Source organism: Convolutriloba macropyga, chromosome 7 (assembly GCF_964194025.1).
Source record: "Convolutriloba macropyga chromosome 7, txConMacr16.3, whole genome shotgun sequence".
Taxonomy (NCBI): Eukaryota; Metazoa; Xenacoelomorpha; order Acoela; family Convolutidae; genus Convolutriloba; species Convolutriloba macropyga.
Genome location: NC_134474.1, coordinates 27656704 through 27728792, shown reverse-complemented (window position 1 = coordinate 27728792; position 72089 = coordinate 27656704). Strand labels below are relative to the sequence as shown.

Here is a 72089-nt window from a genome sequence, read left to right as displayed (position 1 = left end):
ATCATGGGCGTTGTGATCTTTCAAGATTATGTGTTGGTGTATATAACGACCAAGGAGCAGTTCGCCAAAAGAATGCTTGCAGTCAACAGTCGACTATGTGAGAAAAATTTTACTATTAATGAGAAAAAATCTAACTGAGAACTAGTCGATAGCGTTAGTTGTTTGGGATACTCCATTTCAATCGAGGGAATAGCACCAGATTCCAGACTTATTGAAAAAATAAAATATGCAAAAGCACCGACTAACAACAAACAACTTGAATCTTTTGTTGGGCTAGCAACTTTTAACTGATGAATGATTCCTGATTTTGCGACAAAAAAGCTACCCTTAAATGACTTGAGAAAAAGCGATTTCTCATGGGGCAAAGTGCAAAATAAAAACTTTGAAGACAAAAAAAATTATGTGCTTGTCCACTTGAACAGCTATACAGCTTACAAAAAGAAGCAACAGTTACTACTGACGCCTCTGAAAAAGCCTTTGGCGGGGTTCTTTCGCAAGAAGGACATCCAGATATATATGTATCCAGAAAATTGACTTCAGCGGACCAAAACTATTCGAACATAGAGCGGAAAGCATTGGCAATTATGTTTGAGGTCACAAGATTGAAGCAATTTTTTTGGAAGACGATTAAACCTACAGACGGACAACAAACCACTCAAATATCTCTTTGCACCAGACGAGGAGATCCCGAAGACAGCATCAGCAGGAATCACAAGATGGGCCATAGCTCTAATGGTCTTCAACTATGAGTTGAAATAGACACCAGGAGAGCAGATACACCATGTTGATGCTTTTCGCAGAATGAATTTTGACGAATACGAATCCGAGAACAACCGAGTGTGCTTCGCAATCAAAAACATATATTTCGCTCAGAGTGATTTGGTGACCCAAGCAGAAATCAAAACCCAAACTTTAACAAACAGACTCTTCAAATACACATCGAAGCGAATCAGAAGCGGCAATTGGAAACAATGTTCAGATGCGCAAAACTCCAGTTAAACTCCTGTTGGGACGCAGAGTGTGACTACAAGCAATAGCAGATTTGGACCCATTTTCTTCACGGCCATTTTCTTCACGGCCAGTGAAAAGACCGAGACAATTCCTGCTGCCTTCATCATCAGGAAGGGCTTGAACACATCTTTCATACAGCCCGAAAAATCAACACGGGCTATTCTAGCGAGCGACAACCAAATTGCAGGACTCGACAAGGACAATTTGAAAACTGAAACAGCAGTGGAAGAGACCATATCTGAATCAGAACCACAACTTCAGAACACAGATGGTGAACCTTCAGAACAAGATGAAGCTTCTGCAGCCACATCATCTTCAGAGCATCAACAACCCGAACCATCAGAGCCTTCACGAACATCAACAAGAAACAGAAAACAACCCGACAGATTTGGAGAACTTATACACACAAACTTGCTTAAAAAAGGAGGGAGGATTTGATGGTTCCAAAGATTAATCAAGAAACTTAGAAGTTTTCTTTATTAAAGTTTCAAAGAACAAAAGAAAAACTTACCTGACGAATTTTGTCGATATGTAATGGCCACACAACTTAACTCAATTCTAGTTCACTCTTAGTGATATCATTATCTTATTGACCTATCAATCATATGTCAGAAGTAAATTCGCCCACCAACAGAAACCTGATTCTAACACCCACCGACCTCCAACTAATGAACTCGATTGTACCTAGGCCAAATATGATTCTTATGATTGATGAAAATAGAAAATCACATCCGGGACTCGGAATTGAGATCTATTCACATGTCAATCATTTCAAAGTTTTTCAGCTAATCTAAATCTTCTCTGTATTTTTTTGCATAGATAGTTACTATAAATACGAGCTAATTTTTGGTATATTTTCAGTTCTATATTTAATTTAAAGTTCAACTTATTGAATTCTTTTAACCTGTGTTGTCGACCACGACAAGCCCATTAATTTGTCTCGTTTTTGGACTGCTTTACGGGCGCAGTTTTGTCTGTTCACCTTTCGACTGCACTTTTATGGTAACTAATCGTCTAGTATAAAATCTAAGAATCTGCTTAATCAAAAGTTCGTAATGTTGCTATGTGATGATGTGAGGGGTCCACAAGTCAGCCTTAACGAATGATTCAGTTGTTATTGAGAAAACTCAAACTTTCTTGTAGAAATTGGGTCGGCATACCTTAGATAGTAACAGCTATGAGGTCACAAATTTCAGCTCTCTATACTTCTTTGGACCTAATTTTAACACTTTATTGATTTATCAATTTTAGTATACGTTTCTTGCATGTATCTTTTTATTTCTTCAATACACATTTCGTACAATTCTTAAAATGGGCGCAATAGTGGTCTAAAATGGCCGACATTGGTCAGCGCAAGAAGCCATTCGGAAGGCGAAAAAATATTTAACAATTGATTTGTCGAGATGATTTGTGCTTATTACTTGCGAATAGGAAAAAATTTTCCTGATTTCTGCAAGTCATTTTAAAAATATAAGAAAATTGTAAAAAATGTGGTTCCTTTCGGTGCCCCCCCCCCCCCCCGCGCCGCAAAGCTTACTGGTTGCATATTCTTTTCACTCCCAGACGGACATGCTATGTGTTACATTGATTTACTATGTAATGGCACGCGCTGTGGGGGTGCGTAATGTACTGGGTGCAGTAATGGAAAAAATTCTAATTTTATTTCTCCTTCTCGGGGTACAAGTTTTAATTTACAGCAGGTTTTAACTTTGAACATTTGATGCCATTTCACTATAATTGTCATCTAGTTAACAAAATGTCCAAGTCTTTTGTTGTTCCAAAAGTCTTCAGTTGGTTCTTGCTCTTGTTTGATATCTTTATTCCTTGTTTAAGCAGAACTCGCAGGCAAGCGATTTTTTAACAGTGAAAGCGTTAATAATGGTGAATAATTGAGAATAAGACAGAGGTGTCAAAATATAATTTTTATTGTCGGCATATTAGAATTGAGCAAATTTTAATACTGTTTTCCAATGGGTTGATTGCTCAACAAATTCTCCGTGTCCTAAAACAGGATGTGAGTGCTAACGTATATTTTAGTTACACAAATAAAGTTACGTTAAAAGATAAAAGGTATGTGTTTTCGGAGGAAACGGATCTCACATTTGATTGTGATAGATTCATATCAAGTCAACGGGCCACTGAGGCATGACCATGGCCCACGTAGCACGGCTAGATAAAGTAAAATAAATAATCTGGAATTAGTCTATGTCAAACTTAGAATAATTGAACGCATAAAGTTAGTGTTTAAAATGTCTCAATTAACCAATCAGATTCATCCGAAATTCTATATTTTGGTACGTCTACTTGTTGATAAGTCACCAACCATTCAACTGGAATGAGGATTAATCATAAGAATGTGTAAGATAAGTATATGATGTTAAGTATGTAATAATTTCTACATAGTAACAATCGATATGGCAACATAAATTAAATTCTAAGTCGGGTAATACAAAAACGGTGAAGGGGGCAGAATGGATCCAGAAATTCTACGTTAGTTCCCATGTTTTTTTTCTGGACAGAATGTTGAACACGATGTATAAATCTTTTAGGCAGAATGGATCCACTCAATCTTCAACAATGACAGAATGACTATTCTTCAAGTGCTGATGAATGCCAGTAAAGATGACAGAAGATACTGGGTAAACTTCGAGCTGCCCATCACTGGGTCCACTGTTCTACATCACTTAGCCCAAACGGTAACAAATTTCTGAAAGTTGTAGCTCATTAGTGCTCGATGGTTTCATTAGCCTCAATGCATATAGGAAAATACCAGAGGTGATTTAGCATGCAAATTCATAACAAAAGTGGCTCTCTCCTATTTTACCCCCACTTGGTGGGGCTGGAATTCTCAATACGGTAACTATATCGGGTTTTGTATAATGCTGACTGTAGGGGGAACCAAAAACAAGTGTAATTAAACGAATGATTGGATGTGTGCTTTTTTCATAAAAAGAGACCGATCTATGGTTTGAATTGAGAAAAACCTTTTTCAAAATAGGATAACAAAGGAATAAGTTTTTGACTTCATTACAAAAGATCTTTAGTTTTGGCGTTCTTATTTTGGTTGTTTCTATATTGTCCTCTAATGGGTGCACTCTGAAACATTCCAAAAACAGCTGACATTTTTTAAATATGGGTTTTGCAGTTGTTGCTGGAAACTTAAGGACAACTCCTGAATATGTGTTCTTCATAGTGCTTTTGTGGCGCCTCTGTTGACAACGTTGCCATAAAAAAGTGGCTCATTGTCATCCAGGTGTAGGTCCCTGACCGAAGCAACTTCTGTTCGGAACAGCTTCAAACGCACAAGTGTGCATCGAGTTACACTTTGGAGAAAAATTCAAATATACTAAGTTTTGCGCCATGATGTGGCATGTCTGATGCTCTGATTAGAGGTCATTGTGGTCTGGGGCTGTCTATTGAGTGGCTATTGCGGTCTGATCCAGTCTGATCATAGGGTTTGAGAACAGTTATTTTCTTCGGTGAAGTCAACCTGCCATTGCCTTTTAAAAAGTTTATAGCCTAAAAGTTTTTAAAATGCTTGCATTAGAAAAAGTTCTTATGATAAAATATGAATATTCAAGGAAAACAATTGAAAAAAATTGTTCGAAATCATTGATACAGAAGTCTGTCGGTCTTTGATTTTGCCTTGTATCTACTCACCCAGCTAAATCAACAACTTCATGCAGGCAAAAAAGTATTGACTAATAATTTTCCGGGCAACACGCTGTTGTCAGCATTTGAGTCTCAGCATTTGAGTAGGACTTTGAAATGGGCATAGATCAAATTATCCTGACCGCATTGTGTGATCTTTCCACGCAATCAGGTCATAGTTTAAACTTTCATCAGACAGTTAAGTCTCTAAAGTGACCCTATGAAATCATTCGAATCATCGAGGTTCTGGTCGCACTATATGCACCAGAGGTTCAGCTTTGTCCGGGTCGAGGTTCCAGACAGATGAGACCTCCAAGACTTCTCAGACGCCAACGAGGCGTTTCTATCACTTTTAACCACTTCTCAATAGATGATTTACGTTTTTGCATTGCCCCTATATTGGTTTGGGTTTCATATGTGCCAATGGATAATCATTTGTTGTAGCACAGAGGGGTACGTAATGATTAGCTCTATGCATACTTTAATATTAATGTTTTGTTCCAGGTTGACTTGGACATGATAACAAAAATAATGAATTGGAAATGTGGAGCAGACTTCTCAAAGAAGAATCAGGTACAATTAAAAAGTGTGTCCTATCACTTCTTTGTTTTTCCTTTGATCCATTCTGATGCCTCAAACTCAAATTTGTCAAAAATTGCTTCTGATCAGACGAAAACGCACTCCAAGGCCTCCTGGAATCGTCCCATCGCGCGTTTGGGGCGTCCTCTGATCAGACCATCGCAGACTGAAGTGACCTCTGATCGGACAAGTTAAAGACAACTGTCCAAACTTTCGTACGATCAAAGAGTTTTCCAGACCATTTAATTCGAGCGCACCAGGCGCAGGTGTGCACTCGAAGATGATCTGATCAGAGGTCACCTCAGTCTGAGCACCTGGATCTGAGATCAATTTTGCAAAAGAGCAGCAAACGCCTGCATTGGTAGTTTGAGAAACCGAGTTAGGGGGCTTAGGTCTGGCGCTATGCGATGCGGGATCATTTTATCATTTTTATTTTCGTTGAAGCTAGGCGAGACACCACTTCATTTACTGGCCGCTGCCAAAGGATTCCAGGCAATAAGGAAGCAAATGCTGGCCAAATTGTTGTTAGAGTGCACTGTAAGCCAGCTGAACCCTCTCACCAGGGACATCTGGGGCAGAAGGGCTGTGGACCTACTCCCATTACATGAAAGACGACACCTCTGCCGTATGATTGTATTTTCGGCTACCAATTAACTTCGACACCCACACCATATCGCAAACCTGACATTTTAAGGCTTGCCGCGAAACCCAAATAAACGAAGCTAAATTATTTGCGAAGCGAAGACGTTTATTGACATAAAAAAATTTCCGTTTTTTCCCTGTTTGAAGTTAGAATCCGAGGCCATTGTCCCGTACTATATCACTCCTGATTCATCATATCTCACCTTTGAATCATCCAATCAGTGTTGTTTCTTTGTATCTCAAGCGTTAATTTCAGTTCAGATCTTGGCAGATCAAAGCCAACATCAAAGAAATTTTTCATGAATCTGGAATCGGCATAACTTTTTTCGTTACATTGATAATAGGAATACGAGGGTTCATAATATATTAGAGTGATTATAAGTTTTCTTGAAATTCCAGGAATATTTTATGTTCATGCTACACAAGACATGTTAAAAAGTTTTGAAAGATCCAAGGACATCAATTATGTACTTTAAATTCAAGGGTCACCATCATTTCTTGAAATTCCAGGCACATTACATTTGTTCTCAAATACAAGGCAAAGTTTTTAGATTTGCATAAGCTTCAAAAATCTTCTAAAAATACAAGTCACGCAATATTTTGGTTGAATTCCAAGGAAGTTTTGTTTTTTCAAAAGAAATTCAAGTGTCTTTGAATGTATTACCAAATTTATAGATTTTCCCAAATTTTTAGGAACATTCTTGGGATTGGGAGAAGACGACACTGTCATCTTTGCGGTGCCAGTTGACGACGATATAGGTAAACAGACTTCAGGTCAAAATGTTTTATCTATTGTTTGCCAGAAAACTGTCGCGGTTTGAGTAGCTTTAAATGTTTTCTAATCAGAAAACGCCCCGGTTTCACAACTATGGAACGTTGTTTACGATACCATGGTTATAAGAAATACAAAGTTAACTACACATCAGTCCAAAAAACGAATAAGGGCGTGTGCAAAAATAATTGCGAAAAGCCCGAAAACATGGACAAAAAAGATGAAGCTGAGAATTAACTGTGATCGGAAGTAAGCAGCAACGATTTAAAGAGTTAATCTAACACCCAAATTGAAAAATCTAGTTGTTCCGACCCCTCTTGAAGGGGAGGAACTATATACTCAAATGGCTTTTTTGTTCAGACAATTTTGGCCGATCGATTTATTCATCGTAGAGAAATGTTAGTGGTATCATAAAAAAGCTCGCCCATTATAGAATTCGAAATTAGAAAGGTTTTTTAAATTTCGATTTTGTCTAGTAGTTATCGAGGTTTAGAGTTTTGTGTGAACGCGTGATATTTGGGATGCTTTTGTTAACTTTTAGGGGAATTTCGTTCAAATTAGGAGTTTTTTCTATAAAAATAGTGATTCAAAATTTTATTTCACTCCACAATTGAATCAATCAATTTTTTACTCCTAATAGACAAAAGGCGATAAGAAAACTAATTCTGGTCTCATGGGGAAGTTTACTATCAAGAAAATTCGAATTCTAATTGAGAGCTCCTTTCTAAGAAAACTTTTCATAATTTTTTTTGTTTTTTAAGTCACCTAGAGATTAGTCAGTTTTCATATCAACAAATTCCGTTAATGACAGACCTCATTTACAATCAAATGAAGCCCAAAGAACAAAATCTTTGTTTTCAGGGAATCGCTTATCTTTTTTCGGCTTCGACTCTGAGTTTTAGTAACTTTAATTGAAAATTTGATTTTTTTTTTAGGTTTTACAATATTTTTGGAGTCTTATGGCATCAACTCGTTGACTAAAGAAGCAATAGGTTTCGAAAAAAAACTAAATGAACCTATCTAGTTCTTTAAATGGACAGCTAATGGCCGTTAAGACTTTGAAAAAAGGGTTTCCGGAAAATTTTTTCAGCATTAACCAGTCATAAATCTATTTTCGTGAACTGCAAGTCAGTCTCAGTAATTACTGGACCCATTTCCTTCCTACTGCAACAAAAATCAATCTGGTTATCAGTTTTATATTCTAACTATGGTTCACTTGATTTCAAAGCCACAAGATTTCGAAAAAAATTTTCTAATATTTTCGATGTTTTCGTATTATTGGTTCCTTTTGAAATCTTATCACATTATCTTAATATTGATAGCTCCCATTGGTTTATAGTAGACGCTCAATAGATCATAGATAAAATTTGTAGAGAAATACGCATGGTTTAAATGACTTCAACACTTTCTTCGCGCACTTTTCTAATGAATTTTCGGTTTTCGCCTCTATTTTTTGTTGTTCTCATAGTCAAAAGACTTATTGTGATTTCTTTTTGATTACCTATGCTGGACAAACATCCTTTTTGTCCCATTGATGCAAGACAGAGCATATTTATTGACATCTTTTGAAGGCTACTGAATTTAATGGCTGTAAAGACTTAAAAAATGTTTCTTCGGAAATTTTTTTGAACATTAATTAATCGTAAACTCATTTTCGTGAATTGTAATTCGGTCTCAGTAATGACAGGAACCCGCTCTCTTCTTTTGCTACCATAAATGTGCTTCATGAAAGTAACCCGTTCTCTTCTATTGCTACTATAATTGTTCTGTTTAGAGGTTTTATCTTATAGTTATTGGTTTTATGATTTCAATGCCACAAGTTTTCTTATTTTTTTTTAAAAATTTTTGGATAACTTTTTCGTAAATTTGGTTGTTTTTGAATTGGTATCTCATTATTATAATATTGAAAGTTCCCATTGGTGTAAGGAAGACGTTCAACGAATCTGAAATAAAAGTTTCAGAGAAAAACTGATGGTTGAAATGGCTGCGACACGCTTCCTACTGAATTTTTATTTTTTGCCTCTATTTGTTGTTGTTTCCATAGTAAAAAAACTCAATGTGATGTTGTATTGGTGATTTACGAATTACCAACAACCCTGTTTTCCCATCGAGGCATTATTTAGCGTTTTTATTGATTTCCGTTGAAAACTATTGATTATAATGACTGTAAGGACTTTAAAAATAACTTTTCAAAATTTTTTTTGAACATTTTTATCTTAAACATATTTTCGTGGGTTGTAAGTCAGTCTCAGTATTGAAGACGGGAACCTTCCGATTTCTTGTACTGCAACTCTTTTTGTTCGGCATAGAGGTTTTATCTTCTAACTATTGGTTTTATGACTTCGATGCACGAGTTTTAATTTTTTTTTCAATTTTTAATTTCTGGATTCTTCTTATTGTAATTTTATTTCCTTTTTAAACCTTATTTTAAACCAGATTATCTCAATATCGATTGCTCCCATTGGCTTAGATAAGTCGTTGAAGCGATCATAGATAATGTTTTTAGAGAAACGCTTAGGTTTATATGGCTCGACACTTTCTTCTCGCACTTTTCTACTGAATTTTTGGATTTTGCTTGCATTTGTTGTTGTTTTCATAGTCAATGACTTGTTTTAATGTCTTATTGATGACTTATGAAATACCAACATTGTTGTTGTCCCATCCAGTCATAGTTTAGCGCATTTTTTGGCTTCCCTTGAAATCTATTGAATCTAATGGCGTTGATACGATGAGTTGTCTCAAAAATTTCGTGGTTTTAGTGTGCATGGTCATTTTTGTGTTTTTTTTTGAAATCATATTGTTAAAAAAGAAGAATTTAATTGCTGTTGAGGAATTAATTGGAAATAGAAAATTTTGTAATGAAAGTTTGTTATTTTTAATGGCTTTTCGCTCATCACTTTTCTCGCTGGTTTTTTTTTGAATTTACTGTTTTTGCCTGTTCTTCATTCATTATGTAGCCGTAAAATACTGACTGGTCTCACAGCTTGAAAATAAGTATTGGATGAATGCTGTTACCCGATGAAGTGAGTTTATAGCGAACAGTGATAAAGTTTATGATATTATACATTTAAAAAAATTTTCACTTTTTTTTCAGTTTTCGTTGTACTTGTCATAAACTTTTAACTTATTCTCACCATTAAGGGCTCCCATCCAGTTCTTTGTATTCCAAACATTTACATGCTTTCTGATTTCATGTCGTAACTGATGTTTTTGTTTGTTGGAGAATATGCGTTTTCATAAAGTTTTTGAGAGTGGATTAAATGTTTCCTTTTCTCTTCTTTTAGAAAATTCGCGTAATAATAGATCCTAATGATTTTCAAATCTGACCCAAATGAACTTATCAATTTCTTCAGTATAATCCCATTTGAAATAGTATTAAAAAAACTGAAATGAAAATACATATTTTTTTGATAAAAACTAATGACTTTAATGGCTTCAATAATTTGTTTTCGCAAAATGTTTGTAATTTTTTGAGTTTTTCTTTAGTCCGTTCCCCATGGATTAGTCTAACTAAAGGCAGGTGCCCTGGGTTTCATAATGAGGTTTTACTAAATTTATCAAGATTTATTTCGTTATAAGCTAATGATCTTCAAGACTTTTGAAATTATTTGTTTAAGTGTTCATTGATTTTTGAATTTCGCCTCATTATTTCTTCTCTTTGCCGACTTGTTACCTGGACTCATTAAGGAAAATTACCAACTGCTGTATAGTTAGGAAAAATTAAGCTTGTGCAGTTAAGGTTTTATCGGATTGCATTTTGACGTCGTTACTAGGTGCTTTTAAATTTAGATATTGAGTTTTTGCCTTGAAATTTCTGTTTTTGCTTATTTTGTTGTTTGTTTTTTTTTCTCGTAATCTTTTTAACGGCAGATCTCGTGAGTGTTGTAATGAGGCATCGCATTATGTAATTCAATTAGTTATTAGGTTTTGTAACGAGTTTTTTAAACTGAAACATCTAATTTTATCTCTTCATTTGGTTGACAATTAAGTCAAAAATGTAGATGAGCTCGGGTCGGAACATCATGTGCGAACACACATTAATGAGCCTCCAATTTTGATAAGAAAGGGACAGCGTGTTGTCGGATAACTTATATTACAGGTATTTGCCTATTTAGATGAAAATGCGCTCCAAATGTCGGCGGAAATGAAAGGATCGAAAAGAGAGAAATTTCGCAGGAAGTTAGTACAATTTGCTACGATTTTATGAGTTCTGAATTTGTGCGAAATATCTAAATTAGAAGTAAACATAAATGTTGATCACTTAAAATCGTTTTGATAGAATCAGTGAGATGGGATCAGTGAAGGCGACAAATAAAACGAGCGGCAACAGTAGGAAAATCAGTGAACTATTTCCTCAAAAGTCATCTCAGTACAAGAAGCAGAAAGCGAAACTAGACAGTGTATGTAATATCCTTTATGGTAGACATTGTTTGTCGGATCTATTCGATTTGTACCACTTCGCCACGGCGTGTTTAGAGAGTACATAATACTTTCAACCAGCTATGCTATCAATTAATATGCAATGGTACGTGTTCTATAACCTGTTCAAGCATTTTGCTTCACTTGGCCTATCGGCATCGTTTAAATACTTTCATATTTCGATACGCGAAAAAGAAGTAGCTTAATATACACAAGCGGTAATCCAAATTATTAGTTATCTCAATAGATGTGCTAAAACCCTACTTTTATTTCATGAAAAAGAAAAGGCCGTTCTCTTTGTACCAATTTTTGATTTCAGGGCTTGAACCTAATTTTAATTGAGGTCAAAAGAGCGTGATAGCCACCAAATTATAACCGCTGTAGCCAGTACAAATTTGCAACTTCTATAAAATATACGGCTCCTGTGCTGACAGAACTGGACAAGCAAAACTGCGTGCTTTTATGAAGCGTAAAGTCTTACTTGTAAAAACAAAGTTTCAACCCCCAAAATTGGGGTTGGAAAAAAAATGTCGCATGTTTTTTTTCTATCTTTTGTGACTGGGGGAGCATGTGGCCAGTTAACGGAGAAATAATTTAGGTACTGGAGCCCCAACCTCTCTATTACACTGAGTGTCAAATTTTACCCATGAACAGAAGCGCCCGATGCCAGTTTGTGGACCCGACTGTTCTTCAACACCCTGACCTTGATATAAACACACCCGATACTGACAGTGACTATTTCAAGATCTCGACCAGCCACGAGTTCTCCGATTCGTTTAAGAAGAGTCAACTTGCGGCCGCCTCATCTCAGAATGAAATGAAAGCGGGGAAGGAAAGCAATGCGGACAAAATAATGAGGTCTTTCAAAAACATGATGAACTAAATTTCGGTAAATAGAAGAACGAAATTGGAGCAACCGATTATTAACTGCAAGGTTTTGACATCGAGTGTATTAAAATTGATTTTAGTAGTTTTTTGTTAAAATTTTTGTGGCATTGAACACAGATTTTGCAGTTCACAAAACAAATTATGATGGTTAATTTGACTGATAACTAAGCCGCTATCAATTCGAAATGCTAAATAACTGAGGAACTACGTTTTCTAATCACTGGTACAGGGAATAACAATTTAGGAACCAAACTTAGAAAACAAAATCAACACTAAAATAATGAGATTTGGTGCTAAACTAGAAGAACCAGTCAGAAATTACGGAGCTTAATTATTCAACACAGAAGTTAGTATAAGATGTTTTTATGAAAATTTAATGAAAAATTTCATGAAAATTTAATTCCATAGAACTCCCTTTTATGAAAGTTCTCTGACTACAACTTTTCAAAAACGCCATAATATGAAGTTGTAATTTTATAACTTTTTGAATTATGGGGTCAACCCGAGTAGGTCCTGCCTGCTTTCAGTTCCAGACATTACGAAAAGTTGTATTTCTGTAAGAGTACTTCGAAATACATAACAGGCGCTTCTTTTTCAGTCGAAATACTAAAAGATGTATATTTCTCCTTCAAATCATTTTTCCATTCAAAAAGAAAAGTCTTGTAGGTATAACCAGTCTAAAACTTACCACTGAAGTAATTACGCACTGCAACACTAAAAGATAATAAACAACAGTTTAATAATATACTGCTTAATCATTGTATGCAAAAATTACGTAGGATTCGATAAAGTTTAAGAAAGGCAACCAAACTAAGTGGTCCTCAATAATTCCCATATTACTGCACTAATCAAATGGTTCTCTGCGGTTAGTTTTTTTTTAAGTTACAGATCAGCAAGAGCTTATTATTTTAGATGTTGTAAAAAATTTTGTAAGGCCTTTGACTTCAGGTTTGTATATATTAGGTTATTTCAATTAGGTTAGGTTAGATTATTTTGGTATTTGAGATGCGTAAACGAAAAAAATTACTGAACAAAAGCACATTGAGCTGTCAACATGTTTCCATTACTCAGCAAAACTGTGTATGAGAGAGTTAGAAACTTAAAGCTTTTAAGCTTAAAAAAATCTTTTAAAAAGAAATCAAGGTAATACCGTGTCGCAAATATAGCTACCCCCATGTAGCAATTTTTATAGGATTTTTACAAAAGTTAAAGAAGCTGCACTTATAGTGATCATTGTTTGGTTACGAAATTTGTGAACACCGTCCGACCACCCACCAACAAGTTATCAACACTTAAATGAACGTGACTGTAACCTCCAAAAAGAAAAGTGAACTTTACGTTGGAACTGTGAGCGTGTTGTTACAACAGTATTATTAAGAATGGTTAAGAAATGTGCTGTTATTAACACTGGAAATAGGATATTTTTGCAAAACAGAAGATATCACCTAAAAAGGTAACTGTATAATTTGCTAAATAGTTGGTGAATTGACCTCACAATTGTGAGTGCAAACTAATTTGGGCAAGAAATTCTTAATTTGTTTTCAGATTTAAACACCACAAAGTTCCAGAGGCAACAAAAAGCGTTGCTGTGGCTTGGAAATGGTGAATTGCTCATTGACTACTTGGCTTGACCTGATGGTTTTTCGAGGGATTGTGTAGTTTTTTAAGAACTTTCAAATTATTATAGTTTTAGCGTCAGGATGTTGCTTAGAAGCCATGCTCTCGGACAACCAGTGTGCAAAAAACGCCACCAAATGGTTCTTTTCGAGCCATCGAATAAATTCGAAATGGTTAAAATATGAATTCCACAAAAATTATTGTCAAAAATTTTGCCTTGTGCAGTTTTGATCAAATCGGATTTTTCAGTTTTGTCAGCTCGCAATTTTTTGACCTGCAGAGAATTTCACCTAATAATGTCTAATACAAAAGAACTATTTCTGAGCAGCAGAGGGCAGTTAGCGTAGAAAAAAATTGCACCTGCTTCAATAGTTCGAAACTTTCGATTTATTAAATTGGACAATTCTTCCTGGCAACAGCATCTCCTCGCTGTAAAGCCTAACAACAAATCTTCCGAATAACTAACAGAAGAAGTACAACAGCCTTTTAGAATCTACTGTAACATTTTACTTGACTTGAGGAAACGAGCCAGGAAATTTCAGTTCTCTCTTAAAAAATGTCAACAACGAGGCTTGTCAATGTGCGTTCGCACATAAAGTTCCGACCCTGCTCATCCATATTTTTGGCATAAATGTCTACCAAATAAGCAACATATAGAAAACCCCCAAAAAATGAAGTTTTTTTTCAAAAAAAATGTGTATGATTGCCTCCAACGCAAATAACTCAGTAGAGTAAACAATGCCACATTACTTTGAAGAGATCAGTCATTGTTAAGAGAGCAAATCAAGACAAACAACAAAATCAAACAACAATAACAACAAACATTAATTACATCCAAATCTTTATAGCCATTTAAAAAACTGATAACAAAGCACAATATCGCCGGATAAACTGAAACTAAACAAAATACTTTCACTAGAGAAGATATGCGACCACTCCATAAAAACGCCCGGAAACAATTAGACAAAAAAGAACAAAAAACAGCAAAGATAAAAAATTGGCTTATACTTGTCAAAACAATTAAATTCAAAGTAACGAAAACAGTTAGATAGCAATTGAAAACATTCAACATGTTTATAATCACATACGCTTCTATAGGAGAGCTTTATGAATTAATATCAATCGATTTGTTTATGCGGTAAGAAAAAGAACAACAAATGGGGACAACAAAATAATTCAATTAGAACTTGCAAGAAAACGCTGTCTAAGTTATATTTCGCCCACAAAATATGTTCAATTGAGCCTTCCTTGAATGCCAAAAATGTGGTATAGGACATCTCAAAAAAGATAATAGGTAACAAGAAGACAAAAAAAGAGAAGAAGGACAAAAATAAGTGACTCTTGTTTTTCTTTTTGAAGACAATTATGTTCATAGTCATTGAAGCCATTAGCTACAAAAAGAAATACTTAAATAGGTACATCTGTTCGTCCATAGGAAGCACTTGCGACCTGCAACTATTTAGAATATGTCTTAGGTCATCAAAAAGAACTTTAAATATAGACAGAAAAATCAAAAATCGCCTTAATTTTCTTGCAAAAAAGTAGTGTCCAAGCCAGTAAATTCATAACAAATTTTTTATAGAAGCATCGAATATTGTACAGTTGTTACTTCTGTCGATGACAATAATGTCATATGTGACTTCTTATTAACAAGACTAATTTTTTTTTCAAAAACAAATCTTTCCAATGTCATGAAAGTCATCAGCTATCTACTCAAATCAGAAGAAAAACTCATTTATATCTCCATGAAAAACTTCTGCGACCTGTCATTATCCATGTAATTTTACACGGCTGAAAAGACAAAGTAGAAACGACACTTAAAGACAATTGTAAATAATTAATTAAATTCTTCGAGAAAGGAGTTTCGAAGCCGTTATAACCGTAATATATGGCTTTCAGGACTTTTATACGTTCAATTGTGCCGTTTTTTGAATCCAATATTGTATTCTGTGAATTGTCAACAATTTTATAATGTGAAAAATTGGAAAAAAACTGTGGAAAAAGGGCCTATACTAAAAAATCAAAAGAAGTTGTGAAATCTAGTAGTATCAAAGCCATAACTTAACGCGTAAAACCATAAGTTAACGCGTAAAACCGCAAAGCAGAAAAAAAAACAATTCGGTAGAAAAAATAATAAGAAGAAGCATTCTTTTTTTAATGCTACAAGTATTTACAAGTTTATTTTATATTAAGCTACAAATTGACTAAAATAAGAGAAAAGTGGTTGCAAAGTTCAATAAGCCATTGTTTATTTAAAAATCAAACATTTGTAAAATTCAAAACGACCATAACCTTTAAAGTAAATAAACTAGATACACTAATTTTGAACTAATAAGGAAATCATTTGGACCTATCAACAGTGAGCTTTGAATTGAATTGTTCTGTTTTTTAAATATCACAAAAAAAGATCAATTTTTCTGAAAAAAAGACCGACTGATTACAATCCGAATTGTTTTTGGATTGTAACAGTCCAAGATTGGACAAAAACCAGCACTGCTATTGCTGTTCGTCTCTTTAGAACACTAAATTGTTTCGAATGTTTTAAATTTTGATAATTTGTTAGTTAAAAGGCCAAAAATAAATGCTGCGTTTTGATAATCATAGGGTAAAGTTAGCAAAAAACTTAAAAATATGGAGTCCAGACTACTCTTAATGGAAGTGGAAGTAAAAATACCTCTTTTTGTAGTTTACAAAGGTTGTGTTTGTTATTCCTGGGTGTGTACTTCCGCCTAATTTAATTAAAGTGGACTAAAGAAGCCTACTTCGGAAAACTCTTGATGAAAAAGGCTGAATTTTGAAATGTTTAGCCAAATATTTAGTCAAAAAAGTTAACAAAATAGTCAACAATACTTTTTTTGTCTCTAAACATAAAACCAACAGTACTATTGTTGACATTTTTTTCCAAACTTTTGCAAGAAAGACGAAATTGTAGGCGAAATTAAGAAAAATGCGAATGAAAACAACCGAAATCCGTCTATTATTCACAAAACTTCAAAACTCGATATCTCCCTGAAAAATGCAAATTTCAAAAAAAATCTTTTAAAATCCATATTCTGCGCTGGAGGGGCTTTTTAATGACACCACTGGCAACTCTCCACGATGAATATATCGATCGGTCAAAATTGTCTGAACAAAAAAAAACCCATTTGAGTATATAGTTCCTCCCCTTCAAGAGGTGTCGGAACAATTACACCAAAGTTTGACAATTTAATGATTCATATCTAACGCAGAATCGCCTTTAGTCAAAACATAAGTAACTTAACGCATTACAATTGGAATTTCCAAAAAACTCTTTTGCCATAAACACACAATTTCATTACTCAATAAAAAAATAAAATTAACAACAATAACTATCAAACTCTACTTAAAACATTTTTCATTGAAAAAAGATAGTTTAAAAAGCTGTACCCAGTGGCTTTAGTGCCTGATCAATAAAGAAACAGACAAAACAAGAAAATGCAAATGTACGATATTCTCGACTGTCTTGATTGTCGATTGGCTTTTCAATTGATGACCACCTTTTTTTCAGCGTTGTCCCTCCTCTTACAATCCTACAATGGCTCTAGTTTGATGCTTCCAAACGATTCCACCTCTCTATTCGGATCGAAGATAATTTTGCCAGTAATGGCTTGACCATCTGAGGAATTTTTGACGCAGTCCGGCAGTCCACTTGGTCTCTAACCTCCAATGCAGATCTGCTAAAATCTTGCTTGGCTCAATCTTGATGCTCCTTCGCCGAATCACACATCACTGTAATAATCAAGTTCAGATTCCCCTCCAATATCACTTCCAGTATGTTTTAACTGATGGTAATCACTTGAACACATCACTTGAAAATACATCACTTGAGGTCTCAATTTTTGTCAATTCTGTTTCAGGTGAAAGATTCTGTTTTTTTCTCCAACACTTTGTAAGTTATTCAAATCGTTCACAAGAGAAGCTATGGTATCTCACAATTGTATCACCAGCAACATTTGACGAACCTTCAAACCTCTTTTGACGAACCTTCAAACCTCCTTCAAACCTCCTTTCCAGGTCCTTTAGAGCCCAACTTCACAGACGAAAGTTTCTCAAAATCAGCTCTCCTTTAACAGTGCTGCTTTCCGTTTCTGTCAAATCGTCGCTTGCCACTTAATCCAAACAAACAGTTTTTGCAAAACTGGGCTCCTCAAGCACAACTCTAACGATGAGTTCCTATACATCTAAAACTCTTCATCCAAACAATCTATCAGCTCATAGCATTCGTCTTTTCGTCATTTTAACTCTTCAGATTCCGGAGACAATACAACAGACTAAAATTTCGAGTTCATCTGAAACGTAGGATGCAAAATTTGCTTTTTCATTATCTATTCTATCGAAATTTTTTGCGAAATTTTTGTTTTCGCCCCTGACCTGCTGTAGTTCTGGTTCGATTCTAACTACCATGTTAAATTTGTAATTGTACATGTTTTGTAGTTCATCACCGTCGCTATGAATTTTTAGTTTTCTGTTAAATTATCTTTTTTCCATCCTCCAGTACTATGGACTGATCCCCACTAAACATATCTTTTCTCATTACATTTTAAACAGACATAACGCCATTTTGAGTTACTGCGTAACTTCACCCAATGCTGACTTGCCAAACCGTCTATATGCAGTCTACAGCAGTTTTGAACAAATCGCTGTAGACTTCTTCGATCTAGCGCGTAAATGGTTCTAAGGTGTTCTAACCTCTTTAAATGAGTTCTGTTGCTACATTTGTTGGTCCCAAAAACTTGTTGCAATTAACGCTTGACATTTAAAGAGGAATACTTCACTAAAATGCCCAGTCTAGTTCAACTTTTTCCTCGTTTATTTCGTCTCTTGCCCAGAGAATCGTCTCAGTGACTACTTTCATTTTCGCTCTTTCAAATAATCGCTTAAAATTTATCACACTAAGGTAGGTTTTCGGTAATTCGTGCCTCAAGCTGATAAAACTCGGTCAGAGCGCACGCCTGCTACTCTGGAATTGACGCTAATAGTTTTTTGGTTGATCACTGTTTGCTTCCGAGGCCGAGCCACACAACTTTGTAGCCAGCCGCTTCATAATGTTTAGTTCTTTCCCAAACATTTTCACGCCAGAACTCAGATAATGATCAAGCTAGTCATTGCTAAATATTAAATCACTGCAGACAGAGTCTCAACATTTTGGAAAAAATATAATCAAACATTTTTTTAAATCATAAGAAAAACTTCCATTCAACTTACTCTCTTCTTTTTAATATATAAATTAACAATTTATTCAGCCCTCATCCCAAACTAAACTTGATCCACGGTGAGATGTAGCAAAAAACAAAATCCAAGCCGGAACAAAATTGTCGTCTTCTAATCTTCTGCTAAGCTGCACAGTGAGAGAGCTCTGTTGCCGGAAAAAATTGATCAAAAAGAAAAACATAGCCGAAGGATCAAATTGCTCATACTTGTGACTTAATAAATAGAACAACTATTGTGAACCCTGAACCTCCACAAATGCCATAAAAAATAAGGAAGAATAGAAAAGGCATTCGAACACAAACTGAACAAAAAAAACTAGAAAAACTTAATGAGTTTTTTTTAATAGTACAAGGAAGCATAAAACCCAGTAGAGTTCCTTTGCATTTAGAGCAATGGAAAGTTCGCAAAACAATGGGCAAGTCATAACAGGCTAGGAAACTTCTCAAATTTAAAAAAAAAGAGAAAAACTCCATAAAATAAGAAAAATGGTTTAAAATTTCTCAATTTTTCTACCAAATTTCCCGAGAAAATAATTGATACCAAGCGAACTTTAGTCAAATGGTAACTGAAAAAATCTTAAGTAACAAGCTTCTATTCGATTCCAACTTAAAGCATCAAAACAAAAAAACAGGCAAAAAACCATTAAATTTTGTCTAAAAATCAACGAAACTGATCAAAATTCTCCAAAATAGCAGTAAACTCAAATTAACTACTTGAACACTTCAATTCCTATCAAAACAAGCCTGAAACTAAAACAATATCAAACTTCATAATCAAACTTCATAACCATCAAAAGTTGGAAAAAACTGCATTTAAAATCCGCACGTGAAAATAAAAATTCGCTCGCTTAGAGAGAAAATTTTTTCAGACATCAGTTTCTCGCGCTCTCAAAAACAGCTGAATGAACAAAAACCACTCACTTTTCGCTCGACTCTTCAGATTTTTTCAGCGCCAAAATCATTCCAAATTTTTTCACGCGTTTCATTTCCCGCTTCAAAAACACTCCAAAAAAACTGATTTAAAAAAAAGTAAAGAGATTAAGAAAAGTTAGTAATATCTGTCATCGACAAGTGCTCTAAATATATTCCATTGAAACCCCTAGAAAAACTCCTATCAAAAACTAGAAAACTAAAAAGTAGCAAAAAGCAGAATCAGAAGATTTCAGCAAAAATTCACAAAAAAATGACAAAAAATCGCAGAAATCTTCATAAAAATTACTCATTTATCTTTAATAAAATGACTCAAAACTGAAATCTAAATCATCAACACGCATCAAAAACAACTAAATTGGATTATAGGCATCCCCAGACGCTATAAAAACTTACTTGAAGAACACAAAGAGCATATAAAAACAACTTGAAAGAAATCTTAGAATAAAATAAGCTTTTTTGATTTCACAAGAGCACATAGAGCCAAAAAACGTTAAATGGAGCAAAAAGAAAAGTTAAAAACTTCCAAAACAATAGGAAAACCGAATAGGCTAAGAAACTTCTCTAAGTTTAGAAAAAAAAGCGAAAAACAGCAAAAAATTAAGAAGAATAATTAAAAATGTTTCAGTTTATTGACATTTTTCTTAACAAAAAAAAGTTTAAAACCTAAGAAAATGTAATCACTTGGTATCTAAAGACACGGTAACTAACATGCGTCTATTCAAAGCCCATACAAATCAATATAGCAAGACAAAACGCAAAAAATTGCTAAAATTCGCCTAAAATTCAGCAAAATAGCTCAAAAACCAGCAAAATGGTAAAAAATTCTTAATAATGACCAAAAACCTACAAACCAGAATTAAAGCAACATTAAAAATCACACAATATCCTAGTACGACTTCTAAACCAAAAAAATTAACAAAAAACGGTTTTAAAAAGCCGCACGTGAACACAAAATTTCGCTCGCTTACAGAAATTTTTTTCACACCTCAATTTCTCGCTCTCTCGAAAACAGCGGAATGAACAAAAAACCACTCTCTTTTCGCTCCCCTCTTCACTTTTGTTCAGCACCCAAACCACTCTAAAATTTTTCACGCGTTTCATTTCCTGCTTCAAAATTCACTCCAACTAAAGTGATTAAAAAAAGGACTTCTCCAATACTCCTCTTCGAGTCGTAAAAACAAGAAAATTGAAATGTCCAAGCAAGCTTTATCTTGTTACTCTGTTTTCCCCAATGCCCATCTTCAACGACATATTTTTTCGCAATACGGTAAGTTCTTATCAGAATCTAGATAGCAGAAACAAAAAATAAAAACGAACTGCCATGTTAAGTATAATTCCAAAAAAACTTACTTTAATAATTATTTCTATTAGTACAATAAACTTGAAAACTAGGACGCAAATCTCAATAATTGCTCTCAGAATCTCATTTGATTGTCCATTCAAAGGTTTGGTTAACAGCTTGTTCCAAAAATACAATTTTTTTCAAGATCAATTGAGTTTTGAAAAATTTTGAGCACGGATTAAAGGGCTAGCTATAATGCTGTCGCTTCGAGTAACAATTTATCACTTTCATTCTTGTTTCTCTCGGTTTTTCTCTATGCTCTTTTTTCTTCGTGTTTGCTCTTGATTTTGAATTCTCTTGTATTTACACTCATCAAACAAACTCTTGCCTCAGTCAAACAAATTTACTCTCATAAGTAAACAAATTAATTACCTTGCTTGTGAAAAGTGTCTCATTACATAGAAAGCCCCTTTTTTGTTTTGAAAAAAGTCAGTTCTCCATCACAATCGATTGCAAACATATAATGTATTATTTTTCGCTTTTGCTTTCATCTGATCTTTTAAATATAAAAACAGTCAGATTATGCTAAGGTGATCTTCATTGGTGTTTGCTAAAAAGTGTTTACTTCTGAAGGTTATTACTGCTCTAGTTCAGGTACCAGAGTCAAGATCACAGTCATAGGTGGAATCATCACATGTCGAAAACAATGCGTTCGTTCATCAGCTGAATTTGAGTAAAACATATAGAAGGTGCTCTTTTTAGTTTTATAAGAATTTGCCAATTCTGTGGATAAAAACCAAAGTTTCAAACCTCAAAAACTGAAACCTAGGGACTATCCAGGGGTCACTGCGTGAAAGTCAAGTAACAATGACATAAATTTTGTCAGAGAAAATTCATCAATCGTCGCACCTACTTCTCTTGTCTCCCAATAGTTTACGTGCAATCAATGCACACTATCATAAGGCTACGTCAAATAGTAAACGATCATTTAATAGTTATCATTTCACATCACTGGCCTGCAGTGCGTTGTTATGTGGGAGTTAAATCTGAGTACAAATTTGGATTTCCTCGGCCAATATTAGTTGACCCTCGAATTTTGAGGCCAATCTGCTGGCAATTAGTCGAGTTGCAATTTGGGTGCTAATTTTGTTTTGCTAAAATTGGTGTCTCCAATGTAACCAACAGTACATTTCTCAACTGTTTCAAAGCTACTGTAAACATACCCGGCAGCTTGCCGGAAAATAGCCGGCGTTGATTCCAATAAGCATGATTGGGATTGAAAGAATAGAAGATATTGAAAAAAAAGAAAGATTTTTGTAAAAACATTTTTAAAGTCCAATTTATTTTGATGGCATTTCTTATTTGAACATACTTCTGTTTCTTAGAGAGAGGCTACAGGGGCTACTATCAATACCAATAAGCATAAGAGATGGTAACTAAGATTTATAGGAACGACGTTCAAAGAGCGGGAATCTAAAATTGGGCTTTATGGGTTTATCCCGTTTCTATTTCTGATTTCAATTTTTTATACTCACTCTGTTCATTTTGAATCGCTTTGCTGAGCAATTGATGTTCAAATTCACTTTTAGCAGAATGAATGAGAGAAGAGAGAAACTAGCCTATAGAAGTCAAAAAGATTTCACGCAAAATGTCGAAAAAGCGGCAAAATGGTAAAGCGGAAAAAAGTTCGACGAAGTAAAAAAAACATAGCCTGAAGAATTCTGGAAACGATTCGAAGTGAAAATCCATTTAAACGCCATCCAACTACTCATCAAACAAAATGTGCCTTCACTAATTTATGATTATCGTTAAACAAAACCATAAAACAAAAAATTAAAGACAATAAAATAAAATCTGTTAAAATATGATAAAAAACCTGATCAATATTTTTTATAAAATGAGATCCCGAAAAAACTATCTCTGCCAAAAAACTTCATCAAAACAATTAGTACTTACTAAAACCACTTATGTGAGTTTTGAAAAAATACTTTAGGCTAAATTATGAAAAGAAAGCTCTTAAAAACAACTTTCACTGAAAAACTGGAAAAAGTTATCAAATTTTCTAAAATTTCAGAAGCATATAAATCCAAAGAAAAACTCCTTTCAGCCAATAGTGTATCCAGATGCTCCCAAAACAATAAGCAAGTCATAATAAGAATTAAGAAAAAAAATTAAGAAAAATAGTTCCAATTTTCGCCATTTTTTGTCATATTTCTCAACAAAAAAAGATTCTTACCCACAAAACTGTAACCAATTGTTATCATAAATTTGTTCAAGTAGAACGGGTATCTTCAATACCCATTTGAGCCAGTAAAACAAAATAATCGTAAAAAACGCAAAAATTAGCCCGAAATTCAGCAAAATACATTAAAAACCTCCGAATTATCATAAAAGTCACAAGAATTTCCAAAAACCTTTAAAGCAGTACCGAAACCAGCCTAAAATTAAAACAAAATCATAACCAAACCTCTAAACCAAAATAAATAAAAAACCTGCTTTAAAATTCCGCTGAACAAAAAAAATTTCGCTCGCTTTGAGAACATTTTTTCACACATCAATTTCTCCCTCTCTCAAAAACAGCGGTATGAACGAAAACCACTCTCTTTTCGCTCCGCTCTTCAATTTTGTTCAGTGCCAAAATCACTTCAAATTTTTTTACGCGTTTCATTTCCCGCTTCAAAAATCACTCCAATAAAATTGATTAAAAAAGGACTTCTCCAATACTCCTCTTCGAGTCGTAAAAATAGGAGCGCTATAATAGCCGGCTGAGAAGATGAGGGCGGCTATTAAAAACAATAAAATGTAGTCCATATCCAATCATCGCACGCTCACAGTTCCAAAGTGTTGTTAAGTTTTCTATTTAGAGGTGACGTTCATTTTTTTCAAAATTTTAGATGTTCGTAACCTGCCGATTATTGGTTGGACCGTGGTAGCAAATTTTTAGTCGAATTGGTGATCATTGGTTTTGTTACTTCAACATTTGGTAAAATTCATATAAAAACGAACAACTTTGGTGCGTAGGATGATCTGCATAAGGTTTTTATTAAAATTATTGCGCGCTTTTTTTCTGCTAAAAATATTTTGTGTTTATCGAATCGCAAATTCTGACTCCGGCCAAACTACTAGCTTCAATACAAAAAAAGAAATAGCTCTTTAATCGGTGTCTAAAATCACTTTTTTTCTGACCACTCATTTGAGTGTATTGACAGCTAAATGTGCTTTTCTCCAATAATTTGTTTCTTGATGACAAATCACTTAAATCTATTTCGTGACGCCTTCGAAACAAAAAACTCTCAATCAAGAATGCTCAACAAAAACACGAAATATGACTTAAATCAATTGAGATAACTTGTTGCTTACCAGTTTGAAATCACGGTCCTCAAAAACTCATCTACCCTAAAAACTTTTTTAATTTTTCAAATTTTTTAAAGCAAATGATTGCATCCCTCGAAATTGTTTGCGGATAGTGAATTAAGAAAATGCAAGAGTTTTGTTCAGTCAATTTGCGATGACCAAAGTGCAAAATGTGTGATGGTTTCAATGAAACATCAAGAAATTTAGAAGTTTTATTAAAGTTTCAAAGAACGAAAGAAGAACTTACCTGACGAACTTTATTGCTGTGTCGATGGCTACAAAACTAAACTCAATTCTAATTTTGTTTTGGCGCTACCATTATCTTATTGACCTAACAATCATATGTCAGAAGTAAATTCTCCCACCAACAGAAACCTGATTCTAGCATCCACCGACCTACAACTAATGAACTCGATTGTACCCAAGCCATATATGATTCTCATGAAATGTTGATGAAAATAGAAAATCACCTCCGGGATTCGGAGTTAAGATCTATTCACATGCCAATCATGTTATATTTTTTTAGCTAATCTAAATTTTCTCTGTATATTTTCGCATAGATAACCACTTTAAATACAAGCTAATTTTTGCATATTTTCAGTTCAAAATTTAATTTAAAATTCAACTTATTGAATTCTTTGACCCGTGTTATCGACCACGACAATGGTGTCCAGAACAGCTACAGACAGACAAATTTTGAATCTACAGAATGCAGAATCAGCTACTGCGTGGCTTATGTCTTTTGTGGCGAAATGTCGCGCAGAGAAGAAAGAGGACAAGGTCAACACCGATGGTACTGTACAGGACCTACAGGTAACCAATCTCTTTCTTAGTATGTGCGGGCAAGATGCAATTATTAGACTTAGGAGCCTAATGAGTCCTAGGAATTTGATAGACACTCTGATGGTATAAAGACATCAGACTGGCGATTCAAAACTATATTTCTCCTAAAGAGAGAGTAGTAACGGCAGAAAGGGCTAAATTTCTGTCCGTTATACAAGGTGTAGGGGAGTCAGACGACGACTTCCTAGCACGCCTTAGAAAAGAAGCACGCTATTGTGACTTCGAAAAACTGAAAACAGCTGCCAACCCCGAAGAGGAGTTGGTAAAAATAAAGTTTATCTCAGGTTTGAGGGACCCTGAAGCAAAACTTAGACTACTAGACGGCATTAAAGCAAAACCAGCATTGTCGGTTACTGAAATGACCGAGAGCTTACAGTTCAGAAGTCAAGCAATGGCTTTTGAAAGTTCTTGATCAGGTATTAAGCCCTTTAATGTGAAAGAAGAAGTTGGGTGAAAGAAGAAGATGTGCACTAGGTGTGGAGGTGAGCCACACTCTAGTAGACCCTGTCCAGCGCTAAGTAAAAAATGCAACACCTGTGAAAAGGTGGGACACTTCTCAAAAAAGTGTAGAAGCAAATCCCAACCAAATTCAGGTAAGTACAATAAACAAAATAACTTTTGCGAAGAAGAAAATGTTTCTTCAGAGCAAGAATTTCCAGCATCGGAGATGGGAATGATTTATACTAAAGAACAAATCTTTAGCATGTCTGTGACATGGGAATATATCTCAATAAATAACTGCAAAGTAAAAATGCAGGTAGACACAGGTGCAGATAGCACAGTGATATCATCAAAAATATGGACTGAGCTTGGTAAACTTCACTTGGATGGTAAGATAAGACATCTTGAAGCTTATGATGGTCATCAATTAACGCTTCTGGGATCACTTACTTGTGACGTTGAGTAGAACGGAAGCAGGCTCACTCAAAAACAACTGGCAATGGTGCAATTGTGCAGTCTGATAAAGAATTTGGACCACTTGGTAGAGACCTTCTACCCAAGCACGGCGTGAACAACATCACAGCTGAGCACCTACCTGCTGTGAAAGGTTACAAAGCTCATGTGAAGCTGAAACGAGGAACACAGCCAATGTTCTGCAAAGCCAGAAAAACACCTCTACCTCTTCAAGACAAGGTCACAGAGAAGCTGGAACAAATGGTCAGACAAGGCATCCTTGAACCGGTACAGCCAGGAGGAGTCACTAATGCATCTCCAGTGGTGTGGCAGAGAAAGAAGAGTGGAGAACTGAGACTTTGCGTGGACTTGAAAGTGCACATCAATGGCAAGGTCATGGATGAGGACTACCCAATACCAGACATGGAGACAATCTTCAACAACCTACATGGGGCCTCATACTTTGGCAAAATTGACCTCTCAGAAGCCTTATATCAAATTGAACTTGACGAAGAAGCAAAAGATATATGCACAATCAACACATCTCAGGGACTGTTCAAGATGTGCCGACTACCTCAGGGATTGAAAAACTCTTCTTCAATCTTCCAGAACTGCATCGAATCAACACTCAAAGGAATTAAAGGTGTTGTGATCTTTCAAGACGATGTATTGGTGTATGGAACTACCAAGGAGCAGTTCGACAAGAGAATGCTTGCAGTCAAGAGTCGACTACACGAGGATATCTCGAAGACAGCATCAGCGAGAATCACAAGATGGGCAATAGTTCTAATGGGTTTCGACTATGAGTTGAGGTACACACCAGGAGAGCAGATACCCCATGCAGATGCTTTGAGCAGAATGGATTTTGGTGAAGACGAATCGGACAACGATCGAGTGTGCTTCGCAATCAATAACATCTACTTCGCTCAGAGTGATTTGCTGACCCAAGCAGAAATCAAATATGAACTTGGAACAAACAGACCCTTCCAGGACATAATGAAACGAATCAAAAGCGGCAATTGGAAACAATGTTCAGAAGCGGAAAAAGGATTCGAAAAACAGAAAGATGCAATTACTTTACATAATGGAATCATCTTGAGAGGTGTTGTTCCTTTCTTTCCACCCAAACTACGACACTTGGTTTTGGCAAAAGCGCATGAGACGCATCCCGGAAAGAATGCAACTGAGGCATCAGTCAGAATGATAGCATGGTGGTCTGGCATTACCCAAGACGTTCAACACTTTGTTAGTAAATGTAAGAATTGTCAATTCAACAGGCCTAGCCTGGGAAAAACGGTCTCTACGTGGCCAGAAGCCGACTTTTGGGAACGGCTCCACATGGACTGGGGTTATGTTAAGGACCAAGGCAATATCTTAGTAATTGTTGACGCGGGTTCTGGTTGGATAAAAGCCTTCCCCGCGGGAAATAGAACATCAGAAACAGATAAAATATATCTTAGTCAAATCTTTGCAAGATTCGGAATACCAAAAACTTTAGTTTCTGATAATGGTCCTGAATTTGTAAGTGGTGACCTTAAACAGTGGTGTGAATCACTGGGAATTAAGAAAATGGAATCACCCGTTTATCATCCAAGAGCTAATGGACTAGCTGAAAGAGCAGTTGAGACAGTGAAGCGGGCACTTCAAGCGTGGAGTCCAAACTTTAATGTGTCATTTGGAGCATTCCTGCAAAGGGCACTGATGACACATCGCAACACTTCAAAGACGAGGAGCAAAACTCCAGTTGAACTCTTGTTGGGACGCAGAGTGAGACTACCAGCAATAGCAGATTTCGACTTGTGCGAACCCATTCTATTCAAGGCCAACGAAAACACAAAGACTGTTCCTGCTACCTTCATCATCAGGAAAAGCTTGAACACATCGTTCATACAGCCCGAAAACTCAGCACGGACTATTCTAGTGAGCGACAACCAAATTGCGAGACTAGACGAGGAAAAATTGAAAATTGAACCAGCAGTGGAGGAGAAAATATCTCAATCAATACAACAACTTCAGAGTACAGATGTGGGACCTTCACTTCAAGATGAAGCTTCTGCAGTCACATCATCTGCAGAGCACCAACAACCCGAAACCTCAGAGCCTTCACGAACATCAACCAGGAACAGAAAACAACCTGACAGATTTGGAGAACCTATACCCACAAATTGCTTAAAAAAGGAGGGAGGATGTGATGGTTTCAATGAAACATCAAGAAACTTAGAAGTTTTATTAAAGTTTCAACGAACGAAAGAAGAACTTACCTGACGAACTTTATTGCTGTGTCGATAAGTAACAGCTACAAAACTAAACTCAATTCTAATTTTGTTTTGGCGCTATCATTATCTTATTGACCTATCAATCATATGTCAGAAGTAAATTCTCCCACCACAGAAACCTGATTCTAGCATCCACCGACCTCCAACTAATGAACTCGATTGTACCCAAGCCATATATGATTCTCATGAAATGTTGATGAAAATAGAAAATCACCTCCGGGATTCGGAGTTAAGATCTATTCACATGCCAATCATGTTAAATTTTTTTAGCTAATCTAAATTTTCTCTGTATATTTTCGCATAGATAACCACTATAAATACAAGCTAGTTTTTATATATTTTCAGTTCAAAATTTAATTTAAAATTCAACTTATTGAACTCTTTGACCCGTGTTATCGACCACGACAAACTCATCTACAAACTCATCAAAAACTCATCTACCCTAAAAACTTTTTTAATTTTTCAAATTTTTTAAAGCAATTGATTGCATCCCTCGAAATTGTTTGCGGATAGTGAATTAAGAAAATGCAAGAGTTTTGTTCAGTCAATTTGCGATGACCAAAGTGCAAAATGTTTGCAATTGTGAAAAAATTTCAAGTGGTCAGTAGTACAAGAGAGAGTTGTGTAGCAGATACAGGGGGGGGGGGGGGTGTCAGACAATTACTGCAGCGTGACCATCTGCAAAGGGGTGGGACAATTTGAAGCGGGGTGGGACATTTTGATTTTTTTAAATGTAATATCCCGTTGTCGATGGCCACGCTGCAATAATTGTCCGATCCCCCACCTGTATCTGCTACACAACTCTCTCCTGTACTACTGTGGTGACTAGGTGGCTAATTTAAACGAAAAATATGAATTGTTTCTGTTTGTACCACTGCTTTCAATATTGCATCATTGAAATGATTTACTTCAACAATAATTTCGATTTTTTTATATTCCATTTGAATTAAATTTCTGGGAAAGGCTGAAACAAAGTTTTTCCCTTAGTTAAAACTTCTGCAGTTTCAACCAAAAACCGTTAGTGAAACTCTTAGATACAAACTAAGCTTATAAAAACGTGTTATTCATTTTTTTGCGTGAGTATTGACTATTTCCTAGCAAAATGCTTACTTTTTTGTATGAGTATGGATAACTTTCATATTGCAATTTCTGCAAGCCTGTTAAAGAACTGTTGCTATAAAAATTTATAGCCAACTTTTTGATGTTAACAACAAGTTTTGAAATCGCGATATCTTTTTAGCTAAAACTATTATTATTTTATTAACATGGCGTACTTCAATCGATTTTCCATAACCCTAGGTTTTGTTAAATAACTTTCGAGACAGATAAAAACTAACAAAAGTTACTAATGTAGAAATGATTGCATCGTCTCTACATTGCATTTTCAACACTTGTTTGTTTATTAACCACATCGGTATTTGGTTGTTTATCGTTGTTTAACTAACCACAACGGAACTGAAACTGTGTTTATCGTTAAACAAATTACAAACTATTTCTAGGACAGGGATCATGTCTTTGATTTTGCCTGAACCACTAAAAATTTCATACTCCCTATTGAAAAAGAATTTGGTGTAAATTTAAAAACCAGCTGGAGGTTTAATGCAATAGTAGCCGGTCTGGTTGTTTCTGGAGCCTAGGTTCAAGTCCTCAAAACTCTTGACAGTTCAGAATTCAGGCCTCTCAAAAATTCCAGAGACTACATGCACTTATCTAATATGGTGGAGATTTTGTGCACTGTTAGTATGTCTGAACGCGTTACTGGGTCCTTTAAGCGCTAATTCTTTAGTAGTAAATGGAGTAAGCTAATACCACCGTTGCATTGTTACATAACATAACCGACTAACGTCGGACGAATTGCTCTCAAACGACCGGCGAGCGGTTGACTTCGTCAGTAGCAAGCCACGGTATAGTGAGGCTAGCCTTAGCTTGATTCAAATCTGCAACTTTTAGTTTTCCAGCCTTGTTTGTAAATAAATCAAATAAAAACCTGATATTTTAAAAATTTGCAAAATATTGCAAAATTTAAAAGAAAAGCGTCCAGATTTCGCAGTGAAAATGTTCAAAACTAAAATTTGTCTGTGGAGTTAAGTCAAGTAACCCATCTGCCAGACTTGAAAAGCTTCGCTGGCCAGTAATGATCGTTAAACTCAGAAAAGGACAAAAATATTCAAAAATTTTGAAAACAATCGCAAATTTTAACGAAATCTTGCTGAAATTCAAGATATTAAAATCTCCAAAACCATTTCATCGTCTTAAGAAACTATCCAGTCTCCCTATTTGAAGCTTGAAATAGAATCACTGGCTCATAAAGATCCTTAAACTTGGAACAAGATAACAATTTTCCAAAAATTTGAAAAAAAATTTATCAAAAATTGCTAAGCTGAAGACATTAGAATATTGATAACCATTCCATTAATTCCAGAAACTATTCTACTGCTTTGATCAACCTTGGAGGAGGCCCTAGGACCCTGGTGCCGGAAAAAAATAATAAAAAAAATTCAAAAAGATTCAAAAAATTGAAAAAAATTGCAAAAATTTTTAAAAATTGCTGATATCAAAATCTTGAAAAACATTCCATTACATCTAGAAGCTATGCAGTAACCTACAATCAAACCCTAGAGGAGGTTATGTGGCTCTTGAGGCTGTAGAAACCTAAAAGTTAACAAAAAAATAAAAACTTGCAAATATGACGAAAAATGAAAAAAAAAACAGGTAAAATTGGTGATAATAAATGTTGAAAACTAATCCATGGCCCTGAAACATTTTCGAAAAACTTATTATCAGAACCTAACGGAGATTTTCCGTTAGGCTGAAGATCCTTAATACTGACAATAAATGTGAAAAGTTGAAAAAAATTGCAAAATTTATTAAAAAAAATGCTAAAGTTCGCGATGTTAAAATGCTGAAACCATTCAACTACCATTAGAAACTATTTAGCAACCTATTATAAAAATCTAGAGGAGTTTCCTTGACAGCTAGGGCTGAAAAACTCAAAAAACGACAAAAATTTTAAAAAAGCTTGTAAATTTTCAAAATTAGTATAAAATTGCGTGATTTTGGCGATCGGTTGTTCGAGCGTAGCACCGGGGGGGGGGGGGGGGGGGGGAGAGTGAACCGGGGCTTATGGGGAAGGGGTGGTGGGGGCAACATCGCAGTGGGGAGGGGTAGGGGCAATAGTGGAGGCGGTCAACAGTTAGGGTGTCTTCGACCTCTAAGAACCGCCCTTCACACCATAACTATAAGTCTCCAAAACAGCTTGAGCTGAAACAGAGCTGAAAGGCTCTAAGAGCACTTAATGCCCGCTGGGCGCTACCTGTTTATCCCATTTTTGAGGACGAAAAGTCAAAAGCGTCAGACGAAAAATCGGTCAAGCGAAAAATCGCATAAAAGACCGAGAGGACTAATATAATTGCTACAAACTTCGTTTGAGAGCGATTAAAAATCTTTCGCGGTTTTATCAAGACGTTTAAACAGATTTAGGGAGAGGTTGTTGGCCTTATTTTAATTCATTGCATTAATTATCTATTTGTTTCAAAAATTGGCGTATTTTTTGGGAGCTCTTATAAATCTATTATACAATTTCCAATTGCAGGTGAACATGCTTTTTTGATTACTTCAACAAAAGCTGCCATCAAGTGAGCTGAAAACTTTTCGTTGAGTAATTTTGTGCTCTGGATCTTTTTGGTAAGATAATTAAAGTGAGCCAGTAGCCTTCAACGTTCAAGTACTACACTCAAATACATACCGAGTTCGTTATTAATGAAATTGATTCAGACAGCGAAAAAATTAGGAACACAAACGGACTAACGTCGGATTAATTGCTCTCGAACGACAATCAGGGACTAATTAATTTAGGGATGTAGCTTTTAAATTTTGAATGGGTGCAAAAACTCGGAACTCATAGGTTCAATTTGACAGCTCCAGGATAGATGTAAGCCATCCTAACCACTAAGCTACAACGGCTTCTAGAATCAACCGATAAAAATAGCTTTTTTATATTAGCAACAACCTTCAATTCGAAGTGAGAGCAATTGAAATCATTCAAAATAAAGAAATGAAGCGAGAAGTCAAAATGTTTTAAAACAAACGCAAGTCCAGCGGAAAATGTGCATAAAACATAGCCACTAGAATAGCAGAAACAACTCGAAGAGTCGCGCAAAATAATCTCTACATCAGAAACATCAAAGAGAGCCGGTGTTCTACCTATACCGGAATCATCAGAGAAAAAACTTAAATTCCTCGTAGAACCAGTGTTTGGAAAACAGCAGACGCACCTCTTAGTTTGAGGGCGTGCGCTGTTTGTGGGGGTAATAAGGTAGGAGGGTAGCTTGGCGAGGTGGCGCACAAGCCTTGAAAGGGGTTTATTGGCAACTGAAGATAACTCGCGAAATATGACAAAAACTTACAAAAAATTGAAAATTGCAATATTACAATAATAAAAACCATTTTTTTTTCAAATGAATCTGTCCAGTAACTCATCTGCAAGACCTAAAAAGTTTAATGCTCACTTAAAGACCGATAAATTCTGAAAATGAAAATTTCAAGCGAACTTGAAATTGCAAATTTTATGAAGAACTGTAAAAATTCGAGAACTGTATTAACATGATGAAAACCATTCTATTGCCACTAAACACTATCCAGTAACCCAGTTTTAAGCTGTAAAAACGATTCAATGGCTCAGAGATCGAGTAACTGAAAACAACACAAAATTATAAAAAAGACTACACCTTTTTTTAAATTATGTTTGCAATACCAAAAAATATACTATTGCAGAAGACTATTAGGAGCTTAAGCCAATGTCAATTGAAGACTTGTTGACGAAAAATCTCGAAAAACGGACAAGAAAAGCAGCACAATTTTGTAATCAAAAACGTCATAAGTGACCTTTTAACTTTGAACTTAGACGTTCCCAGCAACTTCAGTACATTAAACACCTTAAAACATACTAAAGCCAGCTGAGGGCCTCTATTGCAATTTAAGGACCGCCGAACGTTACCTGTTTACCCCGTTTTGAAAGCTAAAAGTCATGAGAAAAATATATGGAAACATCTTAATAAAAAGACAGCACACCAATGCAATCTAAATCCTTTGGATTTTAAAAACCTGTACAATCCCAATACTCCTCTTCGAGTTTGTAAGAAAACGCAACAAGTTTACAGTAATGACTTCAAACTTCGTTCGAGAGCAATTAAACAAGCATGGACAAATCACTTAATGGATCCGAGATATAGAACAGCCAAGGATAATTGACACCATTGCTACATATCTATAAAGCATTTCCAATTTAATCTTATAACCTAAACCTGAAGGGCAATACTGATCTAACCCCACAAATATATCTGTGAATAAAAATGAAATGATAAATAACTTTCTATAATTCATACAAAACAAGCTAATATACAACAGTGAGATGAAAGATTGACTCAAATTGATAATTAACATGATTAACAATAACAAAATAAATTAATAAACATTCTCAGGCGAAGAACTTATTCACAGTTATCATTTTTACCCCATAAACAGTTATTTTCACTATCTAGCTTAGCCATTTTTCAAAAACTCAAGCACGTGAAAATCGGTGAATTGGTAGAAATTATTAAGTGGACCCTGCACCGCAAGATTCAGAGAAAGCACGCAATATATAAGTTGGCCAGAACCCAAAATATTGGATAGGAAAGTAGAGAAATTAATATGTATCCTCGGGATAAGTTAACATAAGCACTACAGCATTATTTAATTATTGGGAGATTGTATAAATTGCAAATGTCAAAATAAATTGGACAATTTTCATCATCTGTAAGTGGTGAGTATTTTAATACCCAATATTTTAATCCAATTACGATGGCTGTGATGGAACTTGATTATCAACATGCTAGTGCACACTCCTGCAAATCACTCGGCAACTTTAACAACAAAAACTGCTTCAAAAACATTAAGGCTATTATACTGATCACTACAATCTGCGTTTACTTCCGACACAAAGAACTGTCTCCTTTTGTTTATTGATTCATTTATTTATCGAGTCATACTTTGGCTATTGGAACTGCGAATTTCCCATTGCTTTTAAATCTTGAACTCGCACATAATAAAAACTTTGGAGCCGTATCAATAACTTATATTTACACCCCCTATAATTGAAATGGTGGTCTTGCCTCCTATAATATATAGATTAAATAGAGTATATATCTCTCTCTTCACACAATCGTATGAACCAAACGTGTGAAAAATTGCATTTCTCGCGAAAAACTGAGTAATTCCACGGGTTATAAAACCCTCAATCTGTCACGGCGAAAGGAAACAGTTCAGGTTTCGACAATTCACTGAGAGTCTTAGTAGCAACTGTGGTGGTGCTATTTGAGATTGTGGTTAGCTATAAGTTGGTGTTAGTGGCAGCGTGTGCTTTGCGGCACTGTTTAGAGCAGTAGAGCACCCCGTGTTTAGAGATGAACGGCTGTCCCATCAGGTTCTTGTGGCACTGGATGCAGCGGAAGCACTCCGGGGTGGCATGCCAAGCTGACTCCAGGTAAGACAGACGGGACTTGGTTGCATCTATCTTCTCGTGACACGTAGAACAGGTCTGTAAACATTACACACATGAGAAACGTCTCCTTCCCCTCTGGAGATTATGACCAACTATTACATATTTCGCACCCCTATCTTGGTACATAGTTTTGTGTGGATAATATGCATCAAGGAAATTATGTTTTTTAAAACATTACCAACTAGCGTCGGAAGAATTGCTCACGAACGACTAGTGCGAGCTCAAATCTATTGCAGCCTGCTTCTGTCGGGGCGGGGTAACTAAAATCACTAAGGGGGCTTCAAATGTATATACCACTATAACCACTAATAACACTCAAAGTGAAAAAAATTACCAATTTTGGCGAACTTTTCATTTGACTTTTAGTAGTGAAACTTGTGAATGAGAGAATTTTAAATCACGCAAAACGGAAGAGTCACGGGCGTAAACGTTACTCGAAAAGTCAGAACGGTCAAGCAACAATTTTGTATTAAAAAACCAACACGTTTACAAACTTTGTTGAAGAGCAATTAAAAACGATTATCAGTTCAGCAAGAGCACTGGGGCATTTCAGGACTTCACACATGTTACACAACACGTAATACCGCTACCATATTAAAAAATTCAACACAATTACACGATCATCACTGCGGATGCGTTGCTAACGTTGCTCCTTTAATTCCAAATTTGACAAAAATCATGTCCTTAATTGGGACCTACCCCAATCAGAAAAGGTAACAGGTCAACAAAAAATAAGAACAAGGAAGTGGAAAAGTTCAAAAATACAAATACTTTGAAACAAAAGTTACAACAATCAATAGCTTTTGACTAGAAATTCATATAAACTCATTAGCAAGCCAATGAGAAATGAGACCTGCCATTGGTGAGACCAAGTCTTAAGCCTAAAAAATAATAAACAGGCAGAACTGAAAAATCCAACAATTTACGAAGACACATGTGCTGAATTAAAAACCAAAAATTATTGATTAAAAAAATTATATTTTTTCACTTGGGCCTCATTTGAACAGCAAAGGGGCCTGTAATTAACGGCGCTAGGTGAAAGACTAAAAACCCAAATATTGACAAGTATCAAAAAAGCAAAGAATTTGACGAAAACGAAGTGCCAAGGTCATATCACATTAACAGTTTAAACAGAGAAAACGCTAGAGAGATTAAGTCACAAAAGCAAAGTCACAAAAACAAAGTAAAAAAAAATCAAAGTCACTGAAACCATTAGCTATCAACTCCAGTCATTAAATAGGTTAATTAATACAGCTACAGGAAACCAATGAGCTCTGTCATTAATCAGAATAAATTTTCGACTTCAAAAAGAAACCTAGCTGGCAGATTGCCAGAAAATGTGGCCGATATAGCTTCGTAGGTCTGCAGTCTCAAAAAGATAGTAAAAGAAACAGACCAAAAAACAATTTTTATTAAATGCTGAAATGTTATATTTTGATTAAGAATATGTTTAACTTATTGCTGCTTCTATTAGCTGCCCTCAAGTACCATTCAATTAGAGTGATACAACCTCACTTGATCTTCTCTCTTTGAATTAAAGCAAAAAAAACAATTTCAGAGTGAGGAAGTCATTTTTGTGAGGAAGTCAGAGTGAGGAAGAGTGAGGTAAGTGATGAACAAAAAATACTCGCCATTAAGAGTAAAAGACGACGTCAAGCACACAATTCTATTGTTGTAATTGTATGAACCAATGAACAAGAAGCAGATTTGGGACGCATATGGTCGCAACAAAAATCCTGTTGACGAAATAAAAATACCAAGAGAAGGCCAATGATTGCCTAAGCTATTGCCTTACGGCTATTAACAACAAAGGCCAAACTCAAGAATTCATTAAAATTTTACAAAAACACAGTGTCGGAGCTAAAACAACCATGATGTTTTCTATGATAACTTCTTAATATATGTTCATCGGAGAACGCTTGAACGCAAAACTGATTACTTTACTATTAACGACCGTTAATGGAACCTTGATATTAAATTTAATTTCTTTCTAATTGAAGAGAAAAACATAGCTGGCAGATTGTCAGAAATAGGCCTCAATAGCTGCGTAGATCTGCAGTACATAACAGTAAAAAAAGACCAAAAACTTTTCATTAAAGGATGATTTGTTATCTTTTTGATAAAGAATCTGCATAAGTTATTGTTGCCTCTATTAGCTGCTCTCAAATAACCTTCATTTAGAGTGATGCACATTCACTTGACCTTATCTCTTCGAATTAAAGTAAAGAGAAGTCAATTTCTAAGTGAGGAAGTCATTTTTGAGAGCGAGGTAAGTCACGTTACCAAAAACTAAATCACGCGAATGAACAACAAAACTAGCTCCACTTAGAGTTAGGAATGACGTCACGAACGCACTTCAGTTGAAATTACATGAAAGAATGAACAAAAAGCGTATTTGAAGTGGTTGTGACGTCATATGGACGTAACAAAAATATTGACAGAAATAAAAAAACCAAGAGAAGGCCAATAACAGCCCCAGCTATTGCTCTGTAGCTATTAAAAACTAAAGCTGACAGACTGCCTGAAAATACCCGCGATAGCTTTTTAAATATACAGTTTCAAAAAATAAACAGAGCGAAAGAGATTTCTCTACTTTATTTATCACTGAAGTTACATTTTGGTTTGGAATCTATAACTCATTACTGCTTCCAATCACTGCTCTCAAATATCCTTCAATTTAGAGAGATTCACAGTTGACCTTATACACTGGAAGCAAAGTAAAGAAAAGACATTTTAAAAGCGAGGAAAAGAAAGTCATTTTGAGAGTGAGGTATGTCAAGTGAGATCAAGAATTTACCCACGCCAATGAAAAAAATGACCCCGAGCACGCAATTCAGTCAAAATTGCACTATAAAAACAAACAGCAGATTTGAAGTGATCGTGATGTCACATGATCGTAACAATCTTGACAACGAAAAAAAAACAAAAGCCCAATAACAGCCCCACCTTTGCGGATATTACAAATTTTAAGAAGACTTAAAAAAGAGATCCCCAATACAATCCGTATCTTTTTTGATTGTAAAAATCCACGACGGGACTACAGCTAGCTTTGATGCTATCACTGCTATAAAAAACATCTAATTGTTCCAAATCTTAGCGCAACACAATTTGACAAAATATCTTAAATTGAACAACAATGAAGCTATAATGAAAATCACGCCAAATGTTCACATAACTCCTCCAAAAAAAACTAAATTCAAAGACTCTTCTGCTATTCGGCTATTCTGCTATTGACGGGTAGTCTAAAGATACCACTCATATCTCCCTCTACGATGAATAAATACATCGACCGGCCAAAACTGACTGAACGAAATAGCTAGCTGAGCATATAGTTAAAGCTCCAAATTAAGGTGGAGTCGAAACAAAAATGTCATCCGATTTGTATGACTTAAACGAGCTCAAAGAAATTAATACGTAATCCAAAACTTCAGAGATTTTTATTATTTTGTAGGAGTGACCTTAGCGAATTTGTCGCTGTAGCAGTTCATGCAGTAAGGGTGTCCCTCTTTGTTTATGTACTGGTGTCCTCCAAGGAGGGTGTCACAATTCCAACAGCAGAAGTGTTGCACGTGCCAGTTGGCATCCTCTGCTTGTGTGTACTGCCCCGACATTATCAACTCATCGCATGCGTTGCACCTGCAAACACAAATTTCAGCCAATCACTCAGCAGTTTGTAAGCATAAAATGTATACAACTCTTTGCATTTCATGCCTATCATAAACAATTTTTCCATTTCCATATGGGCAATAAATTAAAATATGTCTATGCACTAAAAATAGTTTCTATAGCTTAATTTGAGCTGGTACTATCCGTTAATATTCAACTGAAAGCCCTTATCATTTATGTAAGATTTACATTTGGGCACATTCAACAGTGCCAGTTAATTATACACAACTGTATACTGCGACGTCACATACTTAAGTTACTTATAATAGTCCGTAACAGAATCGGCTTACCGATAAACGTTAGTTTGGGGAACTCATACAGAAATATTTCAGAAAAAGGAGAGCAGTAGTAGACGACTTAAATTTACCAGATGAATTGGGATTTCAACGTCACAATCAAGAATGACAAGAATGGATTCATATTTGGGTATCGATATCCCTAATACATTTTATTCGGTCCGGCATTCCTTTTGAACAATCGGTTTGTCTCACCCAACGACAGGCTCTTTAAACAATAGCTTGAATTACCTTGGCCTATGCCTGTTAGCATAGTGTCTGCCACAGTAGAGTTTATCCTGATCCCAGAAGTAGATCAAGTCAACCAGCAGTTCATTGCAGTCTGCGCATCTGAAACAGGCCGGGTGCCAGCACTTGTCCGGTCCTGCTCTGTCTGCGAACACTGCCACTGAGCCAGGCAGACAAGGTTCCTTGCAATTCTCACATGCCTGTTTAAAGCACCTCGCGGTTAAATGATACCAATATATTAAACCAGCTTCCAAGTCTCCGCAGATAAAGAAGAGGTTTCACTAGCAGCTTTCCAACAGCTTCGCCAGCATAGCGAAACTCTTGAAGCTGCATCTCGACGTCAATATTGAAATAAATTTTAAACAAGAGAAAGACTTCAAAGAATTAACGCTCAAGAAACTGCGGAAAAGAAAATTAAAAAACTTAAAGAAACAAACTAAACCAGAAGGCAGAGGAGGAGAAACTTAACACAGCGCTGACTTCGGTGCAATTTTTTTCCTTTAAGAGTTCATCCCTTGAGTACCATTTTAGACAATTGTCTTGGTGCAATCTTGAGAGAAATCTCACAGAGGCTACGTTCTCTTCGAGAAAACACCAGCTTATCAGTTTAAAGTTGCATTTTATTCCACAAAAGCAAATAGCTCTTTGATTAGTCGTCGTCCGATATTTATCTCGTCTATTTATATAACCCTTAGACCTTCCTTGGGTTTTTTCTCCATATGGAATGCCGCAGCAGAAATCCAGGACAGATTGGAAGCATATACGGCTGTGACAAATATTATTAGCAGACTACGATTCGAGCTAAGAGCAATGTCAGGTAAAATGGCAGACGAAAAATCAGGGAAAATGAAAGGGGATATAGAGTCTCATGTTGATTTTGAGAATCAAAATGGTGAATAAATGGCGCTGTGAAGTAGAACCCCTGAAAATTATAAGAAAATGGATAACGTAAAAAAATTAACATAGCCGGCAGATTGCCGGAATAGCTGCGAAAGAAAAGACCTGCGTGCCGTATAATAGAGATAGAAACAGAGAAAAATCTAAATTGAAAAAATTGAAAATTGACGCCTCTCAAAAAGCTAGGTAAAAAAACATTCAGCGATAAATTAATAAAACTTGTTAAAATTCATCCCGCAGAAGCCTCTTATTCGGGACCTTTACTGTACATATGAGTTCCTTTGACCTTGAACAAATTCAAATTAAACTTAAGTTTTTAAGTGCAAAAGTCATCTGATTGAGTGAAGTAAGTCACGTATCATCAAAATCTAATCACGCAAAAAACTTTTGCTAAAGAGAGTGAGAAATGATGCCACGCGCGCAAATGCCGTTAGTGAGCGGAAGAAGTCATTCAGAAAATTTGACTTTTTCAGCTTCGCTGTGTGAACGAATGTAAAACGAAAAAGAGCGTCAGATGACGAAACAAAAAAACCAAGAGCACCGCAATATAGCTACACTCAGCTTACAGCTTCGCAGCTATAAAAACTAACAGAAAGCATCTAACGAAAGGGCCAGGAGGCTTTTTTGAAGTTAGCTCAAGAAATGAAGTTAGCAATATATAAGAAGGAAGCATCAATTTCTCGTCGGCTGCCACCAAAGAGTAGTGCGAGATTCAAAACGGTAAATGCCAAATTTACGCGGCGAGTAGAAAATCAAAATGTTACCAAAAAACAATAATTCCTAAACTGTTGAAGACATCACCAAAGAACGATTGAATTTCTTGTGAATGGTAAAGCGATGTGATAATGAATACCAACTGCACAAGGGATGCGACAATTGTTTATGAATGGAAGCAGGACGACTTGATTTACCAGATTAACAAACTCTACCAAGGCGGTATCGTACTGAACTAGCCTTCAAGATGCTTTGACTTGGACCAAGAAGCTAGCGGCGCTAAATTCTAATAAATTACCTGAAATGGGGCGTGACAAAAAAGCCATTTCTGAGATAAGTGGTTTCTGAGTTGACGGAAAAACCAAGGGTTTCAATGGCAAAATTCGTAAAAACATTAGAAATCGGGAAATTTGTACTTGTCTTTTTCATCTGAATGTCAGATCCTTAAAAAAACAATTAGTCGTTTTAGAATCTTAAGTGATTGGGCTTGACAATCTTCTCATGTTTTATGCCTCAGCGAAACTCGGTTAAGCAATAGCGATGATAAAGGAAGTCTGCTTATAGCAGGGTATACTCAGCAAAGTTAAACAGAAAAAAGGGGCCTGTGTCATGAGTCAGCTCCAATCAGATTCCAATGAAATAAAAAAACATACCCGGCAGATTGCCGGAAAATAGCCGCCGTTGATTCCAATAACTCTATTGGGATTGAAAGAAAAAAAATATCAACAAAAATTGATTTTTGTATAAAAACACTTTTAAGTGCGATTTATTTTGATATCATTTCGTAATTGAACATACTCCTGTCTCTCAATGAAAAAAATAGGAGCGCTATAATAGCCGGCTGAGAAGATGAGGGCGGCTATTAAACATGATAATCGTTTTGTTGAAGCATTTTTTTCTGAAGTTACTAAAAATGGCTTAAAAATTAAAGGCCGCTAAAATTTTGTTTTGGGAGTCCGCAAGCTAATGCCAGTAATCCAGACTACAGCGTCATGCTTAGATCATTCCACTTATCAAAATATTGAAATTATTTAAAACTGCAAAACGGTGGTACTGCAACATTAAAGTTTCTGAGATCACAGCCACATTCCGGTAAAATAGACTATTTATACGGAATCAAAAGAGCAGCACATACTTTTCAGGTAGAGTTCTTTTTGTCAAAAACCCAGCTTAATAAGAGGTACTTAGTCGAGCTTCAGAACGTAAAGCTTAACTGAGTAAAAGTCGAAAAAAAAATACTGCGTTCCCTCTATCTCTCATCTCTAGTTTGTGACACCTTTAACAAATTATTTTTGAAAGTCACTAATAGTTTTACTCCAATATGAATACGGAAGTGATTTCGAAAAGAACAAAATGGTGGAATAACAAACATTAGTCTAAAAACAAAAAGGATTATGCCAAATCAAAAGTCGACAAAGCACATGAACAATGATGCTATTGTAGAAAAAGTTTAAGTCCTTTGAAAAGCGTTTCGAATTATAACTCGGGCCAAAGTTGATCTTAACAAAATCAGTTTATCAATTGGTAGCAAAAGGCAGGTTTATAAATTGTCAAATGAGTTGATGGACAAAGTTCTCAATAATTAACCATGTTCCAATACCGGAAAGAATTACAAAAGATTTAATCAGCCAACAGCCCAAGATAACCAAAAAAAACTCAATAAAATTCTTGCCAACGTTGTTTGCGACATAGGCAAGCACCTTGCAGTTAAAAATGCGTCTATTCTTGATGTTTTAAACATTCAAATATTATGTAGAGAATAATAAGAGACCTGAACAAAAAACTTTCGCCTGATGAAGACTTCAAAAACTTTACTTAAACTATTGCCCCCAGAGACTAACAAATATCTAAAAGTTCTAATCAATTAGTCATCCAAAGATGGTACGCAGCCTGAGCAACTAGAAAGAGATAAAGTTTTTCCTCTTAACAAATCTGGATAGAAATTGGATAAAAATAACTACAATTGAGTCGAATAACTATTTTCGTTTTGAGCAAAATTTTTAAAACGGCAATGTCTAATCGCGTTTAGTCTTATTTTGAAGACTTCTTTTCCATACCTGGCATTTGGATTTTGCCACAAACACAGAACAAATGATGCAATGGTTGAATTCACTGAGAAAATGAGAAAACAAACCAATAATAGAACTGAACTTCTTCTTGGATCTAAAAAACGCTTTCGGCACAATTGATCATAGTTTGATGCCCACAAAGTTAGAGTGCCATGGAATTGCTTTAAAGCGGTTTGAATCTTATCTTAAAAATAGAATACAAATTATGTATTCTCAAATTGGGAGCAAGTCAAGTCTGGAGTTCTTCGGGGATCAATCCATGGCCATCTTCTTTTTACTATCTATATAATTGATTTACCTTCAGCCGGCAAAGCTCCATTTCATTTTCTTTGCCGACGAGAGCTATTCGACAAACACATGAGTGCAAACAACTGAGGTTTTACAAGATCTGTGTAAACTTGATGTCTGATGAAGCTCCAATATGTTGTTTATTAAAAAAATGTAAAACACTGCAGATGAACGTCAAAGCAACTATCACGTTGAACGGAAATACAAATTTTGTGTCAGATTCTATCACAAAGAAAAACAGTGAGATTGTAAATAATCGGGATTTCCATCGACTAACTCAACTTTTGGAATCGACCTCAAAAAACAAGTAAAAGATTGAGCAAGCGTGGTGGTAAAGTTGCAAAATTGCGAAATGTGTCAAAATTATTACAATACTATAAATCAAATGTCAACGCTGTTTTTCACTATGGAATTTTCAATGTATGGCTGCTGTAGCTATTCGTCACTTCTTCATGTACAAAACCTTAATCATTCATTTTAGAAAAAAAATGGCGCAAGAAGGAATTCTCCCTAAAACGACTATCAGTTTAGGGCAATATCTACTAGTTACTACAATTCGTCATAAAGTTACTCAGAAGACTTTGGAGTTTTCGCAATGAACTCTATTGTATTTCCACCACAGAAAAAAAAACAAGGCAAAAAGCAGCTAATACAGTGAAATTATCATAATACAAAAGAACAATAGAACGTTATTGAATCCAGTTTTGCTGTATTAAACTATATAAAACATTTCAGTCACTTGAAATAATACCGAGAGAATTTAAAGATTTGACTGCAAAAGAACTTTCCCGTTTTCTCATACTTTAAAAGATTCTTACGTGGTGTGATATTACGATTTGGCAAGGTATATTTAAGAAGTTCAGTTTTTGTTTGTTTTGTGAGGCTAATTATCGCGGTCTGGGGTACATATTCACTGTCGCATTACCCATAAAGCTTACAAAACTGAGACGTAGCGATGAGACTGTTGTGACTCCCGGCCAGGCTGAATAGGTGTGAATAATTTTGTTGACTGTCCCCTCCATCACAATGTTTTTGTATTAACAACCCTATATTCTGCTTATTTGGATGTTAATTCTTTTATCATTTCTTTCTTTACTACACTCAGAATTCAGATCAATGAAACCAATACGTTTTTAATTTGCAAAAATATATCCAACTTTATATAATCAGTGATTGACATACTTTTGAAGCAAGCTGAAAAAAAAAGATTTTCAGGCTGAAGTCCAAGCTTTACGTTCTAAAAAGAACTTTTTTGAACAACTATTTTTCTTGAGAAAATAACCTAACTTAAACTTTTCTTTAATTATTTCGATGATTTTCAGTTTGTAAATTTACCAAGTTGTTGTTTCATCTTTTCAAGGGCAAATTGGATAAGACGCTTCAATTACTTTGAGAAATTATTATCTCTACTTTTTCAGCTCCCGTTTATTGACAGAAATAAACATGTTGAACAGACAAAAACGGTGTTACCTGCTTTAAGAGGGTGGTGTTTATCATGCGGCAGAAAAATATGGAGCTCTGGTAAAGAGTACCATTCATGTCTTTCCATAGGAAACAATGGATACAGGGTCAATAAATAACTCTATCGAATTCTTCAGCCACGGAACATGTACCTAATTTACGCAAGAGATGAAGTGAAAAAACTTCTTTAAAGAGCGTAGTCACTTTCAAATTTTCAGTTCATAGGCTCACGAGATGAAATAAGATTTGCAAAAAAAATGAAAAAGAGCAAATCTTGTTTACAAGCTTTCCAAATATTTTTTTAATATTAAGAAGGGGTTTTCACCAATAAATATGTAAATATGGCGGTTTAGTTGAAGAAATTTTCATCATTTGTCGAATTACACAGATGTGATGTTTTCATCCATTACTTTGCTGGGCTTGAAATTACTTTATCTTTTTCTTCAGTATTATTGGTTATTTCCAAGTTGTAATTTTACCAAGATAGGGTATCATCTTTTGATGATTGAGTTGACCTTTACGGGCACATTTTGAGTTGTTCAAGTGTTGGTGTTTGTACAAGGACGAACTTAATCAAATGTTGTTCTATTAATTTATTATCTTTCTCTGCTTTATTGCTTTTCTATTACATTCAGTATTCATTAAATTCAAACTACCTGACGTCAAATTTGATTTTATCAAAACTGTCCACAATTTGTCTTTCCTCAACTGTTTGTTCAGTTGATGATGATCGATGATAGAGGTCAGCATAGAATCATGATATCTAAAACAGTAACTTACAAAGTAGCACTAGTGCTAATCAATAAGTTTGTTACAACAATCTCAAAAAACACACCGCCCATATCGATTAATTTGACAACTACATATTGGCGCTTAATGACGTCTGAACTGCAACAAAATGTTTGTTTCGCAAGTAAACACGCTTAACACATGTCTCGTGAAATTCATTTTCTGGAAAATTGCTTGAAATTGCTGAACAATAGCCGTAGTGGACCCCCACCCCCTGACGCACATCGGAATTGAAACAGATAAAGATAGAGTGACAGATTTTTCTAATCGATAGCTTTTTCTAGGTGTCAAAATATGTTATAATTTGTTGTCCCGTTTCAGTTATTTCTAAAATTATACTTAATTCAGCTTCTAATGTACCATGAGTTACAGACCGGTCTTGATCGATTTATCCCATTTATTTTGATTTTGTTCTTTTGACCTTGACCGTATTCACTGCATTGCGTAATTCAATGAAAGATATCAAACGTGAAAGTCGTGATTGAAGTTAAACGAAAAACGTAATAGAAAAATATAGCATAGCAGGACAAGTACTGAATTGAAATCCAAAAGAAATGAGGGAAAAACTAAAAACTACTACACCGGACCAGCAGAACAATTCAACAACGCCACAGAACACTCACAACCTTAGCGAAAAACAAAAATAATAGCAATCCTAAAATTTTTAAAGCCAATATTATACAGAGCCAAAATTTATCCATTTTAAAATACCCATTAAACGAGAAAAGGCTTCCTACGCCCATAAACCTAAAAAATTAGAACAATGAACAAAAAAATGATACCCCTCTGAAAATTCCAAAAGCGACAAAGAAACGAGAAAAATTGATCCAATTTGCTCTCAAAAAATAAAAAATAAATTTTCACCTTGAAGTTAGACCTTCAAAACAGGCTCAGCACTCTAAGCAGTTGAAAGTTTACTGAAGCCAGCTGATGTTCTCTGATGAAACTTAATGCCCAATGGGCGTTGCTGATGTTCTATGATGAAATTTAATGCCCAATGGCTTTATTTGTTTATCCCGTTTTGAACGCTCAAAGTAAAGTGAAAATGTGCGAGACTCGAGAAAAAACTGGAAGTAGATAATCACAAAGTCACGACCAACTTCTGATTAAGCAAAATTACCCTTAATTTATAACACTTATCATTTTGAAACAAAAGCAAAAAAAAAGATGAGAGAAGCCAAATCTGGTATAAAACACATAAAAAAATACCTTTAATTCACAGAAAAAAACCCTTCTTCACAAGTTGAGACTCCAAAAACAACCAGTGATAATAGAATATGCAAAATAAATAGACAAAAACGTCGGAAGGATTGCTCTCGAACGACTAGTGGGAGCTCTAATCAATTACAGCCTGCTTCAATCGGGGGGGGGGGGGGGGGAGGGCTGAGGAAGGTGGAGCTATAAAGGAACTAAGAAGTTCAATAGTGGGCTTCAAACAACCACATTAGAGGTTAACGTACTCTACTATTAAGATTTAAAGTGAAAAATAGCACCGGTTTCGGCGCGCTTTTTATTTGACATATAGTATTAAATTGCCTCGAATTGAGTTCATCTGCTTGAAATTGTGACTGAGATAGGATTTTAGATCAAGCAAAACGCAAAAAAAAGTCAAGGGTGTAAAAGTCACTCGAAAAGTCAAAACGGTCAAGCAAAAATTTTGCAAAAAAGACACGTTTACAAAAATTACTTCTCTACCAGAGCAATTAAAAACTGATAGAGCAAACAAATATGGCTCATACAAAGAAAACTTAGGAATGTGAAAGTAAAATAGAAGGAAAACAAAAAACAACCGACTGACGTCGGGCGAATTGCTGTCAAACGACCGGCGAGCGGTTGGCTTCGTCAGTAGCTAGGCACTGTTTAGTGAGGCTAGCTTTAGCTTAATTAAGGGGCGAAAGTGAACGCAGCGGGGGGGGGGGGGGGAGTGTTACACCGGGGGCTGATGGGGTGTGGCAACAATGCGAGGTTCAACAGTAGGGGGCGTCAATCTCTAAGAACCGCCCTTCGCACCATAAGTATATGTCTCCAAAACAGATTCTGTGAATCGCATACTTGAAGACTAGTGAGCTGGCTGAAAGGCTCTAAGAACACTTAATGCTCGCTGGGCGCTGCCTGTTTTTTTAGTACGAAAAGTCGAATGCGTCAGATGAGAAATTGGTGAAATGAAAAAAAAGACCGACAGGACTAATATAATTGCTACAAACTTCGTTTGAGAGCAATTAAACATTTTAACAAAAATCCCTACATTTTCTTCAAATGGTCAAATACGATTCAAGCTTTTTATTAGCTTATAACATAACGGGCAGATTGCCAAAAAACAGCGCAATGGGTTCCCAGATCTGCAGTCTCACAAAGATGCTAAAAGAAACAGACTAAAAAAATAAACTTTTTTAAAATGCTGAGCTGTTGTACTTTAAGAATATGTTTAACTTATTTCTGATTCTATTGGCTGTCCTGAAATAGCCTTCAGATAGAATGCCACATACTCATTTCACAATATCTCTTTGAGTTAAGGTAAAGAAAAGTCCATTTAAGTAATGAAGTCAATTTTGAGAAAGAGGTAAGTCGCGTGACCGAGAATTTAATCACGCAAATGAAATTAATCACGAAAATGAACTTATTTCTGATTCCATTAGCTGTCCTGAAATAGCCTTCAGTTAGAGTGCCACACACTCATTTAACTTTATCTCTTTGAATTAAGGTAAAGAAAAATCAACTTCAGTGAGGAAGTCAACTTTGAGAAAGAGGTAAGTCGTGTAACCGAGAATTTAATCACGCAAATGAACTTATTTCTGATTCTATTAGCTGTCCTGAAATAGCCTTCAATTAGAGTACCCCACACTCATTTCACTTTATATCTTTGAATTAAGGTATAGAAAAGTCTATTTCAGTGAGGAAGTCAATTTTGAGAAAGAGGTAAGTCGTGTGACCGAGAATTTAATCACGCAAATGAACAATAACCCTTCAGTACTAAGAGTGAAAAATGAAGGTCACGCATGCAATTCAGTTGACGTTGCATGAACAAATGAACAAAAAGCATATTTGAAGTGGTGATTGGGACGCCATAAGGTCATAACAAAAACCCTGTTGACGAAAAAAAACAAAGCAGCACAGAAACTGATATAATATTCAAAGAATTTTCATTTACTAAATGAAAATAGACATAGAGTGGACAATGATTGGATTCAGAAAACCATTTACAAAAAAATCAGATCCAAAAATGGAAAAAAAAACCAATAAAAATCAATGTCAAAATACCGCATTGAACAAAAAAACCATGAGCGAGAAAGCAATTTTTGTTCAAACACTATTTTGTCACTTTAAAATAAGAGCAAAAATATTCACGCCGCAAAACTTCTCGCTTTTTCGCTCCACTTCCTATCTCGACTTGATCAAAATCGCTGCTCCAATTTGACTTCAAAAATCATAAAAATGTGTGAACAGATCTTAAAAGAAACACAGCCTCAAAACTTCCGGAAACGACTCGGAGAAGAAAGTTGAATACTCTAGCTACCAAAATGAACCTCCTAGATAGCTACGCTTATCAATTGGATACAATACCAGGCAAATTAGAAAGTAATTGAAAAGAAGTCGACCGCAAAAACTGAACATAAAACGACAAATGTCGGAAGAATTGCTCTCGAACGACTAAAGGAAGCTCTAATCAATTGCAGCCTACTTCAGTCGGGGGGGGGGGGGGGGGGGAGGAGAGAGGGGGAGCCTCAATGGGACTAAGATGTTCAATATTGGGCTTCGAGGTTAACATATACCACTATTAAGATTTAAAGTAAAAAAAATGGCACTACTCTCGGCGCAATTTTCATTTGACTTTTGGTATTAAATTGCACCAATTGAGTTCAGCTGCTTGAAATTGTGATTGAGAGAGAATTTTAGATCACGCGAAACGCAAAAAGTCAAGGGCGTAAAAGTCACTCGAGAAGTCAAAAATGTCAAGCAAAAATTTTGCATAAGACACATTTACAATAATTGCTATGAACTTCGTTCAAGAGCAAATAATAAAGAATCTGATACAAAATTTTATTACGAATTTTGGCTTCAAAACAACTAATGGCACCAATATTTTGACACAGTAAATTCTAATTCAAAAAATAGCTGCCAATTTACAAAAAAGCGACCAAGTATTTCATATAGAGAAGAAAACCCGAGGAAAGGAAATGGAGGACAAAAAAAAAGAATTTATTTTCCACAAAATATTTGAACAAATTTATCCACAGAATGCGGAAATGTTACTTCCCTATTATTTAATTGGAAACTACACTGTCCAGGCCCCTACCCACCAACACCTGGCAAAATTTTGAAAAACAAAAAATGCCAAAAACGAAAAAAAAACCCAAAATAATCAAAATTCGTATTTTTTTTGGGTAAAAAGTGCCGTCTTTGACCTTCCATGGCACGTTTTAGGAATAAAACCTGTAAAATAGCTCTAAACTCAAGACTGAAAAAGAAAAACTATGGCAAGAAGGTTAAAATTAGCAAAAATAATTAAAAAAAAATTAGGAAACAAAAATCGGCCAAAATTTGGTTACATTTACTCAATTATCTTTCAAAAAAAAATCTCATAATCAATAACATTTATATTGAAACACAAAGAAAACAACAAACAGCTATTTTCAACCACAGAACTCCCGAAATGCTATAAAATTTTGGAGAATACAAAAAGTGCTACAAAAGCGTACATGGAGAAATGGTTAAAACAGCAGAAAATTGAATGCAAAACATCATTCTTGGCTTCAGATGGTCAAACAAGCTTTCAGACGCACTAATACTAGTCTGCGCAAACGATACAAACATCTTTGACAGAAAATCAAAACATACCCGGCAGATTGCCGGAAAATAGCCGCCCTTGATTCCAATAAGCATGATTGGGATTGAAAGAATAGATATTGAAAAAAAAAGATTTTTGTACAAAAACATTTTTTAAGTCTTATTTATTTTGATGGCATTTCGTAGTTGAACATAACATACTTCTGTTTCTTAGAGAGAGGCTACAGGGGCTACTATCAATACCAATAAGCATTAGAGATTGTAACTAAGACTTATAGGAACGACGTTCAAATAGCGGGCATCTAAAATTGGGCTTTATGGGTTTATCCCGTTTCTACTTCTGACTTCAATTTTTTATACTGACTCTGTTCATTTTGAATTGCTTTGCTGAGCAACTGATGTTCAAAATCACTTTTAGCAGAATGAGAGAAGAGAGAAACTAGCCTAGGGAAGTCAAAAAGACATCACGCAAAACGTTTAAAAAGCAGCAAAAAGAGGTAAAGCGAAACATTTTTTTATTCGACAAAGATTTCATTTCCCGCTTCAAAAATCACTCCAATAAAATTGATTTAAAAAAGGACTTCTCCAATACTCCTCTTCGAGTCGTAAAAATAGGAGCGCTATAATAGCCGGCTGAGAAGATGAGGGCGGCTATTAAAAAGGGAGAACGAAAAAACTGCTTCGAAAATGCCACACGTAATGACAAAAATTGGCTCGTTTAACGAAAATGTTTTCACACCTACTTTTCTCGCTCTCTCGCTAAAATATAGCGTGAACACAAAACCACCCTATTTTCTCAATGCTCGTCAGCATTTTGATCTAAACACTTTATTTCTCGGGCATTTCATTTCCTGTTTCAAATACACTTATACACTTCAAAATTACTGATAAAAAAGACGCTCCACTAATTCTCCTCTTCGCATAGAAAGAAACGACAGCGCCCCAATATAATTCAGAAATAGCGTCAGCTATTGCTTTTCGGCTATTAATGATAAAAACGCCTGTGGCTGAAAAAGTTAGAGGCTTTGAAAAAGACACGTGCTCAGAAATATCGCTTGGGCAGCCCGAAAGTTTTTTTACAACCACTTTTCTCGCGCCCGCTCTAAATTCTTTCTTTGATTTTGACTTTTGTTGAGCACAGTGATCTAATCTACTTTCTGCTGCATTTGACGTCTCTCCTACAAAAGTAGAAGTCACCGATAAATCCACAGACTAACGGCGGATGAAATGCTCTCGAACAGGCTGGGTGCAAAAACCTCCGAACCCTCAGGGGTTCGAACTCCGGACCTCCAGAATGCCCGTCCAACATCGTTAACTGTAGGCTAATATTGCATTAATTCGTTTTCGCTTTCAAACGCTTTTACTCAAAAATGAACTCAAGCGTGAAAGTCACTCAAAAAAATCAGAATTTTCTAGAACAAAAGCGGAAAAATCGTCAGGCAAAAACTTTGAAACATACCCGGCAGATTCCCGGAAAATAGCCGCCGTTGATTTCCATAACTCTATTGGGACTGAAAGAAAAGAAAATATCAACAAAAATTGATTTTTGTATAAAAAAAACTTTTAAGAGCGATTTATTTTGATGTCCTTTCGTAAATGGACATACTCCTGTCTCTCAGTGAAAGGCTACAGGGTCTAGTATCAATACCAATAAGCATTATAGATAGTAACTAAAACATATGAGAACTAAGTTCAAGTACCGGGCATCTAAAAATGGGCTTTATGGGTTTATCCCGTTTCTATTTGACTTTACGCAAAATGTTGAAAAAGCGGCAAAATGGGTAAAGCGAAAAAAAGTTCGACGAAGTGAAAAAAAAACATAGCCGGAAGAATTCCGGGAACGACTCAAAGGAGAAAATTGCCCATCCTTATGACTAAACAATTAAAAAATCTATTTTGAACCTTGAACCTCCACAAATGCCATAAAAAAATTAAGGAAGAATAGAAACGGCATTCAAAAACAAATTGAACCAGAGTTTTTTTTACAGTACAAGGAAACATAAAGCCAAATAAAATTCATTTGCAATTAGAGCAATGAAAAGCTCGCAAAACAATGGGCGAGTCATAATAGGCTAAGAAACTTAAATAGGTCTGAGATTAAAAAAAATAGGTCTGAGATTAAAAAAAAAACTTCAAAAATAATAAAAATGGTTTTAAAATTTCTCAATTTCTCTGTCAATTTTCCTAAGAAAAAAATGAGTTATACCAAATAACTACAGTCAATTGGTATATGAATATTTCTTAAGAAACAAGCTTCAACAAAAAAAAACAGGCGAAAAATCATTAAATTTCGTCTAAAAATCAACAAAACTGATCAAAAATCTCCAAATTAGCATTTAACTCAAATTTACTACTTGAAACCTTAAATTCCTACCAGAACAAGCCTAAAACTAATACAATATCATAATCAAACCTCATAACCATCAAAAGTTGCAAAAACTGCTTTTAAAAGTCACACGTGAACAAAAAAAATTCGCTCGCTTTGAGAAAATTTTTTCACACATCACTTTTTCGCTCTCTCAAAAACAGCGGTATGAACAAAAACCACTCTCTTTTCGCTCCGCTCTTCACTTTTGTTCAGCACCAAAATCACTCCAAATTTTTTCACGCGTTTCATTTCCCGCTTCAAAAATCACTCCAATAAAATTGATTTAAAAAAGGACTTCTCCAATACTCCTCTTCGAGTCGTAAAAATAGGAGCGCTATAATAGCCTGCCGAGAAGATGAGGGCGGCTATTAATAAAAAAGATACGTTTACAATAATAGCTTCAAAACTTCGTTCGACAGCAATTAAAGATAGATCACTATTACACCTCTTCGAATTGTAAAAAGTCTTTGGATTTTTAAAAGGAAGGCCTTTAAACGATAGCCGTTGAGAAGCTGACCGGGGGGGGGGGGGTATTACCAAATGTGCAAATAAAATACCCATTTCTGGTCGCCCAACTGTTCTTTGACGTTGCCGATGCCCAGTGCAGTTTTCTTGTAGGACTCGACGAAGGTTGAGAAGGCGTCCAACTCCGATTCCTTGACTGCCTTACACGCAGAGGGATCCTATCAACAAGAAAACTTCGTATCATTCTGATAGCAAAGCAAGTTCAAACAATGACTTTTGCGGCTGTTTTAATAAAATATTTGAACTAAACAGCAGTGCACAGTTAATTCATACTTTGTCTGACTATCGGATATGAACAAGCTTTGGAAATGGTCACAAAACTATAATACGTCGTAATCGATTACATCCAACGCTTTATAACGTTCTTCTACGCCTCATGCCCTTGTAGGAAAATGCTGACTAGAAATCGGTTTTCGCCAAATTGAGCTTCTCGCGATTTACAGCATCGACAAGATGCGTTTTTCTGTTGCAATATATACTTTCATGCTCAATTGAAGATAATTCTCCAAAAAAAAAAATGAGTCAATAATGACTCTTGTGAACGACTAATTTTGTATACTAATCAGACGGGACAAAGAAACTATATGAAAACGTGGACGCGACAGAATTTAATTTGGACACACCTGTAGAATACACAAAAGACTTTCAATGAAAGTGATAAAAATATAAAACTACAACTATCTGTAGTAATTCGTGTCAAATTATAACCTTCATTACCTCGAATGAATGAGCGCCAAGCAGTCTTAGCTGAAGCAGTGCAATGCCGAATCACAAAAACAATCGTTGCTGTAATCGACTTAAGAGTAAGTAACTTTTGATTCGAACTCTTTAAATTAACTCAAAACGAATTCCTTGGCAAGCTTTTCTTCGGCAGGCTCAAAATCCATACAGTCATTCCAAACTTAGTCATTAAGTATCGAATTCTTGTAAACGTAAGCCGACTAACGTCGGAAGAGTTGCTGTCTCTCGACAAGAGGCCCGAGGTCAATCAATTTAATCAGATGGGAGGGTGGAGGGGAATCTTGGATAAATTCAGTTTTATCAGACTTTCAGAGGCAATTTACCGCGAATAAAGTCAGCGGCTTAAATTCTAAGCGACTTTTGAGAGAAACATAGCAGGCAGATCGCCGGAAAATAGCCGCGATAGACGCTTGTGGCCTACCGTGAATTGAAACAACTAAAGAAATAAGATTGACAGCTTTTTAATAGACCACTAGACTTTTTGGGTTAGATTCGGACTGTCATTTTTATGAGACTCATTTGCTCTACAAGGAAAAAGCCCTAATGGAGCTTTTTCAAAATTCATATTCGATATTAAAACTCAAGACTCTATTACTCAGGAGTTATGGCATATAAGTTTGGCACTACTTAGATGCACACTATTGACCTATAATTAGTAAATGTTCATAAAAAATAAAGTTCTATAAGTGAGTTCAGAAGTCATTTTTTTGAGTGAGGTAAGTCACACAATTCACCTAAAAGCAGAAATGATGTCACGAACACAAATTTTAACTGCAAAGCAGTAGAAGTCACTGAAGTCAATGAAAAAGTCAATTCCAAGAAGTCAGGGTAAGACGAAACAAAAATCTGTTAGACGAAGTAAAAAAAACATAGCAGGACAAGTCCTGACGTACAATTCAAAAAATTTTCATTGACTAAACAAAAAACTAGACCTAGAACGGACTATGAGTGAATTGGGAAAACCATTTCTAAAAAATCAGATAAAAAGTATACAAAAAAACAGAAAACCAAGGTCAAAATTCCGCATGTGGACAAAAAACTACTAGCGGGAAATGAAAACTTGGTTCAAACAAAAAAATAGAACCAGAATGAACTATGAACGGATTGGGAAACCCATTTAGAAAAAAAATCCGATCCAAAAAATCGAAAATACAGTAAAAATCAAACTGAAATTGCCGCATGTGAACAAAAAACAACTAGCGAGAAAGCGAATTTTCGTTCAAACACCGTTTTCTCACTCTATGTTAAAATTAGAGCAAAACAATTTCACGCCGCAAAACCACTCGCTTTTTCGCTCCACTTCCTGTTGACTTCAATTCGACTTCAAAAATCATGAAAATGTGTGAAGAGATCTTAAAACAAACAGCGCCACAATCCAATTCAAATTCTTTGAAATGTAAAAAATTAGGAGCGCGATAATAGCCGCCTGGAATTGCTGACGCGGCTATTAAACAAGAACAATTAAAAATTCAGAAACCAAAGCAATTGAAAATTTAGACCACTTACAACATCGTGAGTAGGCAACTGTTTTTGTAACTGCTTCGTCCTCTCTGCTGCCCCGACTGTGCCCTTGATGGGTTGATTCTCTAGAGGGAGAGACGAGATGTATTTTAAGACAAGGTTCTTGGGAGTATTTGAAGGGACCCACTCGAATGTTATGGTGTCTTTCTCATCACCACCAGCATCCGAGGCTATCTTCTTGTATTCTGCAGCTCTGTAGAACAAAACAAGGATTAACGGAAATATCGCAATAAAAAGCAGCTTTATGATACACGATACACTAAATTACAATTACAATGGAGCAAACAAATTTTTACAACCGCAAAAACAGCAAAAAATTTACACAAAAAGTCTTTCTGACCTTTTAGCATCTCTGGTTTTGTTGTTCGTGCCTCCAACCAGTTCATTCGTGTCAAGGGTGTAAAACTGACCATACTGTTCTACGTGGTCTCGACCAAAGAGCTTTCCAATCTTGTGTTGGATTGTGGACTCGGCCTGGATGTCGTGGTTTTCAGGTGGACACTTGCATGTCATGCAGATCTTTCTAACAACAGTAACAAATCCCAATATATCTAAAAGTGTGATTGCAAAAAGGGCACGGAAAACGTTTTAAAATATGTCCCAATACCCAAGGAGAGCCTTCCAAAACAAAATAACAAAGCTAAAACAAAAGGGTGGAATGAAAGACCTCTTCTTGATTCGGTCCATCTTTTGTAGGTTACTTATCTTCGCTGGAACAAAACATCTTAAAACACAAAATTAAATTATGCAGAAATGTTCGTCCTGAACCTATTGATGTTAAGAATAATATCTTCCTATTCGGTTATATTTTTTACTTGAAATCAAAGCCTTAATTCCTAAACCAAACATCAAAAATATTGAACTTTTTTTAACCAAGCATACTAAACAGACAGACGCTCATCTGAACTTTGTCTATATATATTGCAGCCAAGTCTTTGGCAGTTCTGAAACATTTGTCGGGTTTCCATTTGTTTGACAAAACATAGCGGCAGATTGCCGGAAAATAGCCGCGATAGACGCATGTGGTCTTCCATGAATTGAAACAACTAAAGAAATAAGATAGACAGATTGACCACCAGTCCTTTAATAGACCACTAGACTTTTTGGTTAGATTCGGAGTGTCATTTTTAAGAGACATATACGCTCTATACGGAAAAAGCCCTAATGGAGCTTTTTCGAGTTTAATATTAAAAATCAAAAACTCAAGACTCTAATACTCAATAATTAGGGCATATACGTTTGCCACAACTTAGATCCACACTATTGACCTTTACCTAGTAAATGTTTACAAAATTTGAAGTGCAAATGACCTAAAAGCAGAAAATATGAAGTCACGCACACTAAATTCAACTGAAAGCTGTAGATATCACTGAAATTGAAAAGCCAATTCCAAGAAGTCAGGTCGGTTGCAAGAATCACCACTAACGTCGGGGAAAAACATAACCGACTAACGTCGGGCGAATTGCTCTCAAACGACCGGGGAGAGGTTGGCTTCGTCAGTAGCTAGCCACGGGGGTGGGGGGGGGGGGGGGTGCACCGGGGGCTGATGGGGGCAACACTGGGTTGGGGGGGGGGCAACAGCGGTGGGGGTGGAGGCACTAGTGGGGGGAATCAACAGGGGGGTTGTCTCAACCTCTAAGAACCGCCCTTCACATCATAAGTATAAGCCTAAGTCTCCAAAGCAGTTTGAGCTGAAACAGAGCTGAAAGGCTCTAAGAGCACTTAATGCCCGCTGGGCGCTACCGGTTTATCCCGTTTTTGAGGACGAAAAGCCAAAAGCGTCAGATGAAAAATTGGTCAAGCGAAAAATTGCATTAAAAAAGACCAAAGGACTAACATAATTGCTACAAAATTCGTTTGAGAGCAATTAAAAAAAACACGATATCTCCAATAATAGCCGCTATCGCTTGGCTGTTATTAATAAAACGCTGAGATTTGAATGTATCACTTGAAAAATGTCTGCCTGAAAAATACAACGAGCTTTTAACGACTTTATCTAAGGTGCACAATTGTAGGGAAGTGAAGTTGGTAAGGAGCAAACACAAGTTTTCAAGACACGAACACTGAGGATATTGCCGGTAGTTCGCCAAAAATAATGTGACTACAGTTTTGTTGAAGTTAGGTAACAAAATAAAATTGATAAACATAACCATTTTCGGGCGAATTGCTGTTAAACGACCGGCTGGCTTCATCAGTAGCTAGCCACGGTTCAGTGAGAATGGCTTTAGCTTAATTGAAGGGGTGTGAGGTGAACGCAGAAGGGACATCGGGGGTGGGGCAACGGTGGGAGTGCGCTTTTTGGCTGCACGGGGCCCTTACGGCCAGAACCATGTGCAGGTGTGGGGATGGATGGTGAGTGAAGTGAGGGGCCGATGGGGGGTGTTATGGGGGGGTGCAGGTCAACCTCTAAAAACCTTACTTAAGTAAAAGTCTCCAAAACAGTTTCAGTGAATCGCGTACTTGGAGACTAGTGAGCTGAAAGGCTCTAAGAGCACATAATGCCCACTGGGCGCTACATATTTATCCCGCTTTTGAGGACGAAAAGACAAATGGTTCAGACAAAATCAGCAAACAAATTATGCATAAAAAACGCCGACAGGACAAATATAATTGCTACCAACTCCGTTTGAGAGCAATTAATTGATAAATCAAACAGATAATTAACTCTGACGAATTTTTGTGATATCATAAATTATTATTGGTTTTTAGAATTCGCCCGGCTCTGCTTTTCATAAGAATTAATTGAAACTCAAATTTCCGATTAAAGTTGGACATGCCATTTTGAAAGTGGATAACTGACGTGCGACCGAAAGAAATTTACTCCGGTGATTAAAAGCTCTCTAATGACGTCAAGCTCCAAAAACAGTTGCATAAAGTAATGCATAAAAGGCTGCCTCAAGGAAAATACGCAAAAAAACGAACAAAGAAATCTATAATAGCTCCGCTCAGCCATTTAAAAAAAATTCCTTGTGCTTTAAACAGCTGCTGCGCTGCCAAACCTTTCGAGGATAACTTCATTCCTAACCAGAGCATTTTCAAACTCTTCAAATTTTCAGTTCAGATTGGTTGAAAATCAGATATAGCCGGCAATTTGCCGGAAAAAAGCCACGATAGACGCTTTTAGCCTTCCATGAATTGAAACAACTAAAGAAATAAGATAGACAGATTGACCACCAGTCCTTTAATAGACCACTAGACTGTTTGGTTAGATTCTGACTGTCATTTTCATGAGACATATACGCTCTATAAGCAAAAAGCCCTAGAGAAATCTCAAGACCCTAAGACTCAATACTTATGGCATATACGTTTTTGAACGATTGAAAAAGTCAATGGTCACAAGAATCATCGATGGAGACGACGAATTGAAAAAACCCACAATGCCCTCAATAAAAGCCGCTATCGCTTCGCGGCTATTAAAAAGAACGACTTTCTGTTGAAACATATATCTTTCCTATATCTAATTTGAACTGCTCGAATTTGAAATAATTTTGTCTGGTCTTACTTTCACTGTTTTCCACTCAAGGGGAGTGAAAAACCCCAACCAAATCAAGCAGATTTACTTCTTTTCGTGTACTGTTTCCAGCGTAATGCTACAAACTTTTGGGGGGCTACATAGGGCTCATCATTAATAAGGAAATTTTGAAAGCTTAGACAAAAAAATCCTACGTCAAAATAGTATTCTAAAACCTAGAAAACCTGAGGCTTAAGTGGTTTGGCACCAGAGGTTAGAATAACAATTTTTCCAAACTAAAAACAAGACCGTAAACGATTTATATTATATATGGCATTTTTTTACATAGGAACCAACGCGTCCTACACTGGTGATAAAATTTTCAGCATTGAGAACTATTTCCAACAAAGTCACTTTCATCCATGCGCATGATATCTTTTACAGCCAGAGTGGAATTGTATCCTAAAAATCTGTAATAGATAGAAACCGTATCAGAGAACAATGAACACTAGGTAAAGAGCTTTCAGATAATCCGTATTTTCAAAAACAAATCGGGTATGTAGGCCAGAGCAAACTATTCGACAGAAGACAGATTTAATGGGGGAAAAATGACAAGTTATACAAGCACAATTCTGAAATTTGAACGATTTAAAACTAAACTATGCGTAGCAAGCATTAAGTTCAACATTACGCTCATTAAGTTCAGTCTGTCTTAACTAACCAAATCTTAAGTTTTAAGTTTATTTTAAGTTAAGCAATTCCTCTGAATTAACTCTACGCAACGTACAATACGTACGAATTGGCAAAACTAAATATAACGGATTATACACAACAAAATAGCTTTTAATGATCTCTTAATTGCCTTTATCCATATCGCACGGATCTTCCGTTCATAATAAGGACGAGCAACATTCTCATTTCCTTTATATGGCAATAATTACTAAGAGAATGCAAAGTTAAAGAGCATAAGAGATATCCAATCTGAAACACTCTCGCCGAGGTATTAAGATTATAGAACGGATTTCACCTACAATCAGAGAAAGCTAATCCAAATTTCATTCATGCCAATTTGTACACAGCAGCGGACTGTAATTCCCTCACCTCCAGAAATGAAGAGCAAAGCCTCCTTCGCAAGCATCACCACACTTGAGGCATGGGGCGCCAGCACCCACATCATGCTTCAAGCTTTTCTAAACAAACAACAATCTATCAGCCATGGCTAAACTCATCTATGCTCTGTTATTTACTTTTAGTTTACAATCATGAATTTAGATTCTCCGCACCGTCCATTAAAACTGACTTAGCAGAATGAAATTCGGTCAAACCTTGAAAGGAACTTCTGCATTTTTCTCTGTAACCAAATATTGAGCTCACTTAATTTTAAACGGAAACTAAATATTTCACGATGAAAAAATCACGCGTAAGAAAGTCGCTCACAAATTTAGGGGAAAAAATTATTTCAATGCATAAAGGGACAATTTAATCGCAAAAAAGCTTGTTTGAAAACCATCATAATTTAAACGAACCCAAGAAGTGCGAATGGCATGCGAAACATACTCTAGAATACAATTATCATAAAATTGCAGACAGACATGCGGTACCAAAACACATCTGAAGATGATAAACATGAAGCAAAAGAGTTTGCGTAGGGCACAAATATTTCAGTACGAAAGTCAATATCAAGCCGGGATTTCATCAAAAAATCACAAAAAGTAAACCATTGTAAAGTGTGAACTAATAATAGCGGAAAACCGTTAGAGCACTTGTAGCGAAAAGAGTTTATTCACAGAACTGAAACGTGGTAAATTTCAGGCAAATGAAAAAACAAAGCAGGACAAGTCCTGACGTACAATTCAAAGAACTTTCATTAACTAAAAAAACTAGACCTAAAACGGACTATGAACGGATTGGAAAAACCATTTAGAAAAAAATCCGATCCAAAAAATCGAAAAAACAGTAAAAATCAGAGTGAAATTGCCGCATGTGAACAAAAAACCACTACCGAGAAACCGAATTTTTGTTCAAACACCGTTTTCGCACTCTACTTTAAAATCAGAGCGAAAAAATTCACGCCGCAAAACCACTCGCCTTTTCGCTCCATTTCCTGATTCGGCGTGACCAAAATCACTACTCCAATTTGACTTCAAAAATCATGAAAATGTGTGAACAGATCTTAAAAACATAGCCGGAAGAATTCCGGAAGCAACTCGAAGCACCAAAACTTCACAAAAAGCTGAAGACATTACCTTTTGTATTAAACCATTAACTCATTACCTCCCCGGGTCTGATCAAAAATCGGTGAAATTTAAACCACTGTCACCAAGAGCAAGAAAACGCAGCAAAATTTTATTATTGAAAACGTTTGGTAACGTTAAAAAAGTCTGAAATTTTAAGGATGGTCAAAAAACTGATAGCCTGACAAAGCTGACAGGGCCATCAATTGCCCTCAGATAAATAAGGATTCTAATCTCAAAAAGATTGCGAAAGCAAACGGCAGACAAAAACTTTTCAAAAAAGACAGGAAAGTCAAAATTATTAAGAGTGCTCAAACTTAAGAATCAGAGAACCACTACAATTAGATTTCTAATCACGGCAATTAAGACAAAAATAATACATGATTCTTCCTTGTTGTATATATGCTAGACAACATGATTTCATACTAATTCAAAAATTAAATTAATCATAGAAAAACAAAAGCAACAGAATAATATTCAAAGGCAAAAAATCGTCTAAAAACAATACCAAGCCCGGAAGAAAATTGCAATGAATAGTAATAAGTAGAAATGTTGGAAAAGACTTTCTAACAGACTCCCAGTGCTGCCTTATTTTGAATTAAACCAATTGCGAACCGAAGAAACCAAGATCTACGAAAAGGCTGAATTCATTCAATTTTTTAACAACTGAAAAAATCAATATAAGGAATATAAAAGTAGGTGCCAGGACAAAACTAGAATGATACAAACTAGAACGTGAAGAATATGGACACAGTGATAGGAACACCGTAACAAAAAGACCAATTCTTGATTTTTGAAAGTTAAAATCAAATTTAAAAAAATCAAGAAAAACGAGTACATTTCATTGCTCAGCATTCGAGACATAGAAAAGACAGCGAGTCATTCGAGACAAAAATCCAACTTGCTGAACAGAATAAAACAAGAAAAGGCAGAATTCAGACATACGTAATAATGAAACATTTTGCAAAAAAGTGGTCAAAAAATATTTAAGACTGCATTTATGAAAAAAATTTATCTGTTTTTTCAAAAACTTAACACCAAAAAATGATTGAATTTTTATTGAAACGAAATTAAAGTCCCCCATGTTCCCCAAAATACTATCTCTAGTAATTAAAAGCAAAATACAAACAAAAAACTGAAAATCGGATTAGCAAATGTACAATTTTATGAAACAAAATTACATCGAGGTAGAAAGAGGCATTGAGTATATGAATTATCAAAAGGAAGTTGCTATAATAACTGATTGTTGACAAAAAACAGCTAAAAGATCCAAAAATGAAGAAATTAATAGAAAAAAAAGCCAAAAATTAACTAAAAAATCAAGAAATATGTGCCAATTTCGCATTTGAAACGCAATTTCTGGCAATGCAAAATACTGTGCTATCAATTTCAGGGGTTTACATTTCAACATAGCATCGATTAAAAATTATTTCCACAAAAAACCAAATTACAAGCAAAAAAACTAGGCCACTTAGACGAAAAAACGGCTAAAAACGGTTATCTATATTTGCCATTCAGTCAAAAACTACTTTTCAATGTCAAAAAGTCTTTCACTGAACGCAGCGCATGATCAAAAAACTTCTCTCGCTCAGAAAAAAATAGTTCACACTGCAATTTTACTCGCTTTCGCTTTTAGGTCAAAACATCGTCTGAACGAATAGTACTTCCGGTAAAAAAAACCTAAGAAAACCAATACTCCTCTTCGAGTCGTAAAAAAAGACAGCGCCCCAATACGATTCAAATTCTTTGAATTGTAAAAAACTATTATAGAGAGCTAAAAAAATTAATTAAATTAAACCAAATTCACGTTAAGAAACACAAATAGGACATCGGTATTGATCAACTAAGTGCAAGAAGGACAATTGTAGTCAACATTTTTCTTGCATTTCTAATACAGACTTTTAGACAGGGTTTCTAGTTGTTTGGAGAAAGAAAATCAAAGTGACTTGTGAGACACTGACATTCAATTGAAAGGATTTAAAGTAGGATTTGACGTTATTCTGATTTGAGCAGGAGCTACCTTTAAGGTGATGTGCACTACCTCCGAATGCGTCTTTTCCTTTTCCTCTAAGATAGTAAACAGACCCCACTTTGGGCAAGAAACAAAGATTAAACAGCATTGAATAAGCTGAGAAACAACTGGTATACTGTCAAATAGATGGCACAATGCGCCATAAGATAGCTTTCCAAATATCAAAAATCAGCAAAAGATTATGGACGAATTCGTAGAAAGGAAAAGCAGTCATCACAATAAATCTAAATAAATGATGAAAAAGCACTGAGCACAGTTTGCCAGGGAATGCTAATCCAGGCAATCAGGTATACGGACAAACTAACTGAACAGATATATCTGTTAGAAAATTAGAAACATAACCGACTAACGTCTGGCTAATTGCTCTCAAACGACTGGCGAGCGGTTGGCTTCGACAGTAGCTAGCTACGGTTTAGACAGAATAGCTTAAGCTTAATTGAAGGGGCGTGGGATGAGCTCGGCGGGGGAGGTTTTAAGCGCGGTGGGTTACGGGTGTAACGATGTCCCGAGAAGTGAAGGGGGTTGTCGAACTCTAAAATCCGCCCTGAACACAATAAACTACGTCTCCAAACAGTTTTCGTGAATCGCAAATTTAGAGTCTAGTAAGCCGAAAGGCTCCAAAAGAACTTGCTGCCCTCCGGGCGTTACGTGTTTATTCCTTTTTGGAAGACGAAAAGTCAAAATGGTCACACACAAAAATTGCAGAAAAGACCACATGACTAACATAATTGCTACAAATTTTGTTCGACAGCAATTAAAAAGATCATTTTTTAAAAAAAAACGAAGTACACATTAGCAGTCGTTTGGCACACAAATTGGGTTCGGTCGGCTAAAAAAAAAATAAGAAAACACCTTGTCGAGCGTTTTTCAAAAATAAAAATTAAGTGAATCATTCCTAATACCAAAGGAAGCTGCGACAAGAGTGATATAGGTCGATATTTCTCTACATTGATATAAGAAAATGCTTAAACATTGTATTACAATCAGTACACTTTAATTGTGGACCACTCACTTACATCATTATTATGATTAACACAGCAAATACTTATTCTGCTGCGAATCAAGCAAAATCGCTCCAGATAAAAAACAGAATGCTTGCTCCTGAAACCATTGCCCCAGCAATTAAGGCGTAGGGAACATTGGATGGTTAGGCTTATTGAGAACTAAACTTGCGAGTATTTTCTCGGAGATCCGTCGACATAGTCAATGTAATAAACGTGTCTGGCGACTCAGAGGAACCCAATTCGACACCTAACCGGAAAAAAGCCATAGTTGACCCCCTTGACGAACTTCAGCATTGAAACAAAGAAGGAGAGAGAAATTAATAATTTTTTCTGCAAGGTCAAAAAGTGTTCTAATTTTGTAAGCAGTCTCATTTGGATTCTAAACGTATATTAAATGCAGCTTCTAAACTGAAGGCTATTAAGCCAAAAACCGATGACCGCTAGCAATAGCTATAAAGAACTTTGATGACCTAATGCACTATGACTTAATGACCGGGCATTATCGGGTTATCCGGTTTCTTTTGGTTTTGCTCTCTTGACCTTGACCTTAATAACTATATCGCAAAATTCGATGCGTGAGAGGCATGGAAATCCATTCATCTGAAACATTATGAAAAACCAAAAAACGTGATCAATAGGCACGATTCAAAAAATTTTGCATAGCCGTATTAGAAAAATAGGACTTAGAATTGACTAGGAATAGGCTGGAAAAACATTTGATTTTTTGTAAAAGGCTGGAAAAATCATCAGATTTTTTGCAAAAAAATCTGATCAAAAAAGAAAAATTTGAAAAAAAATCTGATTTAACAATAAGCCACCAGCGGAATATCGAATTTTGTTTCGAACACAATTCTCTCACACCACTTTCAAAGTAGAGTGAACAAAATTCACGCCACTTGACCACTCGCTTTTTAGTTCTTATTTCCGTTAAGTCGTGACCAAAACTAACAATTCAAAAGATTCCAGAAATCATCCCAATTTGTGAACAGTTCTTAAAATACCAAAAACAGAAATTTGATAAAAATAAGTTCTTGAAAATTAGTGGCTTCAAACTACGAATCAACACAACACTATTTACGAAAATCCTCAATCACAGCAAAAATACAGCTTTACATGTCATAAAATAGCCATTAGCATTTACGTTAGGCGAAAACGGGACAAAAAGAACTAGACAGGAAGGCAAGATTCAAAAATTTATCAAAAACCGTTTAAAAACAAATTGTATATACAACTCAATGATTTGAGACTAAGAGACAAGACCACCAGAAAGGCAACAGAAACGGGCAAGACTCGAAAACCTAACAATTATGGAAATAGTTTAAAAAGGACAAAACCACTATGAAATCAAGCTATAATTAGATTTATTTCGTGCATTAGCAAACGATTACACTTATTAATGTCACTAATGAAATAAAGTTAACAGAGAACCGAAATGAACAATAATATGGGTCAAAGTCATAGAAAACAATAGCTAAGGACTGAATTAATTAATCAATCCACTTGAACATCATTAACAACCGATAGGACCTGTCAAAAATGAGACTCAGTGAGAAGACGAAAAGTACAATAAATACAAGCAAAAAAAATTTGGTAATAGTTTTTGAAAAAAAAGTATTGTCCAAATCATAAAAAACACTGACTATTAACTTTAAGCATTTTTAAGCATTGTTTAGATTCATTTAGGTCTAATCGCCAAAGTAAAAGAACCGTCTTGAATGTCAAGGTAACAAAAGAAAAAAATTGTGAAAAGACAAAAAATCAGTGATATATTTTTTAAAAAGTTGTTGCAAAGTAGTTATTTTTTGAATACAAGTTGTAACAAAGTAGTTAAAACTTGAAGATATCAGTTGAAACTACTAAAAGGTTACTACTAAGCCTCATTTTTGAAAAAATGGGACCAGTCATCAGATACGCAAAGAAACAGACACCAGAAGAACTTCTGTACTTAAAAAAAATCACTAAGAATTTATTAAATCAAATAGTGTCTAAGTCATATAAACCATTAACTGCCCTTTGATGATTTAGAAAAAATGCAGCTCGGTATTATTAGGAAACATGTATGACTTCTTGAAACCGTAAATTTAAAAAAGCACAAGCAGAGGTCAAAATGCCGCACGTGGAAAAAGAGCGCTTTCGAAAAACGAAAATTTGTTCAAGCACCAATCGCTCACTCCATATATGGTAAAAATCACACTTCAGAGCTGCTCGCTTTTTCTCTCTGTTTACTTTTCCAGCGTGATTAATATCAGCACTCACTGACATGAAAATTGAAAGTGTGAACAGATCCTTAAAAAAGACAGCGCACCAATAGAATCCAGATCCTTTGGATCGTAAAAAAGGAGAGCGCCTAAATAATAGCAGCTCAGAAGCTGCCGACGGCTATTAAAAACTTTTAAAATCAATTGGCTTTCTCTTTCGCGATTCAATCGCAGGAAACTTGACGGAATAACATTTTACGCGAAGCTTCGATATGGTTTTCTTCTATATTAAGACAGTTTCGTGATGTAAATGCATGCGTCAAGGAAGCAACTTTTAAGGAGCTCAGACATCCGCCATGGAAATTGTTTCTATTGGTACATTTTTTGTTCAGACGTTCAGAAGTCCAAGTTGAGGTTTTGTCATTGCAAGAAAAACTTTTTTCTCCGAATAAAAACAATGATTCTTAAAATTGAGACTACCGCGATATAATATCATCAAAACTTACGCCGCGCTGGATTCGTAGGGCCCGGATGTCATCTATAGTCCTAATTGACTCCCGCGGAACTTCCTCTTTGGCATTTTCAGTCTCTTCTTGAGCCGCGACTCCATTCATTTTAAATTGCTACCCAAATATATCATAACACAGCTGAAATTGTACGTTCAGTTGCAAAGATCACATGCGATAAGGTTTGAACTAATGTAAGCAAAATTGGGGCGAGTTTCAAACGAACGCCTTTACCATGTCAAAATTTGGTTGATATAAAGTGAATATGATCGATACATTTGTTACACAGAACGAGCCAGAATTATTTGTTGACCAAGTAAACCGAGTGAGATCAAAAGAGTTCACAAATAATTGGATACATAGGTGACTTGAGAACGCACCCTAACTGAACGAATAATCGATCAAGTTATTTGTCCAACGTTTGACTGGATTAACGGCTGAAGTCACCGTTAAGTTTTCATAAAATGTACAATATCACAATTTACAGTTACCACACCATAATTGATTACAATACAAGGCAAAAAACAATAAATTAATTTTTTCCGTGTTCTAAAACTTTTTCGACTTTTTCCAAATAGCTTTGTGCTTGATTTCTCTGAAATTCATCGTACAAATCGTTACTCGCTGCATACGACAGAACATCTTTCAATTCGTAAAAGTTAAAACCACTGTTTGCACGCAACAGCACTTGACAATGGTCCGCATATTCATCACCCATCGCGTCTTTGAGGAATTCAATTTCCTGTTTGACAAGATCTAAATCCGATTTGAGAAGATCAAACACGTGTTTAATGTTGTACCCATTAAACCAATTATGGTTAATTGATAAGGTGAGTCCGCGGTTGTAAACTTGATGAAACCATGTACTTGGTACAAATATTGCCTCTCCAGGTCCTTGTTCGATTTCAATGGCATTTTTCATTAGATGATCGCAAGACCGCAAATCGGTTGGGGGATTTGCTTTCTCTTGTTCAGTCATGTGTTTGGACGACACAAATAACCAAGTTTTATGTCCTGTGATATTTACAGACCAGCTATATGAACAAAACACGTCGACATGAAACGGCGTCCAGGTTTCAGAGCCACCCAAATAAAGAAACCGATAATCTTGCTTCTTGTTTTTGATGAGACAGTCATTCAACCAGTCACATTTAAAAATCTCTGGGACGCTAAAAACGTCACTTTCTTCCTCCAAATGATCACAAAAATGCCAATCTTTCAAATATTTATTACTAGGACCCCTTTTCAGGTCATCGATTAATTGAGATAGCAATGACTTTGATTTGCTGGCTTCATACGATAAACCTGGATGGCAAGAGATGATCGGGACTTCAACATCTCCAAATTGAGCAAGAAAATTGTTAAAATTTAAGGTTTTGTCATCAAACCAATTTTGGAAGCAGGGCCAATCCTGAGATATCCAGGCACCAAATTTGCATGGCTGTTCACCTGTTCTGACAATCTCTTCAAATTTCTCAGGCGATGTGTAAGAATCGAAAAACATAGCTAATCGAAAATATTTGAAATCGCAGGCAATAGTAAAAACACAGCTTAAATTTTCTTTAACTCCCTCAGAAATAATTTACAACTCCTGTAAACACAACGTTGAAGAGAGTGCAACAGTGAAGCTAAGAAAGATCGAAATAAGTTCTGCTCAGCAAAATTATTTGAAGACGGCGGTGACTTTGGCAGCATAATTTTACTATCTCGAGACCTCTCGTTACAGAAGAGTATCGTATTAGCAACTCTTGTAATCCTTTATATTTCAATTAGATATGTGAAAAATATAATGAGTTATCTGTCTCATGTAAGTGAGAAAATGACCAGAAGAGTAGTAGCAGTAGTAGATGACAGACCAAAGCACAGTTTAAGTGCAACAAAGATCGGAAGACAAAACACATCAATTCACAGCAATCATTGAGTTCTAGGCATTGGGATTGCTTGGCCTTGCCCCAGATTTGCACTGAAAGTTAGATAAACAAATTCTCAGTTTGTTGTTCTTGTAGCGGATTCCCAAGTAAGCTGATGAGATCTCTACATTTTTTGTTAGATTCTTCTTCACATTTTCTGCAGATATACAAATCGTGCGTAAACTTCCAGGGGAAAGGATTTCAATTCATTGTGAAAACTGTTGTAAAATCCACACTGTATAAGACAGTGGTCGAAGACAACAGTCAGGGAAAATCTCGGATCGCTGTGTGCAAATAACTAATCCCAATTCGACGAACTTGTAAGAGCTTTTCCTGAAGTTTTCAAACAACTTACAGAGAAATTAACAAATGAGTGGCTGTTATGTCTACTGAAGGACATCACTGAGCATCTCAAGTAGGCTAAGTACACCAACAGTTTAACTGATTAGCCTTAAATTAGATGATAACAAGTCTTTCGCAGCAATGGCATTCAGTGTTCCGGTGATTTTAGATCTGGTTCAAGTTGGCCGGATCAATTACGCACACTCGATGAAAGAATTCTATAAAGATGCGGCCAAAGTAGTCGTTTTCTGTAACCTCTAAGAGAATCAAGACAAAAATGTTGAGTAAACAGTCTCAAATGTACTGGCTAAATTGAATATTCCTGAAAATTTTGGGAAACGATACAGCTGACTTGGCACAAAAAGCGTCACCCAGAAGCTAGATCTAGACCTGTTGAAGTACTGCTGTATTGTAAATACAAACGTCTATTGTCTAATGTATATAAAATTAAGGAAATCAGTGTCTTCGAGAAGGCAAAACCGAAATGGAAGGAAAGTTAAATGGGGAAGGCTCTTCTCTAGATTCGATACAGCCTCAGCCAAAAAGCCCTCGACGAAAAATTTCCCAAATGAGGGACATTAACCTATAAAATAATGGTCATAAAATCAACCAGCGAAGAGATGTCGAACACTTAACAGAACTGAGCCAAATTGCTTGGCAAAGACTAAACACTCCGCCTCAAACTTTTGCTCAAAAATACCAGAGACTTTTCCATGTATCAAAACAAACTGACCAACTAGATTATGTCGCCATCACGGGTTTGACATAATTGTTGCAAGAGAAAACTGGTTATCCGATGATGTATAATGCCACGTGTAGCTTCTTTGTTTAGTACAAGATTCGTTCAGGTCAAGATTGAAAAAACGTGGAGTGGTGGCGTTGTTTTTATGAAGCAATAATGTTCGTTGTTATAAGTAGATAATCAAGATGTTTGCACTGATAATGAATTTGCCTTTTGTTTTACATTGAAGACATGCTACTGCGTTGTTTTAGTTATTGCTGCGTTTTTAACCCATCAAAAAGCTCAAGAATCCCTCGTTTAATGGATTTTATTGAACTTGCATTTGAACGGGCTCAAGTGAAGTATCCGTCCGGGTAATGTGACACCTCATTGTCTGCAATGAGCGATTATATTTTACTCAACACGACTGACGAAGATGCATCCAAATATTAAAAGCATCTTATCTAGATGTTTTTATTACTTATTTCTCTGTCTTAGCACTAATTTCCGCATTCACAAAGCGTGAAGCAAAATGTGGAAAATGCACATGAGAGCAACGATTTTAACTTGGTTTCAGCAGTAGTACTACAACCCGTTGCTCTCACTGACCACATTTCAATTCAAATTGAGTTTTGCTCAAAAATACTCAAGGATATACATCTCAGAACCGTATATTCTTTAATGACGCAAAATATGAAATGAATTTTGTCAACTCCAGGGTGTTTTTTAGCTTTGTTAATTATCCAGATGAGGCAAATGTAACTCATTTCTATTAGAACTTATTGCAGTTTGTTGAAAACTGTATTTTCTAAAAAAAAACGATCAATCAACTCATATTACTACACCTCACATTCAATGCATTGTATTAAAATAACGAACGCAGCTGAAACACGTTTCGCGAATATTCAAAACACTATTTTTCTTTTTAACGCCAAATCTGATTTGGTGCACCTGCATTACCCCTGGACAGCAGATTGCAGAAGCATTGAACAATTTTTTTGCTAGCAATGTCGGTCGAAGTTCTAACAGTTCCATTTGCTACGATTCTAAAAACTCCACAACACTAACCCATAGTTTATCATAATTTACCTCCTACGATATTAAGCGTGAAGTTTTGGAGACTGTAACCTCTACATATGAAACGAATGACGAGTTTCCTAACGAGCCTCTTAAGATATTACCTTTTTGCTGATAGTATCTGGGGGCTAAAAGTATGTTCATGTATGTTCATGTATGACATAATATCATGCATGTTCTTTTAATCTTTGTTGTTGTTTCCCTAAATGTAGATGTATCAGAATGTTTATCTTGATTTTTCTGGCCTCCTGATTGGTTAATAAAGCCTCACCCTCTCATAAGGTTTTGTGATCGATTATGTATCGCCCCCATGTTTTTATGCCTCAAATTACAATTTAAACATTGTTAAAGCACGTTACTATGCAAAAAACACGAGCTTGAGGACCAAAAAAGTTGGGGGCCGAAACAGATTCGATCCGGCCAACTTTGCTGGGGGCCGAAACAGATTAGGTCTGGATTTTTGAATAGACTGTTGGTTTTTAATCCAATTTTGCTTCAGTAACTTAAATATAATCGACTAACGTCGGGCAAATTGCTCTCAAACGACAGGCGAGCGGTTGGCTTCGTCAGTAGCTAGCCTTGGTTTAGTGAGGCTAGCTTTAGTTTAATTAAAAAGGGCCTGAGCTGAGGGTGCTGAGGAAGCAGCCGAAGTGCGGCATCAACAAAAGAGTTAAGGAAAGAGAGAGAGAGAGAGAGAGAGAGAGAGAGAGAGAGAGAGAGAGAGAGAGAGAGAGAGGAAAGATGGAGTGGACGAAAGATAGAACGTGAACAACAACGAAAAGGAAGGAACCCTAAGCAACAGAGGGAGAGAGAGAGAGAGAGAGAGAGAGAGAGAGAGATAGCTGACAAAATTTTCCAGTATGAGATTTGACTCTGCAACTTCTAATATTCTAACCTTGTTAGTAATTAAATCATACAGAAAAAATTGAAAGTACAACATTTCGCAGTGAAAAAATTGTTAAAAACCAATTTTTCTCTGGAGTTCTGTCATGTAACCCAGCAAGTTTCGTTGGCCAGTAATAATCGTTAAACTGTAAAAAGGACAAAAATAATCAAAATTTTAAAAACAATTGCAAATTTTAACAAAATCTAGCTAAAATTGGTAATACTAATATCTTCAAAACCTCAAGAGACCACAATTTCATTGCCTCAAGAGACTATCCAGTATCCCTATTTCAGGCCTTAAACTTTCCACTGGCACCTATGGACCCATAAGCTTGGAACAATATGATAATTTTTTGAAAATTTGGAAAAACTAAATTTTATCAAAAAATTGCACAAACTCGAGTCAATAAAATATTGATAACCATTCCATCAACACTAGAAACTATGC

At 35.7% G+C, this 72089-nt stretch overlaps 3 protein-coding genes across 3 annotated transcripts in view; 1 reads left to right on the top strand and 2 right to left on the bottom strand.

Moving 5' to 3' along the window:
- The window catches only part of LOC142342184 (uncharacterized), an 18673-nt gene extending 6507 nt beyond the window's left edge, over positions 1–12166 (top strand). The window contains exons 2-8 of the mRNA XM_075393408.1: positions 3565–3707; positions 5167–5235; positions 5686–5866; positions 6577–6642; positions 10771–10834; positions 10935–11055; positions 11673–12166. Of these exons, the coding sequence (XP_075249523.1) occupies positions 3565–3707; positions 5167–5235; positions 5686–5866; positions 6577–6642; positions 10771–10834; positions 10935–11055; positions 11673–11957 (929 nt within the window). The 3' untranslated portion in view covers positions 11958–12166. The remainder of the gene's footprint in view (positions 1–3564; positions 3708–5166; positions 5236–5685; positions 5867–6576; positions 6643–10770; positions 10835–10934; positions 11056–11672) is intronic.
- Positions 12167–33749: 21583 nt separating this feature from the next.
- LOC142342748 (testin-like) lies at positions 33750–66845 on the bottom strand. The gene is made up of 8 exons (XM_075394284.1): positions 66707–66845; positions 59834–59922; positions 55622–55804; positions 55267–55474; positions 53052–53177; positions 39127–39323; positions 38392–38569; positions 33750–34969 (listed from the first exon to the last, which is right to left on the bottom strand). The coding sequence occupies exons 1-8, from the start codon at positions 66812–66814 to the stop codon at positions 34763–34765; spliced, it is 1296 nt and encodes a 431-aa protein (XP_075250399.1). The 5' UTR covers positions 66815–66845; the 3' UTR covers positions 33750–34762.
- Positions 66846–67238: 393 nt separating this feature from the next.
- LOC142342749 (2-oxoglutarate and iron-dependent oxygenase JMJD4-like) lies at positions 67239–70134 on the bottom strand. Its single transcript, XM_075394285.1, has one exon. It carries the CDS (start codon positions 68208–68210, stop codon positions 67239–67241), a length of 972 nt encoding a protein of 323 aa, XP_075250400.1. The 5' UTR covers positions 68211–70134.
- Between the last annotated feature and the right edge of the window lie 1955 nt (positions 70135–72089).

Coding starts and splice junctions, on each gene's coding strand:
- LOC142342748 (XM_075394284.1), bottom strand. CDS start 66,814: ATGAATGGAGTCGCGGCTCAAGAAGAGACTGAAAATGCCAAAGAGGAA. Junction 38,570..39,126: donor GCTAACAGGCATAGGCCAAG/GTAATTCAAGCT, acceptor TTGTGTTTGCAG/GTGCAACGCATGCGATGAGT. Junction 34,970..38,391: donor ACAGCGACAAATTCGCTAAG/GTCACTCCTACA, acceptor TAATGTTTACAG/ACCTGTTCTACGTGTCACGA.
- LOC142342749 (XM_075394285.1), bottom strand. CDS start 68,210: ATGTTTTTCGATTCTTACACATCGCCTGAGAAATTTGAAGAGATTGTC.